The sequence below is a fragment of the Schistocerca nitens genome, chromosome 1 (assembly GCF_023898315.1).
Source record: "Schistocerca nitens isolate TAMUIC-IGC-003100 chromosome 1, iqSchNite1.1, whole genome shotgun sequence".
Lineage (NCBI taxonomy): Eukaryota > Metazoa > Arthropoda > Insecta > Orthoptera > Acrididae > Schistocerca > Schistocerca nitens.
The window spans coordinates 117,563,939-117,636,027 of NC_064614.1; the positions used below are offsets into that span (position 1 = coordinate 117,563,939).

Sequence of the window (72,089 nt, forward strand, 5' to 3'; positions counted from 1 at the left end):
GTATGCCATTTGTATGTAAAGTTTTCCATGTCTCTTATAAAGTTAAGTTCTTACGGTATGAAACGTAGCCAGATTCAACAACACCCTTACATAATAAATGGCAATGTGTGTCCACCACCTACCCTTGACCCAAGGAAAATTTCTGCTGATGCCCATGAGTGGCTACTGAAGGATGATAGCAGATTCGTCATTCTTGGATCGATAAAGTTGAGCGTGACCGGACTTAATGTTAGTGGCCCGAATTCTCCCAAAATTTTACCGAATCATATCTATGGAGCCCAATAATTAGAACCGAAAGACTGGAAAGATGCCCAGGTCACAGCAATATTCAAGAAAGGTATTAGGAGTAATCCAGTAAATTACAGTCCCATTTCGTTAACGTCGATATGCAGCAGGATTTTAGAACATATATTTGTGTTCGAACATTATGAATTACCTCGAAGAAAACGGTCTACTGTCACACAGTCAACATGGGTTTAGAAAACATCGTTCCTGTGAAACACAACTAGCTCTTTATTCACATGAAGTGTTGAGTGCTATTGACAAGGGATTTTTGATCGATTCCGTATTGCTGGACTTCCGAAAGGCTTTTGACACTGTACCACACAAGCGGCTTCTAGTGAAATTGCGTGCTTATGGAATATCGCCTCAGTTATGTGACTGGATTTACGATTTCCTGTCAGAGAGATTACAGTTCGTAGTAACTGACGGAAAGTCATCGAGTAAAACAGGAGTGATTTGAGTGATTTCTGGCGACCCCCAAGGTAGTGTTGTAGGCCCTTTGCTGTTCCTTATCTATATAAACGATTTGGGAGACAATCTGAGCAGCCGTCTTTGGTTGTTTGCATCTGACACTGTCGTTTATCGACTATTAAAGTCATCATAAAATAAAACAAACTGCAAAACGATTTAGAAAAGATATCTGAATGGTGCTAAAATTGGCAGTTGACCCTAAAGAACGAAAAGTGTGAGGTCATCCACATGAGTTCTAAAAGGAACTCGTTAAACTTCGGTTACACGATAAATCAGTCTAATCTAAGCTGTATGCAGCTAAATACCTAAGTATTACAGTTACGAACAACTTAAATTGGAAGAAACAAATAGAAAATGTTGTGGGGAAGGCTAACCAAAGACTGCGTTTTATTCGCAGGACACTTAGAAAACGTAACAGACCTACTAAGGACACTGCCTACACTACGCTTGTCCGTCTTCTTTTAGAAAACTGCTGCCCGGTGTGAGATCCTTACCAGATAGGAGTGACGGAGTACATCGAAAAAGTTCAAAGAAAGGCAGCGCGTTTCGTATTAATGCGGAATATGGGAGAGAGTGTCACAGAAATGATACAGGATTTGGGCTGGACATCGTTAAAAGAAAGGCGTTTTTCGTTGCGACGGAATCTTGTAACGAAATTCCAATCACCAACTTCCTCCTCCGAATGCGAAAATATTTTGTTGACACCGACCTACATAGGGAGGAACGATCACCACGATAAAATTAGGGAAATCAGAGCTCGTACGGAAAGATATAGGTGTGCATTCTTTCCGCGCGCGATACAAGATTGGAATAATAGAGAATTGTGAAGGTGGTTCGAGTAACCCTCTGCCAGGCACTTAAATGTAATTTGCAGAGTATCCATGTAGAAGTAGATGTAGTAAAGCGTAAAAACATATGTGAAACGCTGTGTTTCTGTCCTCATAACTGTAGTCATGTTAAAGCAGTATAAGCTCATGCAGTTAGATGCCTTACCAGATACGATTACAAACATCCAGACAGAAGTGAAGAAAAGAAAAAAGTAGTTATCTGAGAAACTTCTTGGCTTAATTTCAGCTTTAAATTTATAAAAAGACTAGGATTAGATGGAATGCTGTCACTTTATTGGCGGAGTCTGCCCTCGACTGCGCACGTGGGTGTTTTTCAGGTAATCTGTGATGTTTTATCGAAAGACAAGTGAATTCTAGTCAGATAGCGAGGAATTAAGATATTGTTCTCGGATTAAGAGGATGTGTGCTTCCGTATGCTCTCGCTATAAAAAGTACTCGTGTATACAGACATTCGGACATCATGCTGAGGTCGGTGTGCCTACTGCTTTTTGCGACCGTGGCAGGAGTGCTCTGCACCGCAGGTGAGACCTACATATACGTGTACGTTCTGAAAGCCAGAGTGAGGTGGCTTCTTCCCATTACGATCGTGAATGGCGCTATGATTTGTCTGTCGTTTACCCAGTTCCTGCGGAAGCAATACGTATCTTATGCATGAACGCGTGGTGTCTGTCATTTTGGACGCTAGTAAATATCAGGTAATCAACTGTAACACCTTTGTCCTCTCTGCAGATTGTTATTCGTACAATTTCATTTTTTTCTCAGAGATTTCATTATTCATTTAATTCCCTGTAACTTACATGCATACCAGAACACACTAGACTGCAGCTCAAGGAGTATCACCTGTTTCTCCCTCGGGAATGTTGATGCTGACGTGTGAAATGAGGTCAGCGGACGAATTGGACATTTCGATTGTTTCAGGCCGTACGGCGCGCCACGGCCCATCAGTGTCGGTGGTCAATGGGCGAATCATCAACGGCGTGGACGCCGCTCCTGGGGAATTCCCTGCACAGGTGAGTTCGTTTGCAAGAGGCTGCAGGATGAGGGTCACGTGCTTGACAAGTTTTTACTAATCGTCTGCTAGTCGTATTTTTCCCACAATTTTATATCTCATTCCTTTTGCCGGGTTGCTTGTCAGAAGTTAAATACCAGCATTCTGCTCATGTCAGACACAAGCCAAGTGGACAAAAATATTAGTCACCCCCTTAACCCAATCGCACCTCATGACGAGTTGTATTCTCAGAGTAAAAACAAGTGAAATTGCCTGAAAATGAAAGAAGTGTGGTGTTCTTCATTCAGAAGACTATTTGGATGTCTACCGTACCTTAGATACGGTAGACATCCAAATAGTGGTGCGACACTGTTTATTTAAAGTCATACCAGCTGAAGCGTAAGTCATATTAACTGATACGTATCAAATGTGATTTCACGGCAACCAGTAAGGTATTAAATTATGATGGAGCAATGTAGATGGTGCAAAACTGATACCAACAGGTCACGTGGCCCTCCATTACTGACGTAAATCGAAGCAAATAAGTGGTGTGTATTTGCCAGATGGTTGTATTTGCAAAGGTCCGGAAACGCGCGTGACGAATCGGAGCGATCCGTTGCAAGTAGACTTGTAAAATTGCTGTAGGCTACCGTAGATTATCGTAACTAAGCGTAGACTACATTAGTTCTCCAAGTAGCTTTGGTCAGTTAAGAATGTAACCGCGTTACCTGTACGTTAGGTGTATTGCGTACGTATTGATCGTTACCTCTTTTAGGTTTCTTTTTTTGCGTGCGCGGTCAGTGTCTTGCTAGATTCCCCTAGAAACTCATGCGAAGAACCGTCTAGAAACTGAGTGGGAATATACAAAGGGCCTCGTAGACTACGGAATGTTTTGATTCTACACAGTTGTCCTGTCATTTAAAAATAAACAATAACTGTCAATGCTTAATTGAGGGTTTATTCGAAAATTGTTGATTTCTGGCGAAACGGCTAAACAAATTTCGCACTTTTCAGTGATAATAGGAAACTCTTGCCTTTGATCATGAGGAAGTACGTTCTGTTGAGTATAAAAGAACAAGAATAATCATACAGGGTGGAGAAAAACTGTGTCACGAAATTTTAACCCTAGATGGCTGATGCCAGAAGGAACCAAAATTACTAATATTGTGTAGGTCGACAACGCACAATTTTTAATCTACGGAGATTTGGCACCACGCGCTCCGATTGGCCGCCGGATTTCCCTGCTGCCGGATGCTCTGGACAATGCATGAGCGCGAATGCTTTTCCTGTCGGAGGTAGCGATGTATCCAAAGTGGACCGCACGCTCGGTGGTAGCGCGCTAGCCTTCCACTCTGGGAGCCTGGGAGCGAATCCACTGGGGTCCCGACACATCCATTGTAGTTTCATAATAAGACGTTCCGGGAAGAAACCCTTCAACAGCTGTTGGTTCGTTTACAGAAAGTCTTTTACAAATTGTGTCGGCCCTGAAAAGGGCCTTTTTTTTTGTTGGTGCGACACTGTTTATTTAAAGCAGGTGTTCGAACTGGCGGCCCTCTGACGCGACACAAGGTTGGTAACGTCGAACGGTGTTTTGCCGAACTCTTTCAAAGATTCCTGGCATTTCCCTGATGTGACTGGCGGCATGTTGAAAGCGACCCATTAATTCCTCTTCGTTTCTAGGTGTTTTGCGTTTGGGTGGGTCAACTTGAACCTTGAAGAATCCCCACAGGAAAAAGTCCGGTGGCGTGAGGTCTGGTGATCGCGGGGCCATGTCCTACGAACACCTCTGCCAGTTACCCGGCCGGCGAAGAGGTCATTTAAATATCCGCGCACAGCACGACAGTTACGTGCATGTTGCAACCACATGCGTGGTCTTATATCCAGGAGAACATCTTCCAGCAAGCCAGGTAGATATTCTTGCAAAATGTGAAGGTAATTTGCCCCGGTAAGTCGAGGAGGTAGACTGACCGGCCCAATCAGATGGTCACCCACAATGCCTGCTAAAATGTTGAGCGAAAATAGTTCCTGGTGTACGTGGACGAACGTGAAGTTAGGATTTCCCCTGACCCAGTAATGAACGTTTCGAGTGTTGTAAAGTCCATCCAGATGGAAGGTGCACTCGTCGGTGAACAACACAACGGCGGGGACGGCGGGATCTCGTGCAACACGTCGCAGAAACAACCGGCAAAACCGTAGCCTGTGCTCATAGTGCGTCACAGGATTTATGTCTCGGACAGGGTGGAAACTAAATGGATGCTGTTCGTCATCCCTCAAAACCTCCCAGACCAACCTATGAGTGACCCCCATGTCGTGTCCAACCGGCCGAGTACTTGTCGTAGGTGCTTCCTCGAAGCGCTCGAGAACAGTCTCTTCAAATGCAGCAACCCGTCGTGTTCGAGGTCTTCCAGCATAACCACGATATCCCGCTAACGAGCCTTTTTCTCCAAGTAGCCGGTGAATTGCTGTAAACGTATGCGCGTGTGGGTGGCGTCTTGTTTGGTACCGTTCTTCATACAACCGTTGGGCTTCATGCGCATTACCGTCGGCTAGTCCATAAACAAAAATCTTATCTTGTTGTTCTTCAAACGAATACTGTGCCGCCATACTTACTGTATGACTAAATCGCAGGTGACGTGTGTATGCGCCGAAGCGAAGCTTACGTGTGAATGCCTCTGACGTGAGGTGGAGACAAATAGCAAGACCTATTCGACACGTGTGCTTATCACGTTGGGGCAGTGACGGGGAGAGGGACATTTGTATATGTGAACCGACATCCAAAGCGCTGCCCGTCAACAGACGAACGGCAACAGGGCAATCCCACGGCCAATCGGAGCGCGTGGCGACAAGTTTCCGTAGCTTAAAAATGGTGCATTGTCGGCCTACACAACATTAGTAATTATGGTTGCTACTGGCATCAGCTATACAACGTTAAAATTTCGTGACACAATTTTTCTCCACCCTGTATACATTATTTTTCACACCTGTGCACGTAAATTGCGCTTGCATCAGAAGTAACTGCTTTAATTACATAAAAGTGGGGATATTACGTGAAGAACTAAATTTATTACTTATAAAACGCGGTCTATATTTTGTAAGGATATAAAATACACAATGGACTAAAGCAGAATGACGTGCTATTCTAATTATGTGAAAAACAAACAAACATATAAGAAACGAAAAGAAATCGTCGGCTCCCAGTTCCTTTCTCACACATTCATGTATGTTGGCTGGTTCAAATGGCTCTGAGCACTATGGGACTCAACTGCTGAGGTCATTAGTCCCCTAGAACTTAGAACTAGTTAAACCTAACTAACCTAAGGACATCACAAACATCCATGCCCGAGGCAGGATTCGAACCTGCGACCGTAGCGGTCTTGCGGTTCCAGACTGCAGCGCCTTTAACCGCACGGCCACTTCGGCTGGCATGTATGTTGTTTCGCTACCAATACTACCGGTAATCCTGCCAGTTACTATGTCGTTTATGTACTGTGTCAAAACTACCGAACTTTAGTTTTAGTAGAGTGCAACTCTATTTGCGGTCTGCAGTTGGTCGCTCGTTTCTACATAGCCACTCACGAGCGGTTTGCCGGGCAGTTTCAACCGTTACTACGAACGCCATTGTGTCCAGAAGTTCTTCTGCGGAAATAAACTGTTTTGTCTACTAACAGTGGCAGTTGATCTATGAATCCACACGGATAATTGCAAAAAATAAACTGAGAAAAAACTAAGATTGTGAACCATTAAAGCAGTTTTAAAATGCTTTTCTTGGTCACTGTAGGTTGCTTTACGGAGCAAATTACATTTTTCTCTGATGCCGAGTGGGTTGTATACGTTTCCAGTGCGCTAACACATTTTTTTTTATTTGTTAGTCCACAACTTCACTCATTAGTTCTATGGTTTGGTTGTTAGTATTTACACAATTTGTTTTGCAACCTCGATGTGCCCACAGAAATGTTGTCAGTAGCACCACTGCTGATTACCGTATCTCGCGTTTAAATTGTGTGAAGGAGAGTTAGTTATAGGGAATGACTAGAGGGTGTGTATAGCTGTATAACAGATGTGCCCTGAACATTTAAACTACAATGTACACTTAATGTTATACACGTCATTCATTTTAGAAATATAAAACTTTAATATTGCGTGTGGTTGTTTCACAAATAACTCAAAATCGTTACTATTACTATGAACTCCCCATCAATTCTACTTCCACAGCACAAGCTGCAAAATGACAGTCACAGTGAAATTGGGGGTGTGTTTTGTGTTACTTCTAAATGTAAAAGGTGACTCCTTCCTAAAAACCACTTCTCAGAGCTGTTGGTGATCCCACAATAACAATAAATTCCAATGAAACTTCTTACTCAGTGTGGGCAAAGCGAAACGAAAAAACAAAACAAAAAAACTATGCGACTATGCGACAACGCTCACTAACTAGACGAACGAGTCGCAGTCAGGCAAACATATCGCTATACATCGTATGGGATTCATCAGAATGCATGAGAATTCCAAGCGATCAGCGATCGATTGATGTGATCTGCGATTTGCCTTCATACGTGCCATCTATTACACATCGCACGACTTGGTGACGGATCAGTGTTTTGACACTTGTACTCTCTGATTTAGAGTGTGCTGTCTAGTAAACTTTATCTTCTAGAACTTTTTTTTATTGTTATGGGTCTTTTCTGCTGTCAAGGCAATTCTCGTAGCAAGCACGTGGAGTAGTTTTGCAACAGGAAGTTAAGGTCGACAAAGATGACATCTTTGAATAGAGCCCAGGTGAAACGGACATGTCAAAGTTATGGTGGGAACTATCTAAGCAGTTGTATTGGGGATTGTGTATTGGGTATTGTGTATTGAACTGGGGACGGAGAGGCTTCGTCCCGCCCTAGCCCTAAGTGGTTCACAACCCCACAAAAGGCCATAGCACTCCATCTGCCCCATTGCAGCCCCACACCGAACGCAGGGTTATTGTTCGGTTCGGTCCCCGGTGGATCCCCCCCGGGAACGTCTCATACCAGACGAGTGCAACCCAAAATGTTCGCGTGGTAGAGTAATTACGGTGTACGCGTACGTGGAGACACTGTTTGTGCAGCAATCGCCGACATAGTGTAACTGAGGCAGAATAAGGGGAACCAGCCCGCATTCGCCGAGGCAGATGGAAAACCGCCTTAAAAACCATCCACAGGCTGGCCGGCACACCGGACCTCGACACTAGTCCGCCGGGAGGATTCGTTTTGGGGACCGGCACGCCATCCCACTCGGGAAGCAGCGCGTTAGACCGCGCGGCTAGCCGTGCGTGCTGTTTGGGGGTACTTTATTTTATTTATAGAAGTTAAGTAGAAATGTGAATCAGAGAAACTATCGCGTTGCACAAGAGAAAATTTATGAAACAATATTTCAGTTTAAGCGTTTTCTATTAGTACCCATTGTTTGTGTGGACACCAGGACGTGGACTGATTTATTGACAACGTTATCCTGTTTATAATTGGATTCTACTGAACCAGCACAGACAGGGGGTAGCTGCTCTGGAATAAACATAATTTTTTTTCCAACTTTGTCATATATAGACATGGCTGGAGACGGTGGTTGTTATATAAAATAAATAGTTGGTGGCGTACAGCAACCAGCCACAAATTGGTTTCGGGTTACTTTATTCAAAAAGTACCGTTACCGGTTCCGAACTCTTCTAGAATTCATCATCAGACGGTTTTTTCATGATTTATCGATACAGATTATACGAGTACATTGGTTTCCTGTGAGTTGCCGTCAAATGTCCATCTGTCGCATGCGTGTTAGCACTTTTGTTGCAATTAAGTACATTCTCAAGGATGTTTATTCTCACAGTCACAAACGTTCACTGCATTGTAAACCACTTTCGTTCGGTCACAAAACAAATTTTCGAGTGCACCACATGTTTTGATTTATAGCATACGAAAACAAATACACAATTTGCAAAGTACATGATTGTACCATGAGAGAGGACATCAATCATGATAACCACTTCAGAATCCCGGAAGACCGTCGCCATGACATTACTGGCTGAGGGTTCGGCTTTGAACGTTTTCTTCGGAGGACAACTGGTGGAGGACTGTTTCAGCCCTACCTGCAGAGACGTGTTGAGCAGCGAGGTGTTTGACTGTGATCCATATATCACCTCAGAGTGTCCGGACATTCCAGCCTTGCAGAAGTCACAGCTCTTTGCGACTGGCCAGCACGCGGAAGATCGGACAGGTTTGCGCGACCTCATTGCGATGATGACACACGCCTCGCCCAACGACTCTCCGTGCTCTTGTTAACTGCCGCGTCTCCGTAGACATTCTGCAAGCGCCCATGAATATCTGCGATGTTCTGGTTTTCTGCCAAAAGAAGCTCAATGACAGCTCTCTGCTTGAAACACATCTTCATTACAGACGCCATTTTGAAGGCTGCGTATAGTACCACCACCTATCGGAACTTCATGGAACCACAGGGTCCGAAGTGGTAGTATTTTACGATGACCCATAACAAATTGAATTTTTTTGTCAAACGGAAATTTGCTCAAAAAGAAAAATGTGTTGCATTACGTGTGTGTTGCATTACGTATTGAACACCCCTCGTACATAAAGCAGATAAAGCTGCATGTCTCCAGTGGACCAAACACAGAAAGTGGACATTAGCTGGCTATAGGTAGGTAGTGTAGTCCGACGAGTTGCGATGAAGCCTCTTTCTAAATGACGCAAGCGACTGACTGCACCGACGGCTAAATCAGGCGTTTAATACGACGTCTACGGAGGATTCATTTCAGGCCAAACATGGTTGTGTGTTGTTTTTCTGATGTTTTTCGTACCATGTCTTGGGCCCACTCATTCAAAATGCCATTTACATGAACCACACACCTTTTAAACATGCTTAATGATGAAGAGTTGTCTTTTCCTCTACGTCTTCGTGGACATACGCTCGGACGCTCGTTTTCCAAGATGTTCGACAGAGCTGCATGCATACGTTCCTTGTTTGACGAATACGTAAGCACTATTCCGCACAATCACTGCCCGCTAAGTCACCATAATCTTAATACAGTAGAAAATGTCTGGGACTACTTGGAAGAGCGGTTGAACCATAGCAGTCAATATCCCAACAACTTGGTAGCACTGTGGGATCCAGTCACCAGCAAGTGGCTTCCTCTGTATGGGCATACCTGAAGAAAACTTGTGGACTGTCTTCCTCGCCAAGCTGAGGTCATTATCAGGGCTACAGGCTGTGTTACAATGTGTTAGCGTCATGTCGCTAGCTTTTTGTTCAGTTCTCTTACATGGCTTAAAGTGAAAAAGGACAAACAATTTTCTTATATTTGAGAACAATGCGGAGAATGAATAAATTAATATTTTTTTAGGTTCTCAAAACTTATCGCTTGGAAAGTCAAAATACGATGCTTTCATGACAGTAATATGCATGGAAACACAATAGATTTGCGTTTATGTACGCATCCTCCCTACTTTTACGTAATTGTTTCCTGTCCCTACAAGCGTATGACGGGACGCCCTAAGTCCCACTCTTTTGGTTTACTTTTACAGTTTTACTTTTCTTCATATTGCATAATTTTTGACTGCATACTCTTACGTTTATCGTCTTACTGTTGTTAGCCAAAGCCACTACGTTCAAAGTACACGAGAGAACAACAGAACTATGGGCATAAAATTTAATTGTTTCGCCGTCGCGTTTTCGGAACAGTGTTGAAGAGACGGTTGTATTTATAGAGTGTTCGAGTGAAGGAGTATTCGGGTGTTTCGTATAACAGAACGAACTGTATTCTGCGTAAAGTAAACGTGTAACGAATGGCAGAGAGCTGCCATTACGAATAAAACCCTTCAACATGAATTTGCACTTCTAAAGGGAGAGAAAGCAAAATTTGTAAGTTTTGGAAACAGCGATGACTGTTTCTACACCTGATAAGATAGCTACAAACCCGGTTGTCCTATAATGTGGAAGTCTTTCGTACTTCGTTCTAGTGAATCCACAAATCTTTTCAATCTCTCACCAGGGGGAACAGTCTGAATGATTGACTGATCTGATCTTGTCACGTTATCCAACATGACTTAGAAATAGTAATACTGCTAAAGACTGGAGGCCGGGATGGCCGTGCGGTTCTAGGCGCTTCAGTCTGGAACCGTGCGACCGCTACGGTCGCAGGTTCGAATCCTGCCTCGGGCATGGATGTGTGTGTGACATCCTTAGGTTAGTTAGGTTTAAGTAGTTCTAAGTTCTAGGGGACTGATGACCTCAGATGTTAAGTCCTATAGTGCTCAGAGCCTCTTTTTTTTTCTTTTTTTTTGCTAAAGACTGAAAGCAAGTGGAAACTGCAACCTTTATTGGAACTTCTAATGTTAGGTCACTTAATCGGGTAGGTAGGCTAGAGAATTTAAAAAGGGAGATTGAAGTTAGGTACAGAAGGTATTATGAAGTGCAGTGAAAGGAAGAACACGACTTCTGGTCGGGTTAGTACAGCGTTATAATTACAAAATCAAACAGGGATAAAGTAAAAGTAAGTCTAATAACGAATAAGAAATCAGGAATCCTTCAATGAATAGCATAGAGAAGAGTTTCTAGACGAAAATGAGTTGGAAGATATGATACTGCTATAAGAAATTGACATAGCACTACTAGAAGTAAGTAGACAACATTCCCTCAGAATCTGTGATATCTCTGGGAGAGTGAGACGTGACAAAATTACACGATCTGTCGTGGAAGATATACCATACAAGAAGACTTCAAGAAGAAAGTAATGATTCGAGTTCCAAAGAAGACAGCTGCTGACCGGTATGAATAAAACTGCACTCTCAGTTTATTGACACGTAGTCGTAAAATACTGATACGAATTATTTAGAGAAAAATGCTAAAAGTTGTAGAATCTGATCTTGGTGATGACCAGTTTGGGTTCTGAAGAAGTGTAGCAATTTGCGAGGCAGTACTGACGTTATGATTAATCTTGGAATACAGGTTAAAGAAACTTCCTAGTAGATCAAAACTGTATGGTGGACCGAGTCTCGAACTCGGGACCTTTGCCTTTCGCGTGCAAGTGCTCTACCATCTGAGCTACCCAAACACGTCTCACGACCCGTCCTCACAGCTTCAATTCTGCCAGTACCTCGTCTCCTACATTCCAAACTTCACAGAAGAAAGGCAAACAAATGCTTATAGTGGTTGTAGTTATATAGAAAACATTTGAAAATGTTGGAAATGTCGCTATTTGAAATTCAGAACGTAGCGTGGATAAAATACATCGAGCGAAAGCTTATTTACAATTAGTACAGAAATCAGGCTGCAATTATAAAAGTCGAGGGACATTAAAGGGAAGCAGTGGTTGGGAAGGGCGTGAGACAGACTATCACTAATGTTATTCAATCTGTACATTGAGCAAGAAGTGAACGAAACTGACGATAAATTTGGAGAGGAATTTGAAGTTCAGGGACAAGGAACAAAATTTTGAGGTTTGTCGATGACATTATACTTCTGTCAGAGACACTAAGACCAGATAAACGAAATTAATAGTATCTTGAGATGTTATGAATTTGAACAAAAACGAAACAAGGTTAATGGAATGTTGTCGAGTTAAATCAAATGATGCTGAATGAATTTCATTAGGAAATGAAACAGTGAATGTAATAGATGAACTTTACTATTTGGTCAGCAAAATAACTGATGATTGGCGAAATAGAGAGGATGCAAAATGGAGACAGGCAACAGCAAGGTTGCAATGAATTTCAGTTGTGGTGCTGAAGAGGTGTGCACAGGATAGAGTTCCACGGAGAGTCGCATCATACCAATGTTTGGGTTCAAGACCACAACAACAAGGACTTGAATGGGTAAATAGCCAGCAGCTATCTAGCTAAATACCACTTGCTTTATATGTGGTCTCCCTTTTGGATTAGAAGTGAAATGTCTGTGGTCTTGTTTTCTAAAAATGCTTTCTTCCAGTACGTAACTTTCCTAACATACGATCTTGGTGTTCCAGCTGTCCATGCAGACTGATGGACGGCACTTCTGCGGAGCGTCCATCCTGAACGAGAACTGGGCGATAACTGCGGCGCATTGCTTCGACAAGTGAGTATGGTTGCAGTACAAAGAGCTTTACTAGCGCATTCACTAGTCCGTATTATCGTACAGAACGATCGTCCCTCAAGCACGCGCATCTATGAGCAAAACTTAAGGTAAATATCATGTCCCAAATCACTGTGAGATCTACATATATTTCGTTTTTCCCGCAAAAAATGCGCGCCTCCATCAGTAATTACTTATATCAAGAACACCCGTGAACATATTCACGCTGATTTTGATTTGTGTGGCCAGGATTGCAGATCCACATTTTCACTTGTCTGAATGATACGAAATGCTTGAAAACAAACAAGAAACTAGCATAATATTGTTTATCATCATTCAGCACAAAAAAGCAAATTGCTGAAAGATGGCACTATCAGTGTTATCACCACAGTATTTAATAGAATCGCATCATGTGACACCGTTGCTCCCGTTACTCTGCTAGTAACTTGACAAGCTCACTGAAAACTGTCCAGAACTTCCCACCTTCAGTGTTTGGCGGTGCTGGTTTGCGACGTCATTCTACCCTTCGTCAGAATTACAAACTCTGTAAGGAATTAATGATCACTTTCCAATTGCCAGTTTTAACTATAATTCAGTGGATAAAATTACACTTTTTTTTGGTATCTGAATCATGTTTATAATACCTACATTAGTAAACGGCTAAAACAGTTCTCCGATGCCACATGCTTGTGCCTTTCTAACAGCTGTGAGTATTTCATATATTTATTGACTGAAAGTTAAACTGATGTCATAATCCACTTCTTATTTCGTAAAACTTTCCCCCATCCCATCTCCACCCCACCGCCCCCCCCCCCCCCACCCAATATCCACGCCAGCACGTTTTCCCGCGTTCATTAATCTTTAATCTCCTGTAGCCTGTGAGAGGATTTTGCTTAATAACTAAAGTGTGATCTCTGATTGGTCTTTATTCTTTATGGAGTTCACTAAAATTTCGTTGCACAGATTTCTATTTAGGACAGAGCCTAGAGCTACTAAACAATTAAAAGTCATGGAACTTATGACGATTTGCCACTCAGGGCTGAACTGATAACGTGAACCATTGTGTTTTTGCCCAATTCGTGGGCGGCGTAGAGGGTTCTATGCCGCCCACGCTCTATTACGTACGTAAAATAACTGCAGACGGTCGGATCAAAGTCTGTTAGCAGCTGCAGTGGCTCAGTCTCATTTAGCCGAACTCTGCAGATACACTGCCTGCAATAGAAGTGAAGCACCTACAACGCATGGTCAAATGTCAGCATAATCTCTTACAGCCGGCCGTGGTGGCCGAGCGGTTCTAGGCGCTACAGTCTGGAACTGCGCGACTGCTACGGTTGCAGGTTCGAATCCTGCCTCGGGCATGGATGTGTGTGATGTCCTTAGTTAGGTTTAAGTAGTTCTAAGTTCTAGGGGAATGATGACCTCAGAAGTTAAGTCCCATAGGGCTCAAAGCCATTTGAACCATAATCTCTTACATCTAGATAACACGTTCGCAGCACCTTTGCAACAGTCAGTATGTGGTCAAGGTTGTGCCTCATTTTGAATGTAATATCAATAGGAAAAAGTGACTTTCAATTAAATCTATCATAGGTTTTAGGAACATTGCGTGTTTATTGTTTGATACTTACATAACATGACGAGTGGCAAGCGTAACTTTACCAAAACCATTCACTTTTTGACGAACAAACGGATACCGAACTTACCAGCAGATACACTGCCTCACAAAAGAAGTGAAGCACCCACAGTAAATGGTGGATGTCAATGTAACTTCTTACACGTACACAATTCTGGTGGGAATGTAAATGATAAGAGTTGCAATTACCTGTGACGGGTTGAACGGCCATCAGGAAGCATTAGCTTTGTTACGAAACCTGATGGGGAATACAAGGATCTTGAACGTCGTCACTTGGAGAGTGATTACTGTGAAGGATACTGTGATTGCATCTGCTCGTCTGAGACAGCGTAGTCAGCAACTGACAGAGCTTAAAAGGGGCCTCATCATTGTTTGGTCTCCATTTGGCCTGCTGGTCGAAACGTGCAGTACCCAGATTAGTGAGGCATTCGGCTGTGACAATGACAAGATATGGACTCCTTCGGAACGTGAGAGCAGGCCTACTCGTCCGATCGATCACGTCTGACTACTACACTGGAGTATCGCTGTACTGCGAATTCAGCACATCTTAACCCCTTCACATCTGCGCCTGACAGCTCAGAACAAAAGTGATTCCCTCCAATATTCTATCATCCCGCACTATTGGTGGGACACTAGCGGAACCGGACCATAGGAACTACAGTCCCTTGTGGAAACTACTGTTAGCACCACAACACAAACGGCTACGTGTGGAGTGGTGTTGTGATCAGGAAGCATGGGTTCCTGACGAATGGCGATGCATCATCTTAAGCGATATATCGCAGCCGCAATACCCTGGATGACCACTGTCAGTGAGCTCAGCGGCTACCTGGGAAGAAGTTCTTTTTTTAAAGACACAGCGCTTTTTACCCCTGGAGTCTGGGTGCATGGGGCTACCCGGTATGACTTCAGGTGACGGATGGTAGTGACTGAGGAAACTCTGACGTCAGAGAGGAACTTCACGGATATCCTGTGTCCTAGTGTGTTAACTTATACGTAACAGTATTGCAGTGCCATATTTCAACAGTATAATGTTCATCCACACATGGCTCCTGTACCTATGAACTGTCTGCGTGAAGTTGAGGTACTCCAGTGGCCGTCAAGATTCCTAGATATGTACCCAATAGAACATGTGTGGGACCAGCTCCGACGTCAACACTGTCCCTTTTCCAGCAATGAGGACATCAAGGAGCAGCTGCAACAGTTGTAGGCCAGACAACCTTGTAGGTTGTTTTACGTATATGTTAGTTGAATGATATATGTTATTATACTGTATGTTGTTATACGTCATATGTTATAAGTTGTTTTAGTTAACTGTTCGCCTGGAAATATGGCTTTTAGTGTCACGAAACCTGTAGTGATTCAGTAATAAAGAACTAAATACAGCTGAAGCAGTTTATTAATGTCCAAGATGAATTGTGGGCCAACTTGCCTCAGGAGGCATACAATGGCTTTATGATATCGTTTCCAACCCAATAAGTTCTTGCACAAGGCCTCAAGGGACGAAACGTCCTACAGATAAGAACGAAAATTTGCCAATTTCTTTGTAAATTTGACTTGATGTGGTAATCTGAAATAACTCTCAAGCCCTGAAGATTCATTTCGTTTTCTCCTACACTTCTGGATGCAACTCTTTTTCTGGTAAGCGGAGTAGGTTTAAATTTATTGTCTCGAACTTTAGGAACTTTCGTAGCTTTTCTATTCCAACAGATGTCGTTAGGAAAAATATGTAAAGAGAGCTTTTCTGAATCTGGAAAATATGAATTATTATTAATACAAATAGTTATCTTCATATTTCAAATGAAGACACTTCATGGCCCTAATATAGATTTAAGAGCATTTTCTTTTCAATTTATTGAAAATTATTTATGTTTCACTACAGCAGATGAGATATCTGCGAGTTGATAGCATATCGCAGGAAACCAGTTTTGTACAGTAGTTACGAAAGGAGTCAACTGTCTCTTGGTCTGTAGCTGTAAGGAAGAACAGACCATTATTAAATTGGAAAGAAGGTCAGCGTTGGCCGTAATATTGATGGTTTATTGACAGCAAAATCGATTTTCAATCACATAGTGATCATCTTCAGTGCTGTGGCGTACAAATTACACTCATAGGCACTGGTGCCAAGTTATTATCAGTAACCAAAGCTATGAAATTATCAGTAACCAAAGCTATGAAACGTTTCATAGCTTTGGTTACTGATTGTGATCGTTTCATAGCTTTGGGTACTGATAATAACTTGACAACAGTGCCTATGAGTTTAATTTGTGCACCACAGCACTGAATATGATCACAATGTGATTAAAAATCGATTTTGCTGTCAATAAACCATCAATATTACGGCCAACGCTGACCTTTCTAATTTCACGTATATGGTCTTTGTGCACACTCTATGGAGTCGCCAATCAATAGACCATAATTACATAGATACTAAGAACCGATGACGCTTCTACTCCAAAGTATCTCACCTACTGTTTGAACCAACACTTTAATGGCAGTATATGAGCGAAACGCAGAGTCCCACCGAAATCAGCGGATTTTTGTAAACGATGTGGTTCATGCAAAGTCTGTCGGGGAGGCGGATGCGGGTGAGAATAAGACAAGAAAAGCCTAATTGGACTTAAATTGTAAGTCACCCTCTAACTGCTTGGATACATCGGTTGTAAGGTCAGAAGGAGGTAATAGTATTCCACATTACATACGACCATGCCTTCTGAAGAACTGCGGTGTTCATAGTAATTTTTGGGGCGAGGACGTACAATGTGTTCAAAAACTTGCGTCAGGAACTTTAAGGATTTGTTTTTGATATCAAAATGTTGTTGAAAGTTCATGTGAACGTGGGATCGAAATTTTTTTGCTACGACTTCTGGAAGAATTTAATATTCATACCATGAAAATTATTTATTTACGAAACACCTTTAGGTGTGTGAAGAGATATATTATTCAAGACAGAAGAATGATACATTTGACTACACATTTACTAGACAGAAATTGCTCGAAGTGACCACCTACTGCTTCCATGCAATCTCTGAGACTGCAGTCCATATTTGGCCATACTGTGTGGAAACCTCACGGTGTGTTCCGTATTTGCTCACCATTTTTCGCTACACTGCCGCAGAACATCTACTTTCAGTATGGTAGTTGAATACGCAAAGAATTTTAATTAACCCAAAGGAAAAAAATCTATTGCTTTCAAAGGTGGCAGGACAGGTCAGGCAATGGGTCCTCCTCAACCAATCCACCGGTTCTGAAACTGGTTATCAAGTTATTGGCAAACTATCCGTGTAAAGTGAAGTGTAGCACCATCATTCATAAACCCTATTCAAAGAATGACGTCCAGAGGTACATTATTAGGCAAATGAAGGAACTCGTATGTAAGAACCTGTAAACGTACATTGGTTCCGTAAGACGTTGTGGGAGTAATGGGGGACAAATGAGATGATCATGAATTATTCAATCCCACACGTTGGAACTGAGCCTCTGTTGATGTATGTCAACTCGGACTTCACGAGTGTTCTTAAAAACCCAAACGCCAGGAAGTGACTATTACGGTAATTTGAAACTGCGTCACATTAAAAGTCAGCCTCAAGCAGTGAATAAGGTACCTGTGAACTGCACACTGCCTTAACATGCGACATGCGTTGACAGAAAGTTATTCTTGGGTCAGAGTCTGCCTACTTTAATCATTGCACCCGTTGAAGACTTTTGGAGTGTACAAACAAGAGTTTCACGCAGAATTTTCGAAATCTCCATGTGATAGATGTTTTCCCTTCTCGCGATTCTTCTTGTACTAGTTGACGAAGTTTCATTTACAGTACGAAGAACCTGTTCTTCAAGCCCACGCGTTCGTTATCCGCGTTGCCTCCCACCATCTGAAATGGGGTCCACTAGAAATATGGGCCTCCACAATGAACTTTTGACGTCACACTAGTCGTCTTGTCCGCCACACTTCTCGAACGCTCGCTCCATGCAGTAACCACAGGAAATCAATATGTAACTGACAAGGTACCCATCAAAGGTCTTGTCTTTGTCGTGTGTTATCGAGAGCTTGCTTGCATTTAAGCGCGCAGTCAAGAATTGTTAAACTCGTCTGACATAGAGACAGCTGCTGGCACTAGTAAGACCTGCAGATGTCACGTTCTGCGACGTACGCTCCACAGCCAGTCTTTATCGTGGGCCTCGATCTGCAACTCTCATCTCAAATAAGCCCGTCTCTCGCATGTGCTGGTGGAGTCGTACAAACGTTCTTGCAAAAGGCAAGCCGGCCGGAGTGGCCGAGCGGTTCTAGGTGCTTCAGGCTGGAACCGCGTGACCGCTACGGTCGCAGGTTCGAATCCTGCCTCGGGCATGGATGTGTGTGATGTCCTTAGGTTGGTTAGGTTTAAGTAGTTCCAAGTTGTAGGGGACTGATGACCTCAGATGTTAAGTCCCATAGTGCTCAGCGCCATTTGAACCATTTTTTTTTGCAAAAGGCAACTGCCTCTCAGGGTAACGTTCAGCATAAAGTTGACATGCGGCGTCCACATTCCCACCTGCTTGGCTGTATATACACTGAAGCACCAAAGGAACTGGTACAGGCATGCGTATTCAGATACATAGATATGTAAACAGGCAGAATACAGCGCAGCGGTCGGCAACACCAATAAGACCAGAAGTGTCTCGCCCGATTGTTACATCGTTTACTCCTGCTACAATGGCAGGTTAACTAGATTTAAGTGAGTTTAAACGTGATACCGGTGAAGGATTTTCCAGTACCGCCATTTCACGAGTGTACCGTTAATATCAGGAACCCGGTAAAATATCAAATCTCCGACATCGACGCGGCCTGAAAAATATCCTGCAAGAACGGGACGAACGACGACCAAAGAGAATCGTTCACAGAAGTGCAATCTTTCCAAAAATTGATGCTGATTTCAGTTATTGGCCATCAACAAGTGTCAGACTGCGAACTATTCAACGAAACATCATCAATATGGGCTTTCGGAACCGAAGGCCCACTCGTGTACCCTTGATGACTGCACGATATAAAGCTTTACGCCTCACCTGGGCACATCAACACCATCAGCGGACTATTGATGACTGGAAACATCTTGCCTGGTTGGACGAGTCTCGTTTCAAATTGTACCGAGGGGATGGACGTGTACGGATACGGAGATAACCTCATGAACCCATGGACCCCAGATGGCAGCAGGGGACTGTTGAATCTGGTGGAGTCACTGTAATGGTGTGGGGCGTGTGCAGTTGCAGTGATATTGGACTCTGACAGCTGATACGTACGTAAGCACCCAGTCTGATCATCTACATCCATTCATGTCCATTGTGGATTCCGACGGACTTTGTCAATTCCAGCGGGACAACGCGACACCCCACAGATCCAGAATTGCTGCAGAGTGGCTCCAGGAACACTCATCTGAGTTTAAACACTTCCGCTGGTCACCGAACTCCCCAGACATGAACATTATTGAGCATATCTGGGATGCCTTGCAACGTGCCGTTCAGAAGAGATTTCCACCCCCTCGTACTCTTACGGATTTGTGAATAGCTCTGCAGGTTTCATGATTTCAATTCCCTCAGACATTAGTCAAGTCCATGCCACGTTGTGCTGCGACGTGGCATGGGCCCAATACGATATTAGGTAGGTGTACCAATTTCTTTGGCTCTTCAGTGTATATATAGCGTACATCCGTCATATCAGACACTGAATGTGTTGTGATCGAAATTTCTATAAAACAGAACAAGCGTCATTCTGACAAAACAAAAAATACCATGACCATCTGTTAACAAGAAAGTGAATAACAATGCACATTTGAGGGACATTACACAAGGAGGAATCAGTACACTGAATTTTTTCATAGCTTTGTAACTAAGAATTCCCGGACCTCTGTTCATATGTAGTTTTTCTAATACAGGGTGATTCAAAAAGAATACCACAACTTTAAAAATGTGTATTTAATGAAAGAAACATAATATAACCTTCTGTTATACATCATTACAAAGAGTATTTAAAAAGGTTTTTTTTTCACTCAAAAACTAGTTCAGAGATGTTCAATATGGCCCCCTCCAGACACACGAGCAATATCAACCCGATACTCCAACTCGTTCCACACTCTCTGTAGCATATCAGGCGTAACAGTTTGGATAGCTGCTGTTATTTCTCGTTTCAAATCATCAATGGTGGCTGGGAGAGGTGGCCGAAACACCATATCCTTAACATACCCCCATAAGAAAAAATCGCAGGGGGTAAGATCAGGGCTTCTTGGAGGCCAGTGATGAAGTGCTCTGTCACGGGCTGCCTGGCGGCCGATCCATCGCCTCGGGTAGTTGACGTTCAGGTTTCATAACTAACCTTTTTCATAGGACTCTCCATACAGTTGATTGTGGAATTTGCAGCTCTCTGCTAGCTCTGCGAGTCGATTTTTCTGGGCTGCGAAGAAATGCTTGCTGGATGCGTGCTACATTTTCATCACTCGTTCTCGGCCGTCCAGAACTTTTCCCTTTGCACAAACACCCATTCTCTATAAACTGTTTATACCAACGTTTAATACACCACCTATCAGGAGGTTTAACACCATACTTCGTTCGAAATGCACGCTGAACAACTGTCGTCGATTCACTTCTGCCGTACTCAATAACACAAAAAGCTTTCTGTTGAGCGGTCGCCATCTTAGCATCAACTGACGCTGACGCCTAGTCAACAGCGCCTCAAGCGAACAAATGTACAACTAAATGAAACTTTATAGCTCCCTTAATTCGCCGACAGATAGTGCTTAGCTCTGCCTTTTGTCGTTGCAGAGTTTTAAATTCCTAAAGTTGTGGTATTCTTTTTGAATCACCCTGTATTTTGATGTCAAGAATAAATTCCAAAATTTTCTGACACCTTTTTTGTAATTACCGCATTTAAATACTTTTTGAAGGCGTAAGGTAGGGTTTAAAAGTACTTTACCCGTTTCGGGATTAAGCCAGTCACATGTGATGTCCGTAATATCTTTGTCGTCGCATTGTACCTCTCTCTGTGCAGTGGTGGCTCTGTGGAAGTGCTGGCGGGCACCACCAAGCTCGATTCGGGTGGAACGCGCCACAGCGTGGAGTTCGTCGAGGTCCACCCAAAGTACAACAGTTCAGACTCTTGGGTGAATGACGTCGCCGTCATGAGGGTAAGCTCTGTTTCCTCTCTGTAACTCAGAGGCATTCATACCTTCGTTCGCCTAAGGCTGCTCAGCTTCAGTGCATGCAACGGTTATGTCAAGCAGACTTTTAGATGTTTTGAGAATATTACAGAGTTTGTCTTTCGAGCAAAAGATTTATGCAAAGTTCATTAACTTAGAGAAGAGGAAGTAGTTCGTGTAGCATGACAGAAGTGCGTGTAACTAAAAAGTATCTGCGATTTTTTTGTCTTATTTAATCTGGGTTACCCATTTGATGCGATCTTGTCTAGTGTCCCAAATGATGCTTTATAGTGCTGCATAATACCACTGGATGTTTAGATTAACTGTGAGTTTTAAGCAGCCATGCAGTGGCTAGAACGGTGAGTTCTCAACAGCTCAGTGTCTGCTGCAGAGAGGTTAGGTTGCAACAGTTCTGAGAGTTTGAAATGGAAGTCATAACTGATTACTTCAAATCGCTTACGCAAAAAAGGTTCGCTATACGACGCTGTTTCTTCTCTTTAACAGATTACTGCGAGTGAAAAGAACAGCTTATTACCTTCATTTGCAATATGAAAAATATGAGACAAATTTTTTATTGTGTGGAACATTTCCTCTCTTTTCCGTCGTAGTAATTTTATGGACATTTTTCTGAGAAGAGAAGTGGAAGTTTACATTCCCGAGTCACATGTAATATTATGGCCAAGAAGGAACAAGGATAAACTTAGGCCAAACTGTGTGATATATAGCAAACCGAAGAAGTTGGATGTACTGCCATTGTGATGATATCTAGGTGTGTAGAATAGTTGTCACTTTTCGGATTATTTTCTTTATTTACCACTCACTTTTATTGTCCATAACTGAAATCATAAATGCTACGTTCTCGTGAAGAACTTTGGCATTTTTTAAAGCACAAACTACACGTTTTCGTGGTAACTGCAGTCAGGGGGTTATAACTTTTCAAAAACAGCCAAGATTTTTTTTCTTTGTCGGCTACATTTCCATTAATGTACGTTAATGTTTCCTTAATGTACATAGTTATCATAGTTATTGTGACATTTGCATGCGCGATATTCTAAGCAGGTTGCAATTAAAAAATAGGTGTTGCTATGATTTCGCGTTTGGTGCATATTAATTAATATGTTGCTGCATATGAAATTTAGCTAAGATATTGAATTTTTCTTTAGACTTTTGTGGAGATCTATCCGTCATCAATCTCGAGGAAACTGATCAGTTATAACACACTCATTTGCGATCGCGCACGCCAGCGATAAAGCCAGGGTGAAATATTCACAACATTCCTCATATTTCATAAACGGTTTGAGATATCGAAATTGGATTTTGGCAGATGATAGCCCGCAAACAGGAGAGCATTTTGACATATGGGTATAATGAAAAACTTCATTACTTACCGTGTTCTTCTGCTAACTACAGACACTCTCGGTGAAGGACTGTAATTTTTAAGGGCCTTTGATAGCTGGTGCAACGAGAATTACTACAGGTTTTGGAATAAGATAAGTGAAGACATTACAGCTTTATTTTTATTCGAAGGGTGTGCTTTATCAGCAGCTATTGAATTTACTTTTCCTCAGTTCCTCATTTAATAAACGTAACAAACCATTGTTTCAGAATTCTCTCGCAATTGCTTCTGCACAACATGTTAGTGAGGTGACACTGTGTAAACGCCATTGTGTTATGGCAAAAGGAAGATTTTAATATGGAAACAAGAGAAATGTAGATTTAGTTCAAAGCTGGCAGCTCGTGACGATTCTCTAGAAGTTCCAAATGGTTAAGAGGCGAAAATAAATCACTGCTTCTGTTTCTGTCCAAAGCAGAGGTGACAGATCGTATTGAATGGTCACCATGAAAATTTGAGTTTGCAGGGCTTCACTTAATATTTGCAATAAATGTGAGCATAGGCGTTAGTTTAGAACAGTACTTCCCCTCTAGCACTCGACATTTCCCCTACAGCGCCTGCCCACAACCCCCACCACTACTGCTCTCTATCTTGCTGACTTAACATCTACCAGCCATGTTATTTTGCACTCATTCTACTGACCGTGAATAGCAGCAGCGAGTGACAGGGCAGAGCCACAGGTGGTAGCGACATGGCCCTACTGACGCAAGATGGGTGGTCCGCTCTACAGTGTGGCAGCTCTACTTACAGCAGGACTGGTGTACACTGCCTGTGCCCCAAGGCAGGTGGTAGGAGCAAGGAGGGCCCCGGATCGAGCCTGGGACTCTCGGAGGCTGGCTGGAGTGTATGGCTATGGCCACAGTGGCTGCCCTCGCCTCAGCGGATCCAGATCGAAGCCTGGGAACATCAGGACCAGCTGACAGCTCATAGACCAGAAGATTCATCTATCAGACTGTGTTGCTCGGTGAAGCTGTAGCTGCTGACTGCTGACTGGCTTGTAGACTGGGCCAGACGATGCACAGTACCGATGGCAGTCCTGACAGCAGCTGAGCTGGGAGTATTTACACTCACTCTGTCCAGGTGTGCTATGACAGAAGCTTACTTTCCAGCACATAGATTGCGAAACGTTGCTTTGTGCTACAGCACACGGCAGTCTAGTCCACCGCTACGATGCACCACTGCATTGCAGGACACTGCGACGGCAACCGGAAAATTACGCAGGTGGCTAGCCTACGTATCTCAAAGCTGTTTGTCGTGGTCCACCTCAGACTGATGCAGCAACACAACGCTAGATGTTGAGATGTTGCTGACGATGCTTAATTGTTATCTCTACTGCACATCTTAGTTTTTATTACATGTCCTTACCTGCAAATGTGGGACTGCATAGCCCAAGTTGTCTACCGAGGGCTTGATCATGGTGCAAGATGGCTAGTGCACACCTCACTGTGCATGGCTCGACATTTCGAACTATTGCCTCAACGACTGCTAGACTCCTGTAGTTGTGATGCAGTTATTCAGACGCTGGCACAGACGACCAGAGAAGTGTCAGATATATCCTGGACGACAGTGATCTAAATGTTTGGCAAGACAGTCAGCTCCATTGTTGTTAAAGGCGAGGTCCAATCCAGTCCGACGAGAGCCTTCGCTCAAACCATGTGTACTGCTCGCAGATTCTACCATCACACCACACTGTGTGAATACCTCGACTCATTCGACACCAATACATCAACATAAAATAAGCTACCATATCTGAGGGACAGTCCACCTGCCAGAGTTCCTTTTCTCTCAAACAGCAGCGATGAAAGTGACCCTGAGATTATTATTAACTCAATGGGAATATTACACTTTCCAAATGTTACTTTTTGATGGAAAGGCTAGTGATTTTAATTTAAGCACTACAGGATAAGGTACAGAGTAATTTTGTAAAGGGTAACTACCATGATCTTAGCTTTGCTCCAAAAGTGGTTCATTCATGTGGGAATCAAAGAAATATGAAGTACTGTAATTACATTTGTACGGATGACAGGTTAATTTTTGATGGCAAACTGTCACCCTCAAATGCTTTAATTAGCCTTCCCGACTGTAGTTTGCCTCACAGAAGTGTATTCTTCATCAGCAGTAAGGAATGTTTACGTTTTGTCTCACGTCATGTGTTCTAAGAGGACTAGACCACATCCAAGTTTTCTAATAGTTGTAGTAAATATGTCACATGTACGTGCTGACCCAGACAAGTTTCAGAGTAGTTAGAGGTCAACCCAGGGACTGGGTCTTTCTGAAGGGGGGAATATTGTAGAGACACGACTGTTTAAGATAGGAAAGTTAGCTTCCATGCAATATTTCTGAGTACACAAGTTACAGCCAGGCGTGGGCCTGTTGACAGTTAAGTTACGCTGACCAGTGGTTGCCAAGTAGAACCACTGAAAAGAGTGAACGCAACAGTTTGCATGGCACAAGTTACAGGCAGGAGAGGTAAACTGGCGCAACCTAGGTGTTATGAGTACGTGACTCGGAGTGGCGCATCAGCAAAACAGAGGCACACAGTCCCGTACAAACAGGTGCCGGTTTGCTAACGAGGGGATTCAAGTGCGGCAGCTCTCCTGGATGGCGGGGCTTGTCACACCAGTGGCTACACTCAGCAGCAGATGGGGCGCCAGCATTCCAGTATATGGCATGTCTCTGGTTCTACCCTCTGAGGCCAGCGCGGGATCCGAAGCCAGCCAGCAGTAGGCCATTCGACGGCTCGCTACCGCGGGCAGTCTTGTGGGCTCCCAACACACGCCAGAGGCATCCCGAGGCGAGGGCTGCAGGTTTGGCTGTCGGATTGCAGGCATTTGTTGTCACCTCGATCTTAACCACGATGGCGAAGAAGCACGCAGAGGGCCACCCTGCGGCTCCCAGCGAGCAGCGCTGAGGCAATGGGGATGAGGGCCACTAAGTCGGTTGCCAGCGCATCCTGACGTCATCAAAACACTGCGGCTGTACACGGCTGGCACGTCACAGTACGTTGCATGGGTCACTGAGGTAGCTCTTCCACGTCAAGCTGTTTTGCAGACAGCGAAGTGGCGTCCTCAGCATCGCAAGACCCTGTGACGCAGACAGAGAGGAACATGGCACTGTAGCTGGGGGCTGAGTTTTAATACGGTGCATCCTCACCGTTTCCATCCGCGTCAAACCTTCCTCCACCACATGCTAGCATCTACATTTGGCAGTGACAGCTACACATAAACCATATTTTTTCAGGAAGAATCACGAAACTGTATTAAAAAAATTTCTGGGTCCTCATCACATGCATGTCCTCTTAATAATTTTTAATGTAGACTTGACTCTATGAATAGGACGGTAATCAGTTTTTTTTGTAACAGACTAACATTTAATCCAGTATGAAACCGACAGTCAAGTCAGATTCATTTAATAGAGAGATATTGATAAACATGAAATGCAGGGATGTATTGGAAATGTAGATACCCTGGTCCAGAGTGACATCTTGAACTGTGATGTGTTATTTTGTCGGTTTCATGGTTGCAGGTATCGCCTCCATTCCAAATAGACAATGTGACCGTGGCGCGAATACAGCTGCCTGCCGAGGGGGAGGAGACGCCAGCTGGAACGAACGTCACGGTGATCGGGTGGGGACGCCTCTCGGTACGTACCACACCTTCACTTTACTTTACTTCCCTCTCATAGTCTCGTGCAAGCCTTTCATATTACGCTGCTGTGGCCTTTTCTGTCCCTTGCTGTCTCAGAGTGCGGTTGCTTGAACAGTATAGTTTTGTGTCTGCATTGCCGATACTGGTGGCGAGTGAAAGAAGAGTGTAGTCGGGGCATTGTATAAGGCCAGCCACCGAGCTTGATTTCCCTGTCCAACAGGTGGAGAGCCAGTAGCAGATGTTAGGACTTCATTCTGTGCGACACTGCTCGCTGATCTGTGATTTCGCCTAAAATATTGACAACTTCTTTTCTAACCTTTTTTTTAAAAAAAAGGCTTTCAAAAGGCTAAGGCTTGTCTCTGCAGTCACAGCTTCCTCTTTTCACCAATCCTCTTCATCTCCGTGTGTGAAAAATGTTGTGTCGATTCCCTAAGGTCTCGACACAATGAGTGGCTAGGTGCACGCGAAACTAACGCAGACGGGCGTAAATTCTGAAACAGGAGACTGGATGAAAACTATAAAGAAAAGAAGAGAGATTTTAATATACTTAACTTTAATGTAGTCTTGTTCTTGTTGAAATACATCTCTTGCATAGTAGTAAGCAATTAGCAATGATACACATGGCGCCTTGCTAGGTAGTAGCGATGGACTAGCTGAAGGCTATTTAATCTGTCTCTCGGCAAATGAGAGGAATACTTGATAGGTCTAGTCGCAAGCTATGTCGTCCGTACAACTGGGGCGAGGTCATGTCCGTGTCTTGTGACCTGCCCTGTGGTGGCGCTAGGATTGCGAGTACACAGTGGCGACACGCGGGTCCGACATGTACTACAGGACCGCGGCCGATTTAAGTTACCACCTAGCAAGTGTGGTGTCTAGCGGTGACACCACAAAAAACATCTCATCTCACTGACCATATGTATTTAAGTAGAATGTTTCCGGCCATCCGCTCGGTTACTTCCATAAGATCAGGTTGGCTTCGGTGTCCAACGAGTTTCGCTTTGCGTTGGCTTATAACTTGCAGTAATTATTTCTTCTCCCCTACTTCTCGTAGGGGAGAAAAAATGAAATCCTTGAGTTTTGCCGATGACACTGTAATTCTGTCAGAGGCAGGAAAAGACTTGGAAGAGCACCTGAACGGAATGGACAGTATCTTAAAAGGAGGATATAAGATAAACATTAATAAAAGCAAGACAAGGATAATGGAATGTAGTGGAATTAAATCAGGTGATGCTGATTAGGAAACGAGACACTTAAGGTAGTAGATAGGTTTTGCTGTTTGGGCAGAAAAATAACTGATGATGGTCGAAGTAGAAGGGATATAAAATGTTGACTGGAAATGGCTAAGAAAAGGGTTTCTGAAGAAGGGAAAAGTGTCAACATCGAATATAGACTTACGTTTAGGTTAAAATCAACAGTCTAAATCGAAATAATATCTGTTTATTTACGGTTGGTGGTAGTAAGTTCCTATGGGACCAAACTGCTGAGGTCATCGGTCCCTAGGCCTACACACTACTTAATATAACTTAAACTAACTACTAACTTACTCTAAGGACAACACTCACACCCATGCCCGAGGGAGGACTCGAACCTCAGACGAGGGGAGCCGCACGAAGAGTGGCGAGGCGCCTTAGACCGCGCGGCTATTATTTTCGGGTTTCGGTCTCTGCTGCTGGCAACCCCCCCCCCCCTTCCCCCGTTTATCACGTGATACAATGATCGTACGCTGCGGACGATCATGGTATCACGATAAAACCGAGGAGCTGCCAGCACGAGCCATAGGGGACCAAAAACTCTGAGGATGGCTTCAACGTAGTCAGAAACCCGTAAATAAACAAACTGTTGATTTTAACCTAAATATACCACCAGATCGCTGCACTCCACAGGCAATATTGTTTATATTTATGATAGACGTAACTGATAGGAAATCTTTTCTGATGGTATTCGTTCGGAGTGCAGCCATGTATAGAAGTGAAACACGGACGATAAAGAGTTTAGAGAAGAAGAAAAAAGAAACTTCCTGGCAGGTTAAAACTGTGTGCCCGACCGAGACTCGAACTCGGGACCTTTGCCTTTCGCGGGCAAGTGCTCTACCAACTGAGCTACCGAAGCACGACTCACGCCCGGTACTCACAGCTTTACTTCTGCCAGTACCTCGTCTCCTACCTTCCAAACTTTACAGAAGCTCTCCTGCGAACCTTGCAGAACTAGCACTCCTGAAAGAAAGGATATTGCGGAGACATGGCGGAGACATATCAGCGCACACTCCGCTGCAGAGTGAAAATCTCATTCTGGAAACATCCCCCAGGCTGTGGCTAAGCCATGTCTCCGCAATACCCTTTCTTTCAGGAGTGCTAGTTCTGCAAGGTTCGCAGGAGAACTTCTGTAAAGTTTGGAAGGTAGGAGACGAGGTACTGGCAGAAGTAAAGCTGTGAGTACCGGGCGTGAGTCGTGCTTCGGTAGCTCAGTTGGTAGAGCACTTGCCCGCGAAAGGCAAAGGTCCCAAGTTCGAGTCTCGGTCGGGCACACAGTTTTAATCTGCCAGGAAGTTTCATATCAGCGCACACTCCGCTGCAGAGTGAAAATCTCATTCTGGAAACATCCCCCAGGCTGTGGCTAAGCCATGTCTCCGCAATACCCTTTCTTTCAGGAGTGCTAGTTCTGCAAGGTTCGCAGGAGAGCTTCTGTAAAGTTTGGAAGGTAGGAGACGAGGTACTGGCAGAAGTAAAGCTGTGAGTACCGGGCGTGAGTCGTGCTTCGGTAGCTCAGTTGGTGAGTCGGCCCTCGGCGGCCGTGGCGAGCGGACGCGCGCTGGTGTTTACGTCTCTGCTGCTGCCGGCTGAGCGCTGTTTACGGTGAGTTGACGCTATTGTAGCGTACACAGTTAAGGGTTCTTGTGTGGAAAATGCCACAAATTGACTATGAATGAACTAGCACGAAAAGATACTTTGAAATTAAGTTTCGATCCGAAAGATGCACGACCTAAAGCTTACGAACTCGAAGCATGGATTGAGAATGTTTTGAAACGATCTTTTGACGAAATAATTGGTGTACATCTTTCGATCGTTAGCAGTACTGCGCACATAAAGTTTAAAACTGCTGAAATATGCGATCAAATTGTTCAGTCATGCGGTGATAGCCTTAAATTTACTCACAGCGATGGTAATATTGGCGAAGTTCATGTATCTCGTGCAGGATTTAGTGTCCGCACAGTTAGAATTTTCGAACTACATTTTGAAGTTCCTGCCGACGAAATAAATGCAGTTTTGAAAAATTATGGCACGATTATCAGCAATATTGCGGAAAGGTGGATGTCCTTCAAAGTTCCTGTCTTGAACGGTGTTCGACAGGTGAAAATAGAACTGGAGAAACACATTCCACCATATATTACGATCTGTGGATACAGGGCAATTGTTATATACGATGGACAGCCTCGCACTTGCTCTGGGTGTGGTGCAACTGATCATGTTCGCGCACAATGCGTACAGAGACGAGTGACACAGTTGCCACCAGCCGAAAGTGTTCCTAGTAACAAGATGTCATCAATGCCTCTAACTTATGTGGCGGCAGTCCGTTCGACGATGGCAGCGACGGAGGTCACTCACATGGACACAACTGTAAACACCACCGAAGTTGGCCGGCCGAAGTGGCCGTGCGGTTAAAGGCGCTGCAGTCTGGAACCGCAAGACTGCTACGGTCGCAGGTTCGAATCCTGCCTCGGGCATGGATGTTTGTGATGTCCTTAGGTTAGTTAGGTTTAACTAGTTCTAAGTTCTAGGGGACTAATAACCTCAGCAGTTGAGTCCCATAGTGCTCAGAGCCATTTGAACCATTTGAACCACCGAAGTTGACCAGACACCAATGGAGACTGCCACCCCAGAGGGCAACGCTGACACCAGCCCCGACGTGACGATGAAACTGACCGATCCGGAGGCTACGTGTTTGGTTAGCGCCCAGGTTGGCGAGAAAACCCAAGATGTTGAGAATGATCCGCGCACCGACAAAGGAGCGGATTCTAAATCAATGGGAAGCGACGACAACACCGGATTACCAATCTGCAGCTCTTCCTCAGTGACTGTGGCAAATGAAAGGGCTGACATTTCTCCTAAAAAACACAAAAAGCGACGAATCGCTCACAAGGATGCTGAGAAAACAGCTCCACTGCTGCGCGAGAAAGGTGCGCAAATTGCCCGCGAATTAACGGACGCAACTCTTGGCAGGACGGATGCGAAGCAATCGAGTGGCCACAACCAGGCGATAAAAGTGACCACGCCGAACTCTGGGGATGGAAATCAAGCTGCAGCAGACGAGGATCGGGTCTCTCAGCAGCTCCTGAGAGAGGGGCGAAAAGAACAGTGTCCAACGGGAAAGGGCTCAGATCAGAAGATGGACATGTCAAATGCAGGCAGCTGGGCTGATGATATCGAGGACATGTCGGTGGATCGAGGACTGATTACGTCTGAACCACCAAAGGAGGCTATTCCAGCCGGGAGAGCAGAATTACTTGTGACACGACAGCTTTCAACGAACCTGAGAAAAGATGATGATTCGGATACGTATTAATTTCCTCACCGACATCATGCTTTTGCTGACTGGTCAGCGACTTTTAACATAGAGAACTTCGTGCCTACTTTTCAGGACTACAAGATAGTCACTGTAAACATAAACAAAATAACATCAGAGCTGAATATACACAGTCTCCGCGATTATTTGTATAGCTGTGATGCAGACATCGCGATGCTGCAAGAGGTGGCTCACCATTTCCTACCTGACTTTTCTGGGTATGACATACTAACAAATACCATCCCAGATAGCTCCTCAGGCACAGCTCTGTTATTCAAAGAGGGTATTATTGTCTCGGACGTGGAAAGACTAGAGTCTGGCAGAGGAATCTCGTGCCTTATTAATGGAGTTCGATTGATAAACATCTATGCTCCCTCGGGGAATCGAAATCGAGCTGCCAGAGCACATTTTTACGCTACTGACTTATTGTATCTTTTACGGAGGAATGAGGAGGACGTGATCGTCGGCGGGGATTTTAATTGTGTTTTAAAGCCTAAAGACCAATGGCCGAACTTTAACGGTTGTGCGACACTTGCCGAAACTGTTCGACTGATGGACCTAGAAGACACCTGGGAAATCCTGAACGGGGACCGACAGTGTTTTACGTATTTTACCGCTCAAACTGCCAGCCGACTAGACAGAATTTACGTAGGAAAACGCCTGCGGGACAGGATCTCTGCAACGGAGACGTGGCCGTTGTACTTCTCCGACCACGAGGCATATCACTGTACAATCCGAATGGTACGGCAGGGAACGTACCGTGGCAGAGCAGGTTGGAAGCTGAATGTTTCAATACTCAATGATCAAGGTTTAAGAGAACGGGTGCAGGAAGTATGGGATCTCTGCTCACGCCGCCAACAAACTTTCCCGTCGGTTACGCTGTGGTGGTGCCGCTGCGCAAAGCCCAAGCTTATTAATTGCTTGAAAGGTTACAGCTGTGAAAGGAGCCGGCAGCAGAAAGAGCTTTTCGAATTTTATTTTCAATGTCTCCGTGAGCTGTATTCTGCTCCTCATGTCACACAGGAGAACTTTGTACAGATCAAAAGGATTAAGGCGAAGCTAACACTATTGAAACGAAGACAACTTGAAGGAATTAAAATACGTTCTCGCGATGGTAACAGCGTTAATGACGAAAGCCCATCCTCCTTCCATTTTGCGAAAGAGAAACGCCGCGCTAGACAGAAATTGATTCACAGATTAAAAACAGAAGATGGCAGTGTCACCACAACCCAGAATGAGATAAAGGGATATATAACCGACTATTACCGACGGCTGTACATGTCAGAGCCCACGAATGACGAGGCAATTACGACCATGAAAAACTACCTTACAGCGACCCTCGACGAGACGGACAGACAACTATTACTGTGTGATGTCACTGAGGAAGAACTTCGGGAGGCTTTGAGGAAGGCTCAGGGTAATAAATCGCCCGGGGCCGATGGCCTACCCATTGAATTCTACAAACAATTATGGTATTTACTCGAACATTGCTTTCTGAACATATGTAATGAAATTAAAGCAGGTCGGCAACTACCAGCAGGATTCAGTGATAGTCTAATTGTACTCGTCCCCAAAGAATACCCACCAGATGATGTCAATAAATTTCGTCCTATTTCCCTCCTCAACTCCGATTACAAAATTGTGGCCCGCGTTCTAGCAGCTAGAATTAAACATGTTTTACATAAAATCATACATGATAGCCAGACAGCAGCCGTCCCTGGTCGAACGATCTTTAGAAGTCTCGCAGATTACAGGGAGATCATCTCCTTTAGTGCTATTACCCAACCGGAGGCTGCAATTTTAGTTCTAGATCAATGCAAAGCCTTTGACAGGGTCTCGCACAGCTACCTTTTTCAAATTATGAACCATTTAGGTTTTGGTGACGGTTTTATTACGATGGTCAAAAATATGTACACCTCTGCTTGCTCTAGGATCGTCATCAATGGCCAACTCTCCCGGCAGATAACTATTGAGCGATCTGTACGACAAGGCTGCCCCATGTCAATGCCTCTTTTTGTCATTGCCATTGAGCCACTTGTTCGTTTGCTGAACCGTACGCTTGAGGGCTTAACCCTGTATTCGACGACTGTAAAATGTGTGGCATACGCGGATGACATAAGTGTCATCGTACATTCGGAGCGAGACCTACAAGAAGTCACTAATAGTGTACGGGAGTATGAAAGAGCCTCATGCTCAAAGCTCAACTATCGCAAGACTAAACTAATGCCGATCGGTAGTGGGTTTAGAATCGATGATAACTGCCCATATATAGTACACGAGAGTATCAAGCTGTTGGGAATACGAATGAGCCGCTGCCCTCTGAAAACTACTACGGACAACTGGCAAGAGCTTCTGGCTATGGCGAGAGGTTGTCTCCAGCAAAATAAAGGCAGAGAACAGGACCTCATACAAAGAGTGCAGTTTATCAGTAAAATGATACTTTCGAAAATCTGGTATGTAGGGCAGACAATCCCTGTGGTCAACAGCATTTCCAAGCAAATAATGACGGCAATTGGTTGGTATATTTGGAGGGGTGAAATATTCAAAGTGGGAATAAATGTTATTACTCTCCCACCAGAGAAAGGGGGCCTAGGGCTAATAGATGTTGAACTTATATGCAAGGCTCTTCTTATACGGAGAACTATTCAGCTGTTTCAAGACTACCCAGACAGCGCGCTCCATATGGCCCTACGGATGTATACACATACTAATATGGCAATACCGATAAACCTGGGGGAAACCCACTACAAAGCCAACCACATCAGGATGTTTCTCCTCGAAGTTAGTTACCTCCGAGCGAAACTGAGCGCACCAATACAGGACCTTACAACCGCCCAACTATACCGGATAATGAATACTAGTGGAAGAGTAAACCGCATGGAAACGAAATATCCCCTACGGGATTGGGCTCAAATCTGGAAGAACATCCACAACAAAGTGCTCGGAACAAATATCAGATCAACGTGGTATAAAGTAGTTAATGAGACCATACCTACGAAAGAAAAATTACACAGAATACGATTGTCGGCAACTGACAGATGTGGAGAGTGTGCCCTCATAGACAACTTGCTACATAGATGTGTCTGCGGAGAAAATAAATTGGTCTGGGAATGGTGCAGAATGAACCTTGCCTCTATCTGCAGGACAGCTAGACAGACAATCTCCATCACATCGGTGTTGCAACCTGATGGCACTTACTACCCCATCACGAAGAAAAATATATGGACATGGCTGACAGGACATACTCTGCATTACCTAATTCAAGCCGAAGATGCGCCATCTTACCGGGGCTACAGAGTATATCTAGCCACACAAGCACAACTGCTGACGAAGGATGAAAAATACAGACAAAAGTTCGCGAACTATATACCAGCATTGAGAATAACGACACTATGAACGACAACGACGATGAACAAAAGCGAACAAGGAACAACGAAGTAGATGTAAGATGAATGCACTGCGTCCGACTGTTAATAACGTTGTTGATGGCAGTGTTTTCCTTTTTTTTTTTTTTTTCCACATTACAACCAGTGTGTGGCGCCCGGCCATTGGGCACTCAGTGCTAAGAGAAGACAACTGCCGACATAGGAGATCACATACAAACGGGGAGAAAGGAATGAGACCAAGCTATATGGTTGGGGTATACCATAATAGGCAACCCTCGAGAAGACGAGCGTTGAGTGCCAACAACGAGCCGAGATGTCTCACGCAAAGAATAGTGGAAACAAACAATTTAAAAAGAAAACTTGTTGTATATTAAAAAAGTTAAAAAAGATAAAAACAAGCAAAAAACCAACAAAACACGATGAAAATAAAAGGTTTGCAGCAAAGAGTCATCAACAAGGAATGAAACGTTTCCTTTGCTGCAGAAGCAACGCACCTTGAACTTTCCACTGCAGTGACAACACGTTTTCCTTTCTTGATGCAGAAGAAGCGTCCTTCGTGTTCAACGTTCTTTTAATGGCATAGAAGCCAGGCAGAGACGGCAGAAATTGGCGAGCGCAAGGATGGGTTGAAGGGGAGGAAGGAGACACAAAAAAAAAAAAACTTAAAAAAAAAGTTGGTAGAGCACTTGCCCGCGAAAAGCAAAGGTCCCGAGTTCGAGTCTCGGTCGGGCACACAGTTTTAGTCTGCCAGGAAGTTTCATATCAGCGCACACTCCGCTGCAGAGTGAAAATCTCATTCTGGAAGAAAAAAGAAGTTTTTGAAATATAGTGCTACAGAAGAATGCCGAGTATTAGACGGGTAGATGATATAACTAATAAGGAGGTATTGAATAGAATTGGGAAGAGAGTTTCACTATAAGTCATATGAAATTGGTCTGTCCCGTTTCCCTGTCTGGAGTGTGTTTTCGCGAGATATTTTGATTTCTAAGTGCAACGACTTGTAGTGTATATGGATATTTGCTCAAATATTGAGTCCCAACAGCTTAACTCCCTAATGGAATTATTCAGTACGGAACTACTTGTTACAAGGAATGTCAACCACTAACATTTCGGTTGCGGTAGCGACTCCTCCTGTTGACCCGTTGCACTCTCACTAAATGTCGCTCCACTTCCACAGTACGGAGGGGCGCGCCCAAACGACCTGCAGAAGGTGGACGTACAGGTGTGGGACCAGCAGCTGTGCGCCACGCTGTTCTGGGATGGCTTCGAGAACACCGTCTACCCGACCATGCTGTGTGCCGCAGGCGTCGAGGAGCAGGCCTCTTCGTGCAGCGTAAGTATTTTGAAAGTACGCATGAATTTGTCCAAGAGGATACGAAGGCGTCAAGCGAATTTTTCTCTGCTTTCTTAGGTAGACACACACTGTAAAACACGCACACACACACACACACACACACACACACACACACACACACACACACTAAACGAAAGAAAAGAACGCACCCGGTAGAAATATCGTGCCGAATTCTGTCCAATTGGCGCGTTAGATCGTCAAAACCCCGACCTCATTGGAGGGCTCTGCCCATAGTGCACCAAATGGGCGATATCCGACGAACTTTCTGGCCAAGGTAGGGTATGGCAAGCAGAAAGAAAAAACAGTAGAAACTGCCGCCGTGTGCGAGCAATCATTATCTTGCTGAACCGTAAGCCGAGGATGGCTAGCTGAGAAGCAAAAACATTCAAGTAAATGCGGGTGCACAAACGAGCTGTTTGCGAGACGAATGATAATATACAGTGCTTCCAGCTCCATAGCTTGTCTGTTACAGAAAACGTAGATAATATTTCGAAAGAACAACTGTCTAGGTTGGAGGGTACACATCACTGTTATTCACGCATTTCGCCCTTCTTGGGGATCATAAGAAAGCTTTAATATGCACAAATGTGACGAATGAAAATTTTTCTGTATACTGAAATTTTCTCACGATGAGAAGAAGGGCGAAAAGCGTCAGTAAAAGTATTGTTTACCGTGCTACCAAAACTTTTTTTTTCTTTGGGAACTGATAATATTATATTACAAATATACCTGGAATATAGCCTTTTCGATTAAGTCACCATTAAAGGTGTCAAAAAATTTCGCCCGTGGCCCATGGTTGGGGAATGTGGTACATGTATGGTGAGGAACTGGCATGTCTCGCTGCTGATGTAAGACGACATGTATCGTGGCAACATGAACCGGGATGTAAAACCTTTGAATGCTCGGTACTCCGCAGCTTTCAGATATTTATCATCTTCTATACGCCATGAGCTGCACTAGAAATGTTTTATTTGCCATACCGGTTTTCTGACATCTGATACAGAGGATCAAACTGTTGTATGTGCATTGATTCCTACAAAATGATAACTGTACATATATAGCCGTTGTCGTTGTTGTTGTTGTCTTCAGTCCTGCGACTGGTTTGATGCAGCTCTCCATGCTACTCTATCCTGTGCAAGCTTCTTCATCTCCCAGTACGTACTGCAACCTACATCCTTCTGAATCTGCTTAGTGTGTTCATCTCTTGGTCTCCCTCTACGATTTTTACCCTCCACGCTGCCCTCCAATGCTAAATTTGTGATCCCTTGTTGCCTCAGAACATGTCCTACCAACCGGTCCCTTCTTCTTGTCAAGTTGTGCCACAAACTCCTCTTCTCCCCAATTCTATTCAATACCTCCTCATTAGTTATGTGATTTACCCATCTAATCTTCAGCATTCTTCTGTACCACTACATTTCGAAAGCTTCTATTCTCTTCTTGTCCAAACTATTTATCGTTCATGTTTCACTTCCATACACGGCTACACTCCATACAAATACTTTCAGAAACGACTTCCTGACACTTAAATCTATACTCGATGTTAACAAATTTCTCTTCTTCAGAAACGCTTTCCTTGCCATTGCCAGTCTACGTTTTATATCCTCTCTACCTCTACCATCATCAGTTATTTGGCTCCCCAAATAGCAAAACTCCTTTACTACTTTAAGTGTCTCATTTCATAATCTAATTTCCTCAGCATCACCCGACTTAATTCGACTACATTCCATTATCCTCGTTTTGCTTTTGTTGATGTTCATCTTGTATCCTCCTTTCAAGACACTGTCCATTCCGTTCAACTGCTCTTCCAAGTCGTTTGCTGTCTCTCACAGAATTACAGTGTCATCGGCGAACCTCAAAGTTTTTATTTCTTCTCCATGGATTTTAATACCTACTCCGAACTTTTCTTTTGTTTATTTTACTGCTTGTTCAATATACAGATTGAATAACATCGGGGAGAGGCTACAACCCTGTCTCACTCCCTTCTCAACCACTGCTTCCCTTTCATGCCTCTCGACTCTTATAACTGCCGTCTGGTTTCTGTACAAATTTTAAATAGCCTTTCGCTCCTTTTATTTTACCCCTGCCACCTTTAGAGTTTGAAAGAGAGTATTCCAGTGAACATTGTCAACAGCTTTCTCTAAGTCTACAAATGCTAGAAACGTAGGTTTGCCTTTCCTTAATCTATTTTCTAAGGTAAGTCGCAGGGTCAGTATTGCCTCACGTGTTCCAACATTTCTGCGGAATCCAAACTGATCTTCGCCGAGGTCGGCTTCTACCAGTTTTTCCATTCGCCTGTAAGGAATTCGCGTTAGTATTTTGCAGCTGTGACTAAACTTATAGTTCGGTAATTTTCACATCTGTCAACAACTGCTTTCTTTGGGATTGGAATTATTATATTCTTCTTGAAGTCTGAGGGTATTTCGCCTATTCTCATACATCTTGCTCACCAGATGGTAGAGTTTTGTCAGGACTGGCTGTCCCAAGGCCGTCAGTAGTTCCAATGGAATGTTGTCTACTCCGCGGGCCTTGTTTCGACCCAGGTCTTTCAGTGCTCTGTCAAACTCTTCACGCAGTATCGTACCTCCCATTTCATCCTCATCTACATCCTCTTCCATTTCCATAATATTGTCCTCAAGTACATCGCCCTTGTATAGACCCTCTATATACTCCTTCCACCTTTCTGCTTTCCCTTCTTTGTTTAGAACTGGGTTTCCATCTAAGCTCTTGATATTCATACAAGTGGTTCTCTTTCCTCCAAAGGTCTCTTTAATTTTCCTGTAGACAGTATCTATCTTGCCCCTAGTGAGATAAGCCTCTACATCCTTACATTTGTCCTCTAGCCATCCCTGCTTAGCCATTTTGCACGTCCTGTCGATCTCATTTTTGAGACGTTTGTATTCCCTTTTGCCTGCTTCATTTACTGCGTTTTTATATTTTCTCCTTTCATCAATTAAATTCAATATTTCTTCTGTTACCCAAGGATTTCTACTAGTCCTCGTCTTTTTACCTACTTGATCCTCTGCTGCATTCACTACTTCATCCCTCAGAGTTACCTATTCTTCTTCTACTGTATTTCTTTCCTCCATTCCTGTCAATTGTTCCCTTATGCTCTCCCTGAAACTCTGTACAACCTCCGGTTTAGTCAGTTTATCAAGGTCCTATCTCCTTAAATACCCACCTTTTTGCAGTTTCTTCAGTTTTAATCTACAGTTCATAACCAATAGATTGTGGTCAGAGTCCACATCTGCCCCTGGAAATATCTTACAATTTAAAACCTGGTTCCTAAATCTCTGCCTTACCATTATATAATCTATCTGCTACCTTTTAGCATCTCCGGGATTCTTATCTCCCCCAATCCATATTCACCCACTATGTTTCCTTCTCTCCCTTTTCCTACTCTCGAATTCCAGTCACCCATGGCTATTAAATTTTCGTCTCCCTTCACTACCTGAATAATTCCTTTTATCTCATCATACATTTCATCAATTTCATCATCATCTGCAGAGCTAGTTGTCATATAAACTTGTACTACTGTAGTAGACATGGGCTTCGTGTCTATCTTGGCAACAATAATGCGTTCACTATGCTGTTGGTAGTAGCTAACCCGTACTCCTAGTTTTTTTATTCATTATTAAACCTACTCCTGCATTACCCCTATTTGATTTTGTATTTATAACCCTGTATTCACCTGACCAAAAGTCTTGTTCATCCTTCCACCGAACTTCACCAATTCCCACTATATCTAACTTCAACCTATCCATTTCCCGTTTTAAATTTTCTAACCTACCTGCCCGATTAAGGGATCTGACATTCCACGCTCCGATCCATAGAACGCCAGTTTTCCTTCTCCTGATAACGACGTCCTCCTGAGTAGTCCCCGCCCGGAGATCCGAATGGGGGACTATTTTACCTCCGGAATATTTTACCCAAGAGGACGCCATCATCGTTTAACCATACAGTAAAGCTGCATGCCCTCGGGAAAAATTACGGCTGTAGTTTCCCCTTGCTTTCAGCCGTTCGCAGTACCAGCACAGGAAGGCCGATTTGGTTATTGTTACAAGGCCATATCAGTCAATCATCCAGACTGTTGCCCCTGCAGCTACTGAAAAGGCTGCTGCCCCTCTTCAGGAACCACACGTTTGTCTGGCCTCTCAACAGATACACCTCTGTTGTGGTTGCACCTACGGTACGGCCATCTGTATCGCTGAGGCACGCAAGCCTCCCCACCAACGGCAAGGTCCATGGTTCATGGGGGTACAGTACTAAAAATTTACTTACGTTTTGCACTTTATAGCAATGACATGCTTGTCAGTTGATACGGTAAGATCTGGAATACGTCCTGCAGCATAGTACACAGTTTGTCATGTATGTTACTGCTGTCAAAATTTAGGCAGTGACATTTCTTGATAATGTTTGACGTAACTGTCAGATAGAGTAAATATGGAACTGACAGGTCAAGGAGTCTACATTACGTGTCTTCTGTTATATCCAAGATCGTATCTATATATGTCTGTGACATGCATCATATAATTATATAAATTTTTATTTTTGATAATTGGAATGTGAAATCAGAATATACAAAACGTTTAAGACTAAAAAATAAGCCTACATATCACGTCAAATTAGACAATTTTACATGCAGAACATAGACTCCAAAGGAAAATTATTCGGTTGAAACACTGTTGAAATTTTGTATACACATCTAACTCCGTAACTCGGTTCGTTCATTAAGTATGTTGTCTGGTTGTTTTTTCGTATGAGTGTATATTTCAATTTCTTCTAGAATCTTTAATAATCTGCCTTTTTCTGCTCTGTGGCGAATGGTGATGTTTATCTTAATGTCATCAGCAGTATTCTTGTACTCTCGTAATCGAGCACTGAATGCTGAAGGATTGCCTTCACTAACGTTCGTATGTTCTCGTTTGAAGTTTTCCCTGTTTGCCCAACATAAAATTTATCACATTCACTACATGTTACTTTATACAGCCTTGAATGTTATATATTTGGCTCTTATCGATATTGTGTATAAGAACTCATATTGTTCTCTGTCCTGAAGCCGATTTGAGGTTTAGTTTTTCGAAACAAATGACTTATTTAGTCGGAAATGTGGCTCCAGGATGTTAAAGCTATAAACTTAAATAAACCTATCTTTTCTTACTTTCTTACTCATTTCTAATCTGATTTCTACTTTTAATACGTCCTTTCTGTATTTCGTAATAAGTTTTGGGTCATAACCATTTTGAGATGCTTCCTTCTCCACTGTAGGCTAAGTAATTCAGCATTAATACTCGCCTTGTTTAAACCGTATTTGATTAACCTCGCAATCGTTGAGAGGAAATATGGCTCTTTATTGCAAGATGGATGGCAAGAAATTCTCCAGAATATGTTGAAAAGGTGGGTATCTCCTTTTCTTTTAACTGCCACGTCCAAAACGTTAATACTCCCATTTGCTCCATGTTCTATGATGAAGGTTGTAAGTAGGCTGTTTAGGTTTTTATATTGGTAACGCCACGTAGTGCTCAGTATGAAAATCGCTGACTGCGCTGCGTGCAGTCTATGGCTGGTTGGACTCATTGTTGGATTATTCGCTAGTGTAGTGTTGGGCGGTTGGATGTTAACAGGCCGTAGCGTTGGGCAGTTGGAGGTGAGCGGCCAGCAGTGGTGGATGTGGAGAGAGAGATGCCAGAGTTTTGAGAGATTACTAGGAGCGGACGATCTGGACGTGTGTACGTCAGAAAAAGGAAATTTGTTTAAATGGTTGTCACAACATTATATATATTATGACTTTTTAACGCTATTAAAAAAGCTATTATGACTTTTGAACCCTATTAAGGTAAATAAATGGTTTGTTCTCTATCAAAATCTTTCATTTGCTAACTATTCCTATCAGTAGTTAGTGCCTTCAGTAGTTAGAAACTTTTATTTAGCTGGCAATATTGGCGCTCGCTGTATTGCAGTAGTTCGAGTAACGAAGATTTTTGTGAGGTAAGTGATTCACGAAAGGTATAAGTTATTGTTGGTCAGGGCCATTCTTTTGTAGGGGTTATTGAAAGTCAGATTGCATTGCGCTAAAAATATTATGTGTCAGTTTAGTGATGGTCAGAATAATTAAAGAGAAAACTGTCTGAGTACGCTGAGTTTTGCTCAGCTGTTTAAAAAATCAAATAACGTAAGAGTTTTTCCAGCACTGTCGTTCTTTACATACAAAGGGGAAGTTTCAATGTGATGTTACTATGTAAAATGGTTCAAATGGCTCTGAGCACTATGGGACTTAACTTTTGAGGACATCACACACATTCATGCCCGAGGCAGAATTCGAACCTGCGACCGTATAGGTCCCGCGGTTTTGGACTGAAGCGCCAATGTAGACCCATTGACCTGTCAATTCGATGTTTATTCTATAGGGTAATTCTTGTTTCACAACCGCTCCCTTGAACGTGACTCATTTTGACGTCACGTGCAATGTAGACGACATCATGATCGGTTAACGACTTTTTGACAAGGAAGAATATGAATATTATTGCTTCTCGATTCACTCGCAGCAATTTAAGCTGTCCTCTTAGGTTCCTACCTAACCATATACTCGGAAATCGCTAAATAATTATTTCATCTTTCGTTCTTAGATCATACTGAAAGTAGATAACATTCATTATTGCAGAGAAAACTTCTGTACACTTATACGAAAGTAAGAGATTATTTTAACAACTCTAACATGAAGAAAATTGCATGCAACGGGATGCGAACCAACAACTTTGTACTCTAGAAACCACGACCATTTTTATTTTATTTATTTATTTTGCTGATCTCATTCTGTTCGCTATTGTTCGTTGAGGACGTCTTATTACACCTGTTCAAGTTCATCGTCAATTCGTTCACTCAGTTTTGTGTGTGTGTGTGTGTGTGTGTGTGTACAGAGGGCGCAGAGGGCAGTTTACGATTGCTATACTACGAGGAGGTGATTCACCACACGCTGAACTACCGTGCCGGCAATTCATTAACCGCGTGATCTTTAGATCCCGTCTTGGTTATCATATTCCATCTTGAAGGCTTTGTCGTTGATAGGTTCTTAAGTAACATTTAATGAAAACAATGCTGAGTTTGTGATAAATTTTCAGTGCTTCGTTACAGTGAAGCGGTATACCGCAAACTATAAATCAAGTTGTTTCATTCTTAATTTGTAAATTATTGACGATAATAACTCACTCCTAAGAGAGCTCTCTTGTATGAAGGCATTAACTGTTTATAAATCATTACGTGATATTTTATTATAGCAATACTTAAAACAAATCATTCCAAGAATGATGTTTTTTTTGTGAACCTCCGGTATGGGCGCTTGAAATCTTGTGACAGGTCCGTATCGAATGCTAACGCAAGTCGATAGCTGATCATGCGGGCGTCGATATTGGCTGGGACTTCAAAGTTACGTCACGTTTGCAGGCATTGTTGTGAAACGAACGTTACCAATTCTATATGACAGTTATGTCAAACATTGGCTTGAATTGTCACTGACTAAAATTTGACAGCAGTGATATACATGACGAACTGTATATAACGTTATAGGACATATTTCAGATCCACCCACATTCAGTGACAAGCATGTCGTTGCTATAGAAGTGCATAATGTAAGTAGACATATATTACTGTTATATATGTATTGTTATCATTTTGTAGGAATCGATTAACATCCAGTTGTTTGTTTCTCCGTATCACACGACGCTGATGATTGGTTACAGACCCAAAATCCGATTTTGGAAAATAATACATTTCTATTGCAGCTCTGAGGTATAGAAGATCTCTTTTAATAAATGGACCAAGATGGACGGGAGGAACAGAGACTATACTTTAACCTCCAACATCACCTGACCTGAAATCCTGCGGATATTTCTGTGATACAGCTGAAGATTTATAGCAGCGAATTACAGTCTTGTCAAGACCTGCGAAATAATCCAAGGGCTTTGAGATAGTCTGTAAGTCAGAGCAGTGATAATGCGTTTTTTAATCCAAATTCGAGAGCAACACCTGGAGCAGTTCCATAAACAGTTACATGTGAACAGCTAATTGGATCTCGTAATGTGGCCATCTAGTATTGGAATGCTTGATCAGGTAGGCCATGGCTGAAGTTAGAGACCAACTTTGTTGAAAAGTTCACATTTCAAATATCTTGATGCTAAATAGGCCAGTATTCCATTATGAAGCGAGTGTCGTCTCGTAACTATACATTCGCTATTACCTTGCAAATGAGACGTTCTGTACACGTGCTTGTTAGAATGCTTTTATTTCTGTTAAAGTGTATGTTAATCTGTCGAAATTTTCACTGTTAACCATGAGATGTCATTTAGTTTTATAACGTCTTGTCTGAGACCTTACACAATTTAGTGTAACAGCTAACAATTTCTTCACTGCCCCGCGGTGTTTTGCGTGCTTTTCTGTGACTGCGCCACGCTGTTCCTTTTGTTTCCAGGGTGACTCCGGCGGCCCACTATTGCGAGATGGTGTGATGGTGGGAATCGTGTCGTGGTCGTTCCAGTGCGCCACCCCACCGTACCCCACGGTCTACACCCGCGTCTCCAGTTACTTGGACTGGATCAGGGAGAACGCCGGTTCCTGGTAGGGATGCCAGAATGACTGCACGGGTGAGCACGTGTTTGATTTCTTTATATCCTCATAACAGACAGGGGTTGGACAAAAAAATGGGAAGACGACGAGAAATACATGCTTGAACATGACTACAGATTCTACCCAAGCCTGCATGTTGCGCTGTTGTATTTGATTACGACCTACTCCTGTGCGTTTCTCCAATATGCTGCAAGTGTCAGTCGTCGTCAGATTAGTGTTCTTTGTAGCTGTGAATGTATTATGTCGGAAATAAGTGAATTCGAACGTGAGAAAACTGTTGATACTCGTATGGTGGATGCTTTCGTAACCCAGGCAGTCGAAGTGTCTGGATATCGAAGACTTGTACCGCATACCAGCAGAGCGGAAAAGCATCATCCCCTAAGTGAAAACGCAGAAAAAAGCCTTCGTTAAGTGACCGTCACGGACGTTCATTGAAGAGGATTGTGACGAAAAACAAGAGGACGAAGTCACAGCGGAACTGAATGTCGCATTCGCGAATCCTGTCAGCATCAAAACGACAGGAATGGACATGCATAATATGGGAATTACGGGGCGAGCAGGTGTTGGTTGGTTTGGTGATTTGATTCGTGGGAGAGGGCCAGACAGCGAGGTGATTAGTCCACTCGGATTAGGGAAGGATGACGAAGGAAAGGCAGCCGTGCCCTTTCAAAGGAACCATCCCGGCATTTGCCTGAAGCGATTTAGGGAAACCACGGAAAACCTAAATAAGGATGGCCTGACATGGGTTTCAACCGTCGTCCACCCGAATGCTCGGTGAGCAGATATTGCAAAACAACTCGTCAGTGATGCAAATGCCCTTGCTAAGAAAACGTGGTGCCGAAGCAATAAAACCTGAATTACAGAGCAATGTAAAAACGTATTTGGTCGGATCAGTCTTTTTCTACACTGTTTTCAAGTTCTGATCAAGTTTACGTTCCAAGCGTGAAACATGGTGGGGGTTCGGTGATCATTTGGGATCCCACATCGTGGTATTGCAGGGGGTCCATGTGTGTTCTGCACGGTCTCATTACTTCCAACCATTATGTGACCATTTTGACTGCTCAGGTCCACCACATGGTACACTGTTTCTTCTCCAATGGGGATACTGTGCACCTGGGCCCATGGTCACACAGCTCGCATTGCCCCGAGCTACTTTTCTGAACACGAGGATGAATTGTCGCATCTCCCTTGACCACTACAGTTAACAATTCTAGCTGTACTGCACCTTTGTGGTCGAATTTGGAGTCAATGGAGCGTATCGCTATGCACTTCCATCATGACTACCTGAACTTGATGCTATTTTGCAGGAATAAAAGTATAAGATTCCTCTGAAAACCACACAGCACTTTTATCTACCGATTCCGAGACGAGTGGAAGGCGTTTGGAATGACATACACCGTATTAGGCATAGTAATGTGTTCTGTTTCTAGTGTTTCGATATTTCTGTCCACCCCCAGTACACCTCACCTAATGGTAAGTTTCCCAGGATGATTGTATGAAATGACAGCCTATCATCATGCAAGTATGAAGTTTCACTGAAATTTAACGTGTCATCTTTAGGCTTTACGAAATATTTTTGCTGAACCTGAAGGCTGTAGTATTGTTTAACGCCAAGTAATAGAAATATAAATTTATAGTGTAATATCAAGACATGTTCGACGATGCCTCAGACGAGAGAACTCACTGTTTGATATATCAGTAGAAAGTCAATTTATTTCTCCTCAAATTATACACTTGTGTAACATATTTATAAAGGAGTAAACAAATTTAACGGCGCTAGCCTAGGCTCAAAAGATCGTTTCATAATTGGACAAACTTAAAATAGATTTATAAGCATTTCTTTCAAAATTTATCTTGCATAATAAAGAATTTATGTAATTTCGTTTAATGATTTGCCATTTTTCAAGTTTTTTTCTGTATTTCAGGACAGACGGCCATGTGAGTCACAAATGCCAGAATAAAGCAGTCTTCATAATAAACCTTTTGGAGTAATATTGTACTGAACGTCGAGTAACGTTGTAGCTACTGTGCAAGACTGTCAACGAAGCTATCAAAAGTGTTCCGATTTGAATTATTACGTTCATGTTCCTTTTGAAATCAGCAGTCAGTTATACATTCAATACTGAACTTTGTTTTCGTCACGTCTGTGGGACAGTTCGCGCGAGCTATGATCAATAATTGAATGCGATTTCTGACGTAAATAGAAGATTATAACAATTGTTAATTACATAGATACAGTTAAATAAGATGTTAGCAGTTAATTTGTTTGTCTCTACAGTGAATGCAACTATCTGACACTGATAGTGCAAGTGCTAGAGCAGTTAATTTCCACTAAATAATCTGTGGCCGTGTCCTATGCACAAAGATATGTCCCACGGCAGTCGTAGGTCATGAATTTGATTCTGTTTTCCTATAGTAAATTACAGCTTTTGGACCAAACAGTTAAGTTTCAATGTGTTACAGTTTAGTTTATATATTCTGCCTATATGGACTTAAGTCAAATATCATCAGCGAGCACAACGAAAAAGTTATGGAACTCTCTTAAAATATTTCCTCGCCATAACTATTTCAATTCTCTGCAGAAATTCCTCATTGGAGCTTAATTTCATAGATCATAGTTAATTATGCAAACTTGAAATCTGTAATAATATCTGACACCTTAATAGAAAAATTTACTTTTGACAGAAGTGTAATTAATTCTCCAATAAAGTAAGACGCATATAAACTGTGCAATGGTCTTGTAACTGCTGCGCCCAAAATTGTTACATTCTACATCACTCATATTCTTTACAGACGAACGGAAAAACCGGTAGAAGCCGACCTCGGCGAAGATTAGTTTGGATGACGTAGAAATGTTGGAACACGTGAGGCAATACTGACCCTACGACTTAACTTAGAAAATAGATTAAGGAAAGGCAACCCTACGTTTCTAGCATTTGTAGACTTAGAGAAAGCTTTTGACAATGTTGACTGAAATATTCTCTTTCAAATTCTAAAGGTGGCAGGGGTAAAATACAGGGAGCGAAAGGCTATTTACAATTTGTACAGAAAGCAAATGGCAGTTATAAGAGTCGAGGGACATGAAAGGGAAGCAGCGGTTGGGAAGGGAGTGAGACAGGGCTGTAGCCTCTCCCCGATGTTATTCAATCTGTATATTGAGCAAGGAGTAAAGGAAACAAAAGAAAAGTTCGGAGTAGGTATTAAAATCCATGGAGAAGAAATAAAAACTTTGAGGTTCGCCGATGACATTGTAATTCTGTTAGAGACAGCAAAGGACTTGGAAGAGCAGTTGAACGGAATGAACAGTGTCTTGAAAGGAGGATATAAGATGAACATCAACAAAAGCAAAACGAGGATAATGGAATGTAGTGTAATTAAGTGGGGTGATGCTGCGGGAATTAGATTAGGAAATGAGACACTTAAAGTAGTAAAGGAGTTTTGCTATTTGGGGAGCAAAATAACTGATGATGGTCGAAGTAGAGAGGATATATAATGCAGACTGGCAATGGCAAGGAAAGCGTTTCTGAAGAAGAGAAATTTGTTAACATCGAGTATAGATTTAAGTGTCAGGAAGTCGTTTCTGAAAGCATTTGTATGGAGTGTAGCCGTGTATGGAAGTGAAACATGGACGATAAATAGTTTGGACAAGAAGAGAATAGAAGCTTTCGAAATGTGGTGCTACAGAAGAATGCTGAAGATTAGTTGGGTAGATCACATAACTAATGAGGAGGTACTGAATAGGATCGGGGAGAAGAGGAGTTTGTGGCACAACTTGACAAGAAGAAGGGATCGGTTGGTAGGACATGTTCTGAGGCAACAAGGGATCACAAATTTAGCATTGCAGGGCAGCGTGGAGGGTAAAAATGGTAGTGGGAGACCAAGAGATGAATGCACTAAGCAGATTCAGAAGGATGTAGGTTGCAGTAAGTACTGGGAGATGAAGAAGCTTGCACAGGATAGAGTAGCATGGAGAGCTGCATCAAACCAGTCTCAGGACTGAAGACCACAACAACAACAACATCACTTATTCTGCGAATTAGCGAGCAGGTTGTTTTCTTATTGTCGGGTTGTGTGGCTGTAGGTAAGTGACAGCAGTCAGTTAACAATAATCCATGGTTTCTCCCAAAACGTTTCGAGTCTGCTTAAGTATAATCGACTGACCACTCTCATCAACTGACTAAAAATTAAAAAAAAAGTACGTTGCTACGAATTAATGTGGTAACGTTTTACACGGAAAGATAAGATGTTCGAGGTCGGATGTAAAGGAAACGAGACCGATGCTGCTAATTTGAGTACTTGGCAGATACCTTAAATTTTTTGGGACTGACTTCAAACTAGGACATATTTAAGTCCACGCAAAGATCTCTGTACAGGAACGCCGCTGATTTTTATACTGCAGCGGAGTACGAGAATGCTTCTCCTCGTCTGCTGTCACTTTCTGTTGCGGCCTGAGCTTCGGGCAGGCAGGCCTTCGCAGCCACACAGGTGACTTGCAGGACAGCCGTCGACGTCGTTCTGCAGAACAACGTGGCCTTTCCACTGTGGACTACGTGAGGAGAGTTCACCTCGTGTCCTGACACACCTGGTCAGAGGGAGAGTATGAAACAATGCTCACAACTCATGCGGTAGCACTATTCTTTCGACGTCGTCACCGTGTCAGCCATTGGTCGAATGTACGGCTGAGCTAATCTAGCCTTGTCGAACAGGGTCACTAACTAGGCGAGGCCACTGGTCTACGAGCAGTCAGCTAGCACTGATGGTTCCGGGAGATAAATTCATCTAAACGGAAGAGTGCAGTTCAAGGCTTAAAAAAAGGCGCGTATTAAGACACACCACGACAAATGATTCCCCATTAATGTGAGAATTCTCATTTCATTTGTCACCCCATGTATTTTAGACTGTAATCAAGGTACTGAAAATTACTATTAGTGTTATTTGCTTAAATAGGTTTTTTTTATAATTTCATAGGCGTAAAAAATCCATACACTGTGTACATAATTCTCTTCCTTCTGGAAAAATATATATTTTCCAAGTAGCTGAATTTTATAAGAAATATAATTTATGATACAACTAGAAATTCAGCACATCTTCGATTCCATCCACTTCGAAATTAAGAGTCCTTTGCTTCAGATAGTCTCTCGCTCTTTATACATATAAAGAGCAATTGTTTTGTATCATAATTCAGCGTTTTTCTTAAAAAATAGATTCTAGTTTATGTAACATTTTTAACAAATTTTTCCCCTTTCGTACTGTAAGTAGGCTGTTTAGGTTTTTATATTGGTAACGCCACGTAGCGCTCCGTATGAAAATCACTGGCTGTGCTGTGTGCAGTCTGTGGCTAGTTTGCATTGCTGTCTGCCATTGTAGTGTTGGGCAGCTGGATGTTAACAGCGCGTAGCGTTGCGCAGTTGGAGGTGAGCCGCCAGCAGTGGTGGATGTGGGGAGAGAGATGGCGGAGTTTTGAAATTTGTAAGACTGTCATGAACTGCTATGTATATTGTGATTTTTCAACACTATTAAGGTAAATACATTGTTTGTTCTCTATTAAAATCTTTCATTTGCTAACTATGCCTATCAGTAGTTAGTGCCTTCCGTAGTTTGAATCTTTTATTTAGCTGGCAGCAGTGGCGCTCGCTGTATTGCAGTAGTTCCAGTAACGAAGATTTTTGTGAGCTAAGTGATTTGTGAAAGGTATTGGTTAATGTTAGTCAGGGCCATTCTTTTGTAGAGATTTTTGAAAGTCAGATTGCGTTGCGCTAAAAATATTTTGTGTCAGTTTAAGCACAGTTCAAAAATGGTTCAAATGGCTCTGAGCACTATGGGACTCAACTGCTGTGGTCATAAGTCCCCTAGAACTTAGAACTACTTAAACCTAACTAACCTAAGGACAGCACACAACACCCATTAAGCACAGTCCTGTTATAATTTCTCAAAAGGGGCGTTTCATTGTACTATGTACCATAATCGTCGATATTTCTACATTAGAGCAAAAAGTCTGTATTCCAGTCATTGCTGGTCCATTATCAACTGTCTCATGAGCCAGTTTTACAGAAAAAGTTCTTAAGGTTTTATCTTTATATGTATAGCATCTTATGGTGATTCAGGTACCAACTTACAGGTAACAGTTTAACATCAGGTCTGATATTTAATAACGCACTAGTGCATTAGGATCTGCTAGAAGGAACGCTTAACTTAATTACAGGATCGAAAATGTCAATTGGAATAAAATATTAGTAACTTGAAAAATTTTGTGATGGTCTTACTTATTAAATGAGACATACAACATGTTACTCAGATATTTTAAAAGGTAAGTAAAGTGAATTAGTACATCTTCCTTACTTCATTAATAGCTCTGCTGATAGTAAACATCACACTGCGTTGTCTTCTGCTGGGAAAAAAACGTCGTTTGATACCAAAGACCAAACGATCTGACGCCCCATATAGCTTTAGAAGGTTGCTACAAATGTCAATCCAAGATGCTGTTTTCAGTTTTTTATACGGAATGATCAAACTAGGAAAACGTTTGTACGTGTTGCTATAATTGTCACAGAATCACCTGTTAAGTGTAAATACAATCACAAACTAAAATCAGAAGTAATATTTGGCTCCTGAAAGTTAAGTTTCTAATTAAAACCATGTACAACGTTTGACTCCTATGTTGGCATCAAATTGGCCCACTTGCAATTTCAACCAATAGTGTGGACTGGCTAAGACACAGTGATACCTCACTTTATCATCTTCGTTGGCATAGTGAAGATGATGAGGTCCCATATTCCGAGAAAAGTAGGGGACGATGCGGGAGACCCGCACCGCCGACTAGGGAAGGTCCTAGCGGAGGTGGTTTGCCATTGCCTTCCTCCGACCATAATGGGGATGAATGATTATGACGAAGACGACACAGCAACATCCACTCATTTCGAGGCAGGGAAAATCCCTGACCCCGCTGGAAATCGAATCCGGGACCCCGTGTGCGGGAAGTGAGAACGCTATCGCAAGACCACGAGCTGCGGACCGTTGGCATAGCATTAATATAAAATCTCACTGACTTGGTTTCTCCATCATTTTAAAGCCCACGCTCATTCATAGGTACTTTTGTTCTAGATTTTCATCTATTACTGTGTTTTAACAATATTCTGTCTCCATTAATAGAATATTTTTGCTTGGTAGAAAAGGACTGAAACGTAGACAAAAGGCTTTAAGTATTCTTATCACATGTAGACTTTACTGCATTACGTACAAAGCACGAACACGTAAAAATCTGCCTTTAGCCGTAAGATTAAGTATTTTATTACATTATACAGCACATTTCAGTAAAAATATTATTACCAACCTATGTATTTTAACATTCCAGTAGCTCGAGTTCGTCATTTGAAACGTTTCAACTACGAAAGCCTTGAAAAATATTAATAGTAAAATTCGAAAGACAAGGAAAAGCAAATAAATAAATTATCACGCAGTTTCCCGTAACACTTCACTTGACGCAATGCCGTCGTTCACATACGGAACCAATAATGTTTGTAGGTATAACTAGTGTACTACACCAACGACTAGATAATGTGCACGACAAGAATTTCGAGAATATTTGAGTTGTTAGCCGCCTATATAAAAGCTTTACAGGTATTTCTGGAGCAGGTTTAATTGATATTGATGTGCATCCAATTTCTCTGACGTCTTCCTTTATCGAAGTTTGTCATCAGTAACATTGATAGCCCTTCGTTACACTCAGTCCTGAAATCTTGTTTTGGCTTTGCTTAACTAGTTGGATAGAACTGACAAAGAGCACTCAAGAAATTTATGAACTTGCAGCAGTAATATACATTTAATCCCTACTACAAAGATGCTACCTTCTTTTGAGCTTTAACGGATCCGTTACCAAGGCCAACTGATTGCATTCATGTGAAAGGTAAATATTCTTATCTATATCCAGCCGCAATTAAATGATTTATTTCTATTTCTTTACAGATTCTCTAGACTGTCACCGTGTGAGATAGGCTGAATGATAAAGACACTAGGAGCATCGTTCGGGGTTTGGGCGTGGTTCAAATTCGTATTCATGTGATTGAGTTTTTGTGGATTTTTCCAAACCAATCCAGCTGATGCCGTGGGGATTCTCTCAAGAATACCGCCATCGTTTTTCTTTACTACTTACTATCAGTATCAACTGACCTCAGCATTTGTTCATTTGCGGCATAAACAGAGAAACAATATTATCTGTAGCCTGAAAGAGCGACTGTTTCTATTTCCTTGAGAAGAGTAGTATAAGCCTAAAAATATTTATGCTGGTAGATTTAGACAGCGAGAGAACCGATGGGAGCGAGAGAGGTTGCTGAAGTTGGTGGAGTGGTAGGACGCGTATAGTGTCGAGACGAGGAGAATATATCATGTGACGCAGTGGAAATAGAAAAGTATAACAAGTGAAAGTGTAAGAAAAACTGGATATTTTCTTCGCCAACAACTGATTCGTCTTTCGACAATATTTTTTAAGACCATCAAGACGATATGAGGGAGTGTTTCTGTTTTGTCACAAATGCAGCATGTTAGGGACCTGCGCGTGGAGTGCAAGATAGCACTTTCAGAAGGCAAACAGCACCAGTTGTTGACGTGTTTGAGAATGATCCTGTTGAATGGGTGTGGCTTGAATATCAGGTACTTGAGATATTGTGTTGCGATAATGATGAGAGGATGGGAACCAAGCTTGTAAGGTGTCAGGCAAATACAACACCTTCCATGAAAACCCTGACATGATAGCAAATCCGGCGGTATGTCACATAGCTCCGAATAAATCCTGACATTAAATTAACCAAAGTAATACAATCAACGAGTGAGCAAATGGAATACCACAGACTAACACAAGAACGCCTAAATGCATGTCATACCTTCCCACCGTGAACAGACGCAGTTTCGAGGGGAGAAATGAGAACAGAAGCCGAGAGCAGAGTCGTGTAAGCTAGAAGGCCCTACGATAAAGAACACCCACATCGCCAGCCAACCCCCAAGAGCAGCCCCCAGCCCATGTTAAAAGATAGAGCCCTCCTGAAGAACAGTTTAGATCCCACGATAACACTAAAAGGGCCACACCAGTTGCAAGTTTTAGCGTGAAACTGTAACATCATAGCTCTAATGCTGTACGGATTTATTTTGCTTTTGTTTCATTTAATGTCACATCATTGAGCTTCTGTAAGTGTGTTTGACAGAATAAAGAACACAAAATTGCATACTCCTTTCTTTGTTAAAACTTTGATGTCATGATTTGATTGTATGCTGTGCAGCATATCTGTAATTTATATTCTTTGTCCCATTTGGAGGGAACAAAACTTACTATATATAATTGTAATTTCTGTGTGAATAATTTTTTGTAGAAATGTCTATATGTGCAAATGTTCTGTTTTGTTTAAAATGATTGTTTGCTGTTATGTAAACTGCTGATCTTCACTTAGGGTTCTTTGTTAGTTTGTATGTAAAAGTTGTTGTGGTTCCCCTCGGGAACGGAACTGTGTAGCGCGCGCAAATTGTGGTTGGCCTATGTAGAAAAGGTGGAACTGATAGTCCAAACTGTGCACTGCCATGTAAAAATTGCATATTGTGCTGGTTCCGAGAGAGGCTTTTCTGCTTCTTTCCAATGCCTCGGATGGATGGATAAATAGCTGGAACTATTCTGGAATTTGTATCTATCATCGCCACTGAGAAATGACTGAGTCCAGCATTTCTACCTGGAATTCCACCTACCAACATGCAGTTGCCACCACATTGCGCCATCATTGCATCGGAATGTTACAATGATGTACAGTGAAGGATCAGCTTAATGGATGTTTTAGTGTGCACAGATATAAGGTAATTTATACCTAAATTTATGTACCTACCTTAATTTTTTCCTAATCATAACACCTCTCAGGTTCCTTTCCGTTTGAACTAAAGTAATTACCGACTGTTCCTACTGAAAGAACATTTATGACCAATGTTATGCTAATTAATGCCTCTTGAACTTAGTAAAAAGAAAGTTAAAGTTAATGTGGCAAGAGAGTGAGTTAAAGTAAGTGATGCTTTCTGAAAATAATTTTCCTATTAAAACTGCTTATTAATGTGTTGTTGCCAACTTCAAAGTTCTCAAGACTGAGGCTTATAAAGTTTTGCGTAGCAAATGATCACATTCCTGTCTGTAGTAAATTCTAAAAGGTGAGTCAGTTTCTTGCAATTTTGCCAACATTGTGTTTCACTGTAGTAAAAGTGGAAAACTGCAGTTGTGAAACGTTATATACTCATGTTTGCTAAGTGTATGTTTCTCTTGTGTATAGGAAGTGCATATTAATAATATAACAGGATCCACAGTTTGTCTATTGTATTAATGCTGAGTAACAAGTAACGGAAAGACGATTAATTATGAAAATCATCATTTCTTTCTTCAAATGATAGTGAGAAGCAACCTTTCAGTGGATTCCAATTAACTTTCATTTTAAATAGTAAAGTATTTAACTGAGAGAGACTTAATCTGTATCCACTTAATGATTCTGCAGTGAAGGTTAATAGTAATGTTATAAAGACCATTCAGTTTGAACAAGCCCTGAAACTAATAGTGTGTTTCGTCATCTATTATAATTTTACAAATAGTTTGTGCTGCTCTAGCTGTTTGTTCCAACCTTAACGTTAACATATGCAGGTGTCAGAGTTCATTGCACTCGCGTGTGGCCAAGTCTAGGTTGTGTTTGCCCGTTAAAGTTACGCATACCTACTTTCTTAAACGAGAACGTTAATCTTTCTCTTGCCTAATTAGGCTGGCGAACGTTTTCCATTATCAATTAAACAGTGCAGATAGGCAAAATTTTGTTTGTTACTGTTCAAACATTTACGTAATTCTGACTTTCTCCGTTAGGTACAATACCGTCAACATAATAAAATTCCTCTCAGAGGGTAACACTGCTCTGATGCGTTATACCATAATTACTCTAACAAAATAATTCTGTTTTGCAAACTGCCTCCAGCTTCGAGGTTATGGTATAGCAGTAGCGGACGATAGTGTTATACGTGGCTTTTCCGTGACAGGACTATTTGTTCTGTTGGTGCATACTACGTAATAAACCAAACTTGGTATTTCATAGTATAAGCTACGTAAATGCTGTTGTAGTGTTATAAGACTATACGCGTCTCTGTTAGGTTACAAACATTAAAAACACTGCCGCACCACGAAAAGTATAACGTTTTTCATTGGATAGGAAGAATTTTTGTAGGCGGAGCTTAAGGTTAACATTGAGATCCCGATTGGTCAGTTGAATACACAGCCAGATAGCTTTTCTAAAACCAACTTCGGGAAAATGTAGTAAAGAGAAGTTAGAGAGAGTTGCTTCCGAGACAGCGAGGTGTGTGGAGCTGCACCGCCCGCCGCCCCCTGACGCTGCCTAACCACCGACAAGGTAATGAACGCATGTGGTGCCGCCATAAGGCTTCACTCAGAACTGCAGAAGTCTCATCTGTTACATCCCATTTTTACGTAATACTAGTGTCGATCGTCAATTAAACTTCGTGGTATTCACATTTGCTATTAGAAGTTAAAAATCTGAAACGCGATGATTTTTCTGTTATATGATTATTGAGAAGCCACGTCAGCCACTGTAATTTACGACAAGTTCCATAAGTAATTAAAGATAATTGAGGGTTGCTGTAGACCATTTTGATAGTTTTCTCTTTTATGAAACTTAACTTAAACCTAGATTGTAAATGTGATATGGCATAGGTCTCCCTTCGATCCATTATAGAACTTGGAAATCCATTCAGGGAATATTCATTCACATTTTTGTTGAACGCAGTTGGTTTTTATCATCCTGTATTAAAGTATTTCCTTTTATCAATAGTGCAATTTATAAACAATGTTTTGTGAGTAGAATAAAAATTCCAATGGTAAACTTAACTACTTTCTCGACGTTATTTTACCAGCTAACTAAAAACAGGAAAGCCTTGAACCCCTTCCACTAAATTTAGTTAGTATTAAGATTCTTTTACAGGGAGTGCAGTGGAGCTGACACTGAAATCATTAAGTATTTGATTATATCATCGCTAGTCTCACTGAACTCTTCTAAACTCTACATGTCATGTGTGGTCTGAAGTCTCCTTACCAGCAACAGGTCCCAGGTTCAAAGTAGTCAATTCCCTAAAAAACACGCTCAGAGTGTCGTTGCGCTAAAGTTGTCCTTAGAACAAACAGACACCACGCAGAATGTTAGAAGCTGGGTGTGTGACATACTGGCATTGCGAAACGGGCCTATGTTACAGGCGTGACATACACAAACAATCATACTTAGTTCTAAGTGTCAGGAGTATTCACTACTCGTGCCCTGTTGGATTACATCGCAATAGCGGAAGTAGGTCAGAGCAACTGACAGCACGAGTTCGTACCCTTTGGAAATATGTTCTGTTGTTTCTGGAGAAGATCAGTTTGGATTTCGGAGAAATGTAGGAAGACGAGAGGCAGTATTGACGCTATGACGTATCTTAGAACATAGGCTAAGGAAACGCAAACTTACGTTTATAGTATTTGTGGACTTATGTTAGAGAAAGCATTGACAATGTTGACTGGTACACTCTCATTGAAATTCTGAAGGTAGCAGGGGAAAATGCAGGGAGTGAAAGGCTGTTTACAACTTGTATGGAAACGAGACGGCAGCTGTAAGACTCAAGGGGCATGAAACGGAAGAAGTGGTCGAGACGGGAGGATGAGACAGGTTTGTAACCTACCCCAGATGTTGTTCCATCTGTATATAGACCAAGCAGTAATGGAAACCAAGAAAAATTTGGATTAGGAATTAAAGTTCAGGGAGAAGAAATCAAAACTTGGAGCTCGAACAGTCCACAGGTATACTGCCGGTTCATAGTGTCCAACGGGCACAATATTTCGGCGGTCAGACATGTCGCCATCGTCAGGTGCGCTGACGAACTGAGCTCCTGAGGGCGGGCGACCGATTTAAATCCCCTCCCCCCGCGGCCCGCTCTCTTCAACGTCCGCGCCCGCGCGCCGGCGGTCGCGAAGACCTGGCCGTCGGCCGCCCGCCCACAGGAGCTCAGCTCGTCAGCGCACCTGACGATGGCGACATGTCTGATCGCCGAAATATTGTGCCCGTTGGACACTATGAACCGGCAGTATACCCGTGGACTGTTCGAGCAACAAATACGCCGGGAGAAACTGAAGAATCACAAAAACTTGGAGGTTAGCCGATGACGTTGTAATTCTGTCAGAGACAGCGAAGTACTTGGAAGAGCAGTTGAAAGGATGGACAGTGTCTCGAAAGGAAGATATAAGATGAACATCAACAAAAGTAATACAAGGATAATGATTTGTAGTCAAATTAAATCAGGTGATGTTGAGGAAGTTAGATTAGGAAACGAGACACTTAAAGTAATAGATACAGTAGGTCATGCTATTTGGTCTGAAAAATAACTGATGATGTCCGAAGTGGAGAGAATATAAAATGTAGACTGGCAATGCCAAGAAAAGCGATTTGGAAGATCAGTTTTTTAACACTGAGTATAGACTTAAGTGTTAAGAAATCTTTTCTGAAGGTATTTATCTGTAATGTATCTGTAGTATATGGAACAAGGACGATAAAAGTTTACAGAAGAGAACAGAAACATTTGAAATTTGATGCTACAGAATAATGCTGAAGATTAGATAGGTAGTAATGTAACTAATGAAGACGAACTGAATAAGGTTGGGGAAACAAGAAATTTGTGGCACAATTTGACTAAACTAAGGGATTGATTGATGGGACACATCCTGAGACATCAAGGGATCACCAGTTTAGTACTGGAGGGAAGTGTGGGGAGTAAAAATCGTAGAGGCAGGCAAAGAGATGAATACAGTAAGCAGATTCAACGTTTTTTTCTGTCCAGTCGGTGTTCTCGTTCTAAGTTACATGCAGCTTCTTGACCTTATTCTAGTATTGTACTGGTGTACCTCCGGGAAGGGTAGAGTACAACTTTACTACTGATGAACTTCTGACGAGATACTAAAATTACCTGAGGCTCTTTGAAAAGTTTTAAGGCCGGGCTTTGTGCCTAGCTGATTACTAAAGACACTCAGGACGATCTCCAAGTCCGTCACACGAGTAAAGCTAGATGTCTTCAGCACAAAAATATTATTTAATGGATGACAGTGCCGATTAGATTCCACTGATGTACTGACCGCTGTGCCAAATCTGAGAGAACTTACTTCTTGGACGACATCTGATTCACACAGACCTAACGCTGCTCAAGTAGATTTCAAATTACTTCATCGAACTGTTTGCAAATATCAGTTATCGCTGATAGCAAGCAGTATGTCGAAGTCGACGGCATGAGATGCTTAGCCGATATTTAGTAATGGGCGTATTGTAGTCTCGTAAATGTTTGTGGCGTAATTCATATCGTCAGTTGGCCTTCGTTAGTGCAGTGTGCTTGAGCCAGACATATTTGTCACGTGACGTGAATGTGACAAACGTAGTCAGTTACAGAGGATGTTCCAAATACAGTCATCTGATTCTCAAGACAACAACATTACAGCACGAAAGTGTAGTAACAATATGTATGAAAAGGTCATAATTGTGGTTTGGACAGTGCCAGGTTCCGTTTTGAGCTGGGAACATGGGATAAGAAATTTTGGTTCTGCCTGGACCAGGGGCCATTTGTACAGCCACTCGAACACCTGTCTTACTACTATCTATTTTTCCGGTATATTAAGCTAGTTTTGAACGACGAATCGGAGGTGACGCCCAGTCAAATTGTGCGAATTAATTAATTTTCTAAGATTCGGAATACCATTTCTCAGAATCAAAGCAGATACAATAACAATATTGTGTGTGTCATTGTAGCAGTCATTATTGTGTGCTGTAGCTGGAGATGATACTGGTAAGTGACGAAAAAATAACGAGTACTTGTCCAGCACATTTGTCGACTGCCTAGACTTCCGTGGTGATATCCAGGTTTACGGAAGTGATATGTGTGAGGGGCCGGCCGGTGTGGCCGTGCGGTTCTAGGCGCTTCAGTCTGGAACCGCGTGACCGCTACGGTCGCAGGTTCGAATCCTGCCTCGGGCATGGATGTGTGTGATGTCCTTAGGTTAGTTAGGTTTAATTAGTTCTAAGTTCTAGGCGACTGATGACCTCAGAAGTTAAGTCGCATAGTGCTCAGAGCCATTTTATTATTTTATTTGTGTAAGGGGGGGGGGGGTGGCGTACCACTCGAAGCTTACTCAGCACTCGGTTGTAAAGATTTGAGTTATCCCCTTTTTATAATAACAGTTCTCTTAAGCCTCACCGTGGTGTGAAAGTGATGTGTCTGATATATTTGTTGCATTGCGTCGGAAACAAAAGTAATGTGACTGGTAGCTGTTTTTAATAATTATTCTGGCATCAGAAGCAACATTTCACAGTCTAGCAAAGAAACTGACACGACTTTATAGGTAACCTACCGTTGACTAAGTCATGTCTTTCGTGTTTTAATCAGGCTGTAATGTATTCTTTGCAACAAACTGCCTTGTTTCAATTTCCTACCAAAACAATTACACACGTTTCAGTCTGACACAAATTCAGAAAGAAAAACATGTAGTTACTATGTAGATACATCATCGTATCCCACTTTGTACTCAAATTAATTATAACGTGTCTGTTAATTGAGTCGTGAGACATCCATTCTACGCAGGAGGAAAACAAATCGCAACAGCGAAATATTATTAATACAGAATAATGTAATTTCGGGAATACATTAGTCTAGGTAACACTTTTCAGTGATCGCGGATTAATGTAAGTGCGAGATAGCCAGTGCAAATGTGAAATGCCCCTACATTAATAACCAGTGTAAATGCCGTAATGTTGAGTGTACAGGTGCCGGATGTCGGTTTGTGCGATGGAGTTCTGTGTCTGTTGCACTTGGTTGGCAATACAGGAACGGTTAATGCTGTTTTTGGATGACGCTGGCGTTGAAGTTCAATGATGCCCGCATGTGCTCGACTGGAGACACATCTGATCGAGCGAGCCAAGCGACATGTCTTCACACTTTAGAGCATGTCGGGTTACAACAGCGGTACGTGGGCGACCGTTGTGGCAGGACAACAGGTCGAATCACCAGGCTGACGCACAAATTTCCAGTCAGGGTGTGTGGATGACCACGAGAGTGTTACTGCCGTCATACGAAATCTCACCCCAGGCCGTAACTCCAGGTGTAAATCCAGTATGTGTAGCACGCAGACAGGTTGTAACACTAGTATCGATTGTAAGTAGTTTATACAATGTAATTATGTGTATGTAACTATGAAGTAGTTGTTCTTTACTGATTAAGATCATTGAGTTGTGAAAGGAAAGTTGATATGTGTAATATATGTAATATAAAAACTTAAAAGATGTTTAAAAATAATGAAATTTTGTAAATTATGCCTGTTTATAAAAGAGAATTCGTAATTTGAATACTGGTTCATACTTAGGGTTCAAAAATGGTTCAAATGGCTCTGAGCACTATGGGACTTAACTTCAGAGGTCATCAGTCCCCTAGAACTTAGAAATACTTAAACCTAACTAACCTAAGGACATCACACACATCCATGCCCGACGCAGGATTCGAACCTGTGACCGTAGTAATCGTGCGGTTCCAGATTGTCGCGCCTAGAACCGCTCGGCCACCCCGGCCGGTGGTTCATACTTATGGAAATTGTATGATGTAACTTAAAAGACACAGGGATCCCTCTCCGCTACGGAAGGGGCTTGGCACGTGCTAAAAGGTGGATCTGGCGGTCAATCTGGGCCGCAAGAGAGAGAGCACATTGCGCAGTCAGGGGCTAGACGTTGTACTGTTAACAACGCGGGTGCCAGTTGAGGCATTTGGAAGCCAATTCATGTTGAAATTGCGTCGGATGTGGTTTTGGCTGTCGTATGGTGTTCTTGTTGTCATGCAATGGCTCTGAAATGAAGGAATTACGTCGCCAAGAAGGATTTATAAAGAGCATTCAACTCCAAGAGCATGGGACCACTTAGCCGCCACATGCTTGCCACCAATATTGCTCCACTGCTCCACCAACTGCAGGAATTCAGATACGTATCACAGCAACACACATGTAATGATGTTAACACAAAGAAGAAAGCAGTGCAATCGTCTAAGAAGCAAATGTGATTGACGCAGATGCAAAAGACTCCGAAATCCACAAATTAATTTTTTCCAAACGTGGTCCACGATGGTTTCTGCGAACATTCAGTGACTCAAACTTCATATGTCTAAATATCACGCGTAGCTACAAAAATACTGTGAGGAAAATATTCCTGATAAATCGACGTCAAGAAAAAACTGTTTAGAATTCTTCCATCAGGAAGTTCTGAAAATTGTGCGGCACGATATAAGCAACATATCGCTGAAGAAGGACACAGCAGTTGACCAGAAGTAAAAAATTTCATAGACCAAGAAAGTGTAGTATCGTGGGTCGCTCTACAAAGAACGAATGTAGAACCTAGTGTTGTCGCCTGATTCTATTCTAACAAGGTGAGGTACCCATTTTGCAACTGTCGGTTTTTATAATGAACATTTTCCAGACGTGAAACCTGTAGTTGACTCATTTCCCAGAGACCTTCAGTTTAATTATGATAGATACAAAATACTTTCAATAAACCTAAAAGCTAAAATTCTGTAGCATACTTCGATAACAACTTTGGCTTCTTGCGCAGAAGCATTAATGAATTTGAATCTGTCGGGTTGGCTTTTCAGAAATTGTTATGAATTTCAAATGTAAACTGACTGACATCAGAGGTGATATTGGGTAGAGGGTACTGAACAGTCTGGCGCTGTTTTTGGAAGAACTTCAGTCTACTCGACCTTTGCTGCTAGGTGCATTATACTCTGTGAAGAAGTTGCTACAGTAGATATATCTACTGGAATATTTCAGCTCCTAAAATCTGCAGTATCGTTTCGTACGAAGTGCATTTCCCTCTTACAAAAATATTATTTTTGAAGGTAAGGTACTACTAGAGCACCTTAACAACTCCAATGAAGATTGACGTTTTAGTACCCTGATGTCACCGAAAATAATTTAAAAAAAGTAATGTAAAATTATCTTCTTAATATGCTTTTCGTGTTTCTGGAACGTGTAAAAACATACTAAGATTATATAGTAGGCTATATCCAGAACCTGACTGCAGTTGAAATTGCTTTGTCTCACTCATTTTATAAAATATTTTCCTAATATACGTGTTTTCTTAAATATTTCAATCATTTTCATTACAAAAGTATCTAAATATTTTTCTTGACGATATTACATAAAAAACCGGGCCCTTGTGATAACGTTCTGTCCCGTTTCATAATATAGGGTGAGTCACTTTCCAACTATTGCATGTAACGGGAGTTTTCTTAGACGAGAATACCACAGTAATCGAAAAATACGCACTTGATCGAGACACGACGTCTGGAAACTGTGGCGAAAAGCACGGTGGACTGGACCTCACTGTTCCATTCACCGTGCGCCTGCGCTGCATCTGTAAAGCTACAACTGTTTGTTCTATGGGTATAAATGCTTCAAGTTACAGAATAAAAGGTAGATGCGACGTTCAAAATCAGTCGAAAAGGATATTGTATTGAGGAAGATTTAAATTATTGTGCTAAATGAACGTAGGTGAAAACCGGAAGGACGTCTTGCCGTAAATAAAACTATTAAACGCGTCTGATTGTTGTGCTTGACCAGGTAATATCTTTGAAATGTCGAAAAAATTTTAAACTGACGCATTCGAAGCAAAACACTGTAGATCTCGCGAAATTATCCTTAACCAAAAGTATCCGGACACCTGGCTTAAAATCACTTACAAGTTGCTGGCGCCCTCCATCGGTAATGCTGGAATTCAATATGGTGTTGGCCCTCCCTTGTCCTTGATGACAGCTTCTACTCTTGCAGGTACACGTTCAGTCAGATTCTGGAAGATTTCTTGGGGAATGGCAGCCCATTCTTGACGGAGTGCTGCACTGAGGAAAGGTATCGATGTCGATCGATGAGACCTGGCACGAAGCCGGCGCTCCAAAACATTCCGAAGATGTTCTGTAGGATTCAGGTCAGGACTCTGTCCAGGCCAGTCCATTAAAGGGATGTTATTGTCGTGTAACGACTCCACCACAGGCCATGCATTATGAACAGGTGCTCGATCGTGTTGAAAGATGCAGTCGCCATCCCCGAATTGTTCTTCAACAGTGGGAAGCAAGAAGATGCTTAAAACATCAATGTAGGCCTGTGCTGTGATAGTGCCACGCAAAACAACAAGGGGTGGAAGTCCCTTCCATGAAGAACACGACCACACGATAGCACCACCGCCTCCGAATTTTACTGTTGGCGCTACACACGCTGGCAGATGACTTTCACCGTGCATTCGCCATACCCACACCCTGCCATCGGAATCCCACACTGTGTACCGTGCTTCGTCACTCCACAACGTTTTTCCGCTGTTCAATCGTCTAATGTTTACGCTCCTTACACCACGCGAGGTGTCGTTTGGCATTTACCGGCGTAATGTGTGGCTTATGAGCGGCCGCTCAACCATGAAATCTAAGCTTTCCCACCTCTCGCCTAACTGTCACAGTACTTGCAGCTGATCCTGCTGCAGTTTGTAATTCCTGTGTGATGGTCTGGACCCTCTTCAACTGTCGGTGGTCTCTGTCAGTCAACAGACGAGGTCGGCCTGTACTCGTTTGTGGTGCATGTGTCTCTTCACGTTTCCACTTCACTGTCACATCGGACACAGTGGACCTGGGGATGTTTAGGAGTGTGGAAATCTCGCGTACAGACGTATGACAGCCGCGCACGATAAGCTTAACGGTCTAAGGCGCTGCAGTCATGGACTGTGCGGCTGATCCCAGCGGAGGTTCGAGTCCTTCCTCGGGCATGGGTGTGTGTGTTTGTCCTTAGGATAATTTAGGTTGAGTAGTGTGTAAGCTAAGGGACTGATGACCTTAGCAGTTAAGTCCCATAACATTTCACACACAATTGAACAAGACGTATGACACAAGTGACACCCAATCAGCTGAGCACATAAGTTCCGCGGATTGCCCCATTCTCCTCTCTCACGATGTCTAATGACTACTGAGGTCGCTGATATGGAGTACCTGGCAGTAGGTGGCAGCACAATGTTTATGTTTAGGGGGTGTCCGGATACTTTTAATCACATAGTGTGGGTTAAGTAAATGAGGACGCAAAGAAATCGAACATAGTACTTTTCTACAGTCATAACAAAAGTGGGAGTCGATGTATTTGGTTTACTGTGCCACAATAAGACCACGACACTGAAAAGCAGGCGCTGTCCTATGCGATATAGGCGTCTAGATGCGTCATGGACAAGAGCCCCTCTTGCATTACGGGAATAGCAGTACAATCAGTCGAAGCAGTTTTCTCGCTATTGGCGTCTGGGATTGTCGAAGAAGAAAAGAAAGACTGGCTCATGAAAAAAAACCTGCCCAAACAGCTTCGTATAGCGATGTAACAGATTTTGGCACATTATTTGTCCGACATTCCAGGTTCAGCAACACAAGCAGAATCAATCTCAAAAAAAAAGGGGGGGGGGGAGGCGGGGCGATGCTTTGTTTGCCGTCGAAAGGAAAATCAAAAACGTTCCTATGAATGCTGTGCCTGTCCGAAAACAGTGTGTAAAGACCATGGCAAAAATAATGGTCAAAATTGCCAAATGGGTTGGTTTAAAAATGTTTTATATATTCAAGAAAAAATCAAATTAATTTACAAAATCTTAATTCCTTTTATATGATGAACTATTTTTATTCGTTAGCTTCGTATTTTTATCAATATGCGTAACATTTGTCATACAGTGCTAAATAATACTTGTTTGTTTCAATGAATCTTCTTACTTTTTATGTAACAGCAAGTCTACTGTATTTCATAATGTTATAACAAAAAGATTAACTGAATGAGCAATATAAGTACAGTCACATATTCCAATACATATCACAACAATGATGTAATGAAATATGCTGATAATAAAATACATTGATATTATGATTATTATTGGCTTTGTCATATTGTAAAATATTAACAGTACTTTGTAATAAATGTTTCATATTGCTTGTTTATGACTTGATATTATTTCAAGACCTTTATTTTAAAGAAGATAATTTATAAATACGTGGAGTACACTTTTACTCCTCCTTGTTATTTATGTCTCGGAACTCGCACCTAGTTATTCAAGGGTTAAAAAATTGTAAGAACTTCCTTTCAGGTCAGAAACTACCCTCGCCATTCGCCATATACACACTCTGTCCATCCCTCTCTCTCTTTCTCTCTCTCACTCAAGCACATACACACATATATGTGCGTACGCCCCAGTCTGCTACTTTCCAGTGCATTGTTTCCAGTTAGATAGTGAAGATAAAATTTTGATAGTTAAGTTTGGCGGGGAAGCATAGGAGCACTCATTCTTCACAGGTGGGTATCCAGTATCCGCTTCTCGGGGATGGGAGGACAGCCGGCCGCGGTGGACGAGCGGTTCTAGGCGCTTCAGTCCGGAACCGCGCTGCTGCTACGGTCCTAGGTTCGAGTCCTGCCTCGGGCATGGATGTGTGTGATGTCCTTATGTTACTTAGGCTTAAGTAGTTCTAAGTCTAGGGGACTGATGAGCTCAGATGTTAAGTCCCATAGTGCTTAGACCCATTTGAACCTTTTCAAGGGAGGACAGTTTGTTACTGTCCTCCGTCTCACCCCCCCCTCCCCCCCCTCGCCCCCTGCCTCCTCCACCCAAATATATTTCGCCTTTACCATGACTTTTAATGTAACACCTAGCGCTCTAATTTTAATAACAATAACAATAAAATATATAGACTGCTTTGATATAATATTAATAATTTATGTTGATTTCAGTTCAGCACCCTGTCTTAATATTACTTCCCAAAAACTGCAATTCTGAGAAACTTATAATCTGAAAAAGGGTTGATCTGAAAAACTGAAATCTACACTTGTCACGCAAGTGATTGAAAAACTGTGACAGCAACAATCTCTCACATCTTGGACACCTTCATAGCTTACAAGATATAACATCGAACTGTGACGTCATTACTGATGTATATCCCTAAGCTCTACGATACACAGATCTTCATTCCACAGCTAAGCGGGTGTGTAAGAGGAAACGCTATTGCTTACCGTCTTTTACGTCTATGTTAGAGAAAAACAGTCTTCGTCACTTTTTTCCTGAGTTTGATATGATTTGGTGGCTCTACCTGTGGACTTACGAAGCGTATCGGGTTCCTTACTGGCAGCAGGTGCAGCCAAGTCAAGATCTGGCAGTGCGCTAGGGACGGCGACTGTCGTTGAAACAACTGGTTTTCGGTTATATCTGGCTTTTTTCCATGGCAATTTTACCTGTCTGCTAAAACTGCTCAAAATAACAGGTTTCTGAAATAAGTGGTTTTCGGATTTTTGGTCCTATTATTTCCAGTGAGAAAGGTACAAATCGAACAAAGATCGAAAAATTTTGACTCAGTTTCGAGCTTCATAAAATCAAAATATTAAATCAAATAGGCGAATACAAGAAAATGTATTCCAACCACCGCTCGTTTCTTTTCTTGAAACGTTATAAGTGGTTCAATTGTTTAAAAAAATCGCCAATATACACCTATTGATTCCAATTTTTGAACTCTCCTCAAAAATCGTACTGTAATAGGGGGTCGTACCACTATTTGACCATTATGAATACTCAATGCTAAAGTGTGAAAACTATTATTGAAGTTCTCTATTTTCCGTGTTAATTTGTCCGTTTTCAAGGGCTATAACCAGATAAAACCATATTATGTAGGTACAGGCATCAGATCAGCTACTTGCTTTTGTTTTATCATATGGTATGACTGAATTGTTAAGTTTTTCGCTTATTACTGTTACCATAATTACCTCCCCCTTTTACTGTTTCGCAGAAATGATAGACAAGTCTTCACTCTTTTAAAGCAAATGAAGCATTGTACTTCATTGCTACGTCACTTCGCAAAAATATTTCTAGGCTAGGACTAGTGCATCTCTTCAATACAACAGATGTCCAACTACTACAGTGAGAATTACCATGTACGAGGTGCGACAATAAAGTAATGAGACTGATTTTCTTTGCGAGATGTGGCAACCCTGCAGGATTGTGTAGGCACAATATCTTTGACCTTGGTCTATAAGCTGCTTATAGTCCAAGTGGCACATCGATACAACTGCTCAGTTGCTGTAATAAGTTAATACGTGTTTCCGCGTCTCGTCACGGAAATGGAACTGCATATTAATGCGCAACGGTATGCCATTTCTTTCTGCGTTAAATTGGGTGAAAACGCGACAAAAACTTGCGGTGACCTTCAGAAGGCTTTTGGAGAGGAGATTATGTCAATATCTCAAGTTTTTCGTTGGCATAAAGTGTTTAGTGTAGGTAGAACGAATGTTGAAGATGAAGACCGCAGTGGACGACCATCAACCTCACGGATTCCAAGTGAATTGTTCATAAAGAGTGGGGGCCTCCTGGACAAACAGTTGACCAATATTACTACAAAGAAATTTTAGAAAGACTTCGTGTAAGAGTTTTCGTGTCCGTGCCAAAATTGATGATAATTGGATTCCTCATCACGATAATGTGCCATCCCATACTGCTCTGTCAGTACAGCAATTTTTAACCTCAAAACAAATTTCAGTAGTACCACAGTCACCTTATTCACCAGATATCGCTCCATGCGACTTTTTTCTGTTTGCAAGAGTCAAAACGGCGTTCAAGGGACACCATTTTCAAACAACAAAAGATGTCCAAAAAGCTGTGACGAGGGTCTTAGAGGATATTACAGAAGATGAGTTCCAGAAATGTTACCATCAATGGCAGAAGCGCTGGAAAAAGTGTGTGCAATCAGAAGGGAACTACTTTGAAGGAAACAACACTAAACTTGACTAAAACGGTGAGCAACTTTTTTTTTTCACCTCAGTCTCTTTACTTTATTGTCTCACCTCGTGTATCAAGTCGGGGCACGTCTTCCACACTGTACGTACATGCATACTGTACGGCACGACACACGCCAACAGCGACATTACTATCTCAGCAGTGGTATACCAGTTCTCATGCCATATGCTTGTTGCTCTTTTCTGTCGGCATTGTTATTGCAACAGCGCTGATCGCTTCTCCCATTTTCTATAAAAACGCAACATTTCAAACCAATGCAATTTTACGAATAAAAATCCGTTTTTAAAAAAAAATTATTTTGAAACGAAATTATTTAGTTCTGCTGAGAAGGCTAATTGATTTTTCGGTTTTTTACTCGGTTATAAACAAAAGTAAAAAAACACCTGTTATAACCGAGAGCAATAAATACCAAAAAAATATGGGTTATTCAGAAGTAAAATACCGGTATCGGTTTGAACAGGTCGATTTTTTCCATCCCTCCTGCGAGCCAACACACGTCTGGAAGGTTTTCAGCAGTCGCTCAGACCGCAAGCCCGTCCTCATGAGCAGACTCTCAGACGAGCTGCTGGACAGGTTGAACATGACCTGTGATCTATTAAATTTTCTCGTCTTTTTCCAGATTTTCACTTTTCATAGTACTTTATTCTCCGAAAACTGCACGAGAAATTTGTAAATTGATACGCATAACAATATAAACGCCTTGACTGACATTTCTTTTCTTTTCCTGTGGGAATGGGAGTGAGGGAGGAGGGGAGGGAGGGGGTTGATGGCGAGGAACCGTGGCCCCCATGCCTCGTACCACCCTCTCTTGGCCCGGCGCCTGATTATGTTGCATACACAGAGGTGGCAAAAGTCATGTGATAGCGATAAGTTCGTATCCATATGGCTGTAGTATCGTGTACGCAGGGTGTAAAAGGTCAGTGCATTGGCGGAGCTGTCCCTTGTACTCAAGTAATTCATGTGGAAAGGTTCCGACATGATTATGGCCGCACAACTGGAATTAACAGATTTCCAACATGGAATAGTAGTGGGAGCTACAAGCATGGAACATTCCATTTCAGAAATCATTAGGGAATTCGATATTCCGAGATCCACATTGTCAAGAGTGTGCCGAGAATACCAGATTTCAAGCGTTACCTCATCGCGAACAGCCCGGTGACCGAAGGCCTTCACTTAACTACCGAGAGCAGCGGAGCTTGCGTAGAGCTGCCAGGGTTAACAGACAAGCAACACTGCGTGAAATAATCGCAGAAATTAATGTGGGGCGTACGATCATTTCCGTCAGGGCAGTGCTGCGGAATTTTTGTGTAATCGGCTATGTGGCAGCAGACAACCGACGAGAGTGCCTTTGCCAACAGCACAACATCGCCTGCAGCGCCTCTCTTGGACGATTGAAGAAATGTGGCCAAAAAGATGAGGCTAGATTTTCGTTGGTAAGGTAGGGTTCGAATGAGGCACAGTCTCCATGAAACCCTAGACCCAAGTTCTCAAGAAGGCCCTGTGAGAGCTGGTGGTGACGTCATAATGGCGTGGGCTGTGTTTACAAGGAATGGTCTGGGTGCTCTGCTCCAACTGAACTGATCATTGACTGTAAATGGTTGTTTTCAGCTACTTCGAGACCATTTGCAGCTATTCATGGACTTCATGTTCCCGTAGATGTCACCGGGCCGCAATTGTTCTCGACTGGTTTGAAGAACATTCTAAACAGTTCGAGCAAATAGTTTAGCCATCCAGATCGTCCGACATGAACGCCATCGACCATTTCTGGGACATAATGCAGAGGTCGGTTACTGCACAAGATCCTGCACCGGCAACACTTTCACAGTTATGAACGGATGTGGAAGCAGCATGGCTCAATATCTCTGCAGGAGCTTCTAGCGATTTGTTCAGTCCACGCCACTTCGAGTCGCTACACTACGCCAGTCAAAAGGACGTCCAACACGATATTAGGAGGTGTCCCACGAATTTTGTCGCCTCAGTGTAGGACCTGTAGCGTAATGTGTCAGCAAGGCGCTGCTGTCTGGCGTTAATTTTTATTTCCTTCAGTTTCACTGTGTATCCATTTCGGTTAAGCAGCCATTATCGAGTGACGCATTGTCAAGATGGACTGACATACATATAGAATCGTTGGCAACAGTAGTTTGACTGTCGTTCTGTATTTGTTGACTTAAGATAGTAATTAATTTGTTATAACATTGTAGCTCTAAAACTTTTAAATTAGCCTCATAACAAATTAATTACTACCTTGAACTCCCGAGTTCGAGTCTCGGTCCGGCACGCAGTTTTAATCTGCAAGGCAGTTTCATATCAGTGCACACTCCGCTGCAGAGTAAAAATCTCATTCTGGAAACATCCCCCAGGCTGTGGCTAAGCCATGTCTCCGCAATATCCTTTCTTCCAGGAGTGCTAGTTCTGCAAGGTTCGCAGAAGAGCTTCTGTGAAGTTCGGAAGGTAGGAGACGAGGTACTGGCAGAATTGAAGCTGTGAAGGCGGGTCGTGAGTCGTGCTTGGGTAGCTCAGTTGGTGGAGTAGTTGCCCGCGAAAGGCAAAAGTCCCGAGTTCGAGTCCCGGCCCGGCACACAGTTTTAATCTGCCAGGAAGTTTCATATCAGCGCACACTCCACTGCAGAGTGAAAATCTCATTCTGGAATTACTGCCTTAATTGAACAAATATTGAACGATAGTCAAAATACAATTGCCAATGATATTATATGTGTGTCAGTCCATCTAGACAATACATGTGTCACTCGATAATGGCAGTTTAGCCGAAATAGATATACAGTGAAACGGAAAGAAATAAAATTAACATCACACAGCAGCTAGTTAGGACACTCCTTACAAATATGGCGCCTGATTCTTCATGCCTCATGCGTAAATCATAGGAATTATAATGAGTGGTAGTATAAAGAAACTATTCCCTAACACGCACAATAAGAGTGCATCTCACAGTGTGGATACGCATGTAAACAGATGCAGTTATCACCTGGGGCGCACCGCACGGATGCTGCTACCAGCAACAGAAGTAACGCTATCTGCGGCATGATGTTGTTAATGCGCGTACACCACACATACAGCGTCTTTTATAACGACAACCATCCCAGCTAGATACCAGATTACGACGATTCTGCAGCAGTAGGGGCCGTATCACCGTTAAATGGTTGTTACAAGAGCGTAACAAAATTCCCGCTGATCACGATTCCGCCTAATTACATTCTCTAACAATTAAGTTTTCATCATGAGGTAACATATCAATGTCCACGGGTCGGAAACTGCCTTCATTTGCACACACAGCCAGTGATTCCCCTTTCAATGATTGCCTGAGATACAGCGTACCATCCCCGTAACTCTTCCCTGTGTTTCAGCTGTTATCGACAGGCTGCCGGCATAGTCCACGACTAGTTACGGAGGATAATCCCTTAAGAACGCCAACCGCTGGTGCTGCAGAAATGTCACTTTGACCATCAAACATCTACCAGTTGAAGGATGTGGAACAGACTTTCCAAAGCAATACGTCGAGAAGTGGCCTTCAAAGGCTGATCGTTTATTTAAGACGAGGCAATGTTTGTCGAAGCAGAAAACCAAAAGCGGGTAATGCACACAAACGTTTTTGGGGGAATCCAGTGGCGATGCCGCTTGAAATACACATCTCATTCTCAAACCACTGAGTCGTTACACATAAACTTACTTCAGTCAGGTTGAAGGGCTTCTTGTCGTTTTCTCTCTTGCGCTACTCTCTTCATTTCACAAAGTAACTGCGAGTTCAGACCCCCAGTGCAGACGTAATGTTTT

At 42.5% G+C, this 72,089-nt stretch overlaps 1 protein-coding gene across 1 annotated transcript; it reads left to right on the top strand.

The window, feature by feature from the left end:
* Positions 1-2,061: 2,061 nt before the first annotated feature.
* On the top strand, positions 2,062-46,414 carry LOC126196723 (trypsin delta-like). Its single transcript, XM_049934625.1, has 8 exons — positions 2,062-2,122; positions 2,520-2,611; positions 12,575-12,663; positions 21,306-21,441; positions 26,372-26,488; positions 35,617-35,772; positions 44,255-44,426; positions 46,335-46,414. The coding sequence occupies exons 1-7, from the start codon at positions 2,062-2,064 to the stop codon at positions 44,402-44,404; spliced, it is 801 nt and encodes a 266-aa protein (XP_049790582.1). The 3' UTR covers positions 44,405-44,426; positions 46,335-46,414.
* The last annotated feature ends 25,675 nt before the right edge of the window (positions 46,415-72,089 follow it).

What these genes read in the sequence shown, in the direction of transcription:
- LOC126196723 (XM_049934625.1), top strand. Translation starts at nt 2,062, where the DNA reads ATGCTGAGGTCGGTGTGCCTACTGCTTTTTGCGACCGTGGCAGGAGTG. An exon ending in AGGAGTGCTCTGCACCGCAG is followed by an intron (nt 2,123 to 2,519) that starts GTGAGACCTACA and finishes CGATTGTTTCAG; the next exon opens with GCCGTACGGCGCGCCACGGC. An exon ending in TCGGGTGGGGACGCCTCTCG is followed by an intron (nt 26,489 to 35,616) that starts GTACGTACCACA and finishes CCACTTCCACAG; the next exon opens with TACGGAGGGGCGCGCCCAAA.